Below are 70,598 nucleotides of genomic sequence, written 5' to 3' on the forward strand. Positions count from 1 at the left end.
CTTTCATAAATTGGTTAAAGCACCACAGTAACACATCCATATTTTGTCTGTAGCAATGTTGTTGTTAAGGGCGGATGCACAACATTTTGACTTCTAAAATAATTTTGTGCTGTGAGGTGTGTCAGGTCAGAACAAACCAGTGTGGACTTGTAGGATGATGTAAAATCCAGCCAGATGGCATTATAGATCAACCACAAGCTCAGGATAGACAAGGATGGAGGAGAATGTTGCTCCACCTGTTTTGAAAGAAATTTCTGCATCTACCTTGATGTTTTAAGAGAACTACAGAAAACATAAATCTGGATGGCCAGTTGGGTATCAGAATCATTTTCTTTTGTTGTGGAAATCAGCAGTGCTTAGAAATTCCCTGATCTGTTACTCTGGCGAGCCATTTTTTCTCCCCATTGTTTCATTGTTGTTGTCGTACAGAAATGTTCTAGTACATGGCTGATGCAGGTCAGTCTGTGACTTGTGCCCTCAAGTACCTTAGTTAAACTGTTGATATCTTCATACAATGCCAAGCTGTGTGGACAGCTCTCTCAAAGTGCTGGTCCAGTCTTGGTGCTTTAGAAAATTGTACTGCAAAGCAGCTTCTAAAGCATACCACCATACTCGGCCGCTACACTAAATGCATTGTCATTTATCAGAGTTCAGCAACACCCCTTTTTAACCAATCTCTGAGGACCAAAATATTTTTGGTTAGTAGTTTAGCTCGAATAGTAAAGTGAAGTACCTATAATCAGAATTTGGGGTTTTTAAACAATACAGGTTTTGTTCATAATCACAAATGCACCAGACATGGACATTGAAAACCCTAAAATATATATCACTAGTACATAATTTCCCACAACTCAATAGGCTTTATTCTGAAGTCATGTGAAATCAAGTGGAATTTCTGTTTAAATGCATCATCAAGAAGAATAAATTGTTTGTTCAAAAGCTGTTTAATTTGGCTAATAGTGTAGATAATTGTGATTATACCAACAAGAAAATTTTTACATATTATCATTTAGTTTTTTAATTAAATAGTGAGTAACTTTAGTTTGCTTCTCCTGTGTGCGTAACACTAGCTGCTTGGTATTGGCAAGAATTGATTCTGAATGAGGAAAAATAGCTGCAGCTGAACTTAGTGGAAATGAATCATCTTCTCTATCTTCTACCAGCTCTGCTTAATTCTTTATTAAGCATATTATGTCGCTCACATCTATCAGCTGTGCAAAAGTCTTTATTTCATCACAACTAAGTACTGAAATATCGCATTTGCTGTAATATGTTAAAACATTAAGAGAAATCATCTTGCTTGTGTTCTGCAGCAACTTATACTGACCCATAGCTAGCAGGGCTCAACACAATCTGTGTAACAGGCAGACAGAAACATGTCACCAGCCTGTGAAATATTCATTCTCATAATGTTCTTCCTTCCGAGGGATGAAATTGACTTATCCAAAACAGGCATTCTATATTTAGCTTTCACATGATGAATTATGCCTGGGTCTAGAGACTGCATGTAAGTGTAAACTTATCAGGAAGGAACACAAACATTCCCGAAGAATATAATTTCCTTTGGGTATGCATGGCAACAGGGTGCACTTATCTTAGTGTCTAAACTCTTGAAAAACTGCGGACAAATTTCAGCAGTCATCCAGACATTGCTAATAAAGTAATAGGTGCACATTAGTGTTAGTTTTATCTCCTGCGAGTTTAAATTTCTCCCTTGCTGTCTCTTTTGGCAAACAGCAGGGCCCTCATTCCTTGTTAGCCTAAGTGACATTCCCCACTGAACAGAATAGACCTATGTTTCGGAGGAAAATAAATTATAGAAGACCAGTTCCATAAGCACTGAAAATGTTTCTGTGCTAATGTCTGTTATCAGCTGTGGCAAAATATTTTGTCTTCCAAAGTTCAATACATTCCAAATTTACTGCCTCCTTTTTCGATTTACAGTTTGAGATGACATGTTACATGGTGGTAGTCTTTCAAAGCATACTTGACACCCATTAGGTAAACTTAAATCTTTCATCTGAAGCTTCAGGGTGATTTCCTGGGCTTTGTTGTAACAAGTGTCTGTGTATGGGAATGTTTCCACTTCTTATTTCATGAAGCCATTTTGTTAGTAAGAAGATGCTTTCTAACTCCTTTAGGGGCCTACATACCTTCAGTTTAACTGTGCAGCTTATTACGCGAGATGTTTGAGTGACACTTTAATATTAGGAGAGGAACTGTGTATTTCAGGTAAGCTGTCTGCCTGTGCATGAAACATCGGCCATCATTATCTCTGTGGGCCTGATGTGACTCGTGATGGTGTAATCCGTAAAGTAAGCAGCTTTAAATTTGGAACTTCCTGACAAATTAAAACTGTATGGGACTGGGACTTGAACCTGGGACCTTCACTTTTTGCAGGCAAGTGCTCTACTGAATCAGCTATCAAAGTACCATCTGCTCTCACAGCCCTTTTCTGCCAGTACCTTATCTTCTACCATCCAAACTCCACAAAAGTTTGAATGAATTTTCATTCTGCAGTGGATCCCCTAGGCTGTGACTAAGCCATGTCTGCATTATCCTTTCTTCCAAGGGTACTAGACATGCAGGCTCTGTAGTAGAATTTCCGTGAAGTTTGGAAATTACGAGACTTTCTGCTGCAAGCAGGGCTGTGAGTGTGGGTAAAGAGTCATGCTTGAATAGGGCAGTTAGTAGAGCACTTGCCTGCGAAAGGCAAAGATCCTAGATTTGAATCTCTATCTGACAGTTTTAATCTGTGCGTGCCCACACACACTCACTCTGCAGCTGTCCCTTTTTCTTTTCCCTGTATCACTTTGTCAAGAATACTGCATGAAGTGCCAGAATTGAGAAAACTGAATGTAGCCTACACATCTTCAGTTGAAATACCTGTACAGATTTTGACTTGTACACACATCTGCTCAGTTAAACTGAAGGTGTGTTACCCCTTTGAATGATGAAGCACAAATGTTTTCTTCATAATAGAATAGGACCATCAGTTTGTGTTCAGGAATGTCTGCTTATTTTTCAGTATATGTTGTATTTCTTTGCCATTCAGAGTTTAAATGTTACAATTGTTCTGAACATTGTGACTAATTGTTCGCTTCTGCTAAATCTTAAGCTTTCTTCTCTTATGACCCTAACTTCACAAAGCTTTGGTGTAGAACTCAACACTTTGATAGGGAATGCAGTGTGATTCCCCTCAGAGAACTCGAGACTTTGTTTGCGTGTGTGTGATGAATGCTGGGCCCCCTCCCAAGCTACTGGAGCACCCATTTGCTTTCGTGTGCTGCAGTCTCACATCTATCTTCCCTCTCTTTCTTCCTCATGGTGGCAGCCTTTGATGTCAACCTGGCTATTCCCTAGGTTCTGCTTTGGTTTCTTGGAATATTCATTCATTTTCTTTACATCAACTTTCGCCTGAAGTAATTTTTGGTTCCCTTCTGAGTTTGACCTTCATTTCCAGATTTTTTTCTATAGTGTGGACTGACTGGGAAGGAACACCTTAAATAGAGCTTATTGCATGCAGTGTTAAAAATCATCTGCACGCCGTGTGTATATAGGACTCTTGTATATGACGTTATGGGGTCATTCAATACCCTTTCAGTTGAGTCCCCTGACAACACTGGAATCACACTGTTAATACCAGAGTTGCTATCTCCCCATAGTGTCAATAAGAAGACGCCTGTTTTTCTAGGACATCAGGACTTCCTACAACAGCAGTCAATGCCAGATGGCCTTTGGTGCTGCTGCCAGATGGCACCCGTGGAGAGAGCACTTGATGGAAGTAAGCAGTGAAACATATCAAAATACACCAGAACAATGCCCATTCTGATCCGGCTGTCTCTTCTGGCAGGAATCAAATGTTCAGTGCAGACAGTTACAGTCCTATGCTTTCCGTACACTGGCTACCATGTAGAAAGTGGGACAAGCCAGATGATGGGGATTAAAACAATTTTGCCAATACTAGGTATGTACTCTAATTTATGGGGTTACTTTTACCATGCCATTATAGAAGATAAATTTGGGAAAATGCACAGTTGATCAGTATCGATTAAAGCTGCCTCTGCAGCACAGTCTATAGCTGTCCAGGTATGTGAATGTCTGGGTAACATGCCAGTGACCATTGTGCCACACACAACTTTCAACATGTCGTGGGGAATCAACTTCCACAGAAACTTTGCACTCCAGATGTGGCGCTACAGACTAATCTGGAGTGGTGAGTTTTACATTTTGTCCAGTGCACCCAAAAAGGTCCCAAGGATAATCAAATAGATGCAGGTGCCTTTCTTAGCAAGTGACTGTCCTGGAAACAGGTAGGATGTGAACCCTTATGCCCCCACCACTGGTGAGGTGCTTGTAATGCTTATGTTTTGGTCATGTCGTCCCACTGCACAGTGGACCCAAAGTGTGGCAGCTGCAGACAATCACTCCATGAAGGCAGTCCTTGTGAACAACTACCTTATGTCAACTGCATGGAGCACGATACTCCATTCAACAGTTGGCCCAGTCTGAGAGAGAAAAGAAAGTACAGAATATAAATATGTTGACAGCCTGTCATATACTGAGGCATGAAAAAATCCCCCAACTGTCACAATTTTTTTCCAAACCAGTTATCTATTCTCTCATCTGTTTCTCATGGCACCATCCCCAGGAACCCCTTTCTTCATCCCACCAGAGAAGTGGTTTCCTCCTTTGACATTTACCGTGACAGGGCACTCTCTCGGGACATCTCTCCCTGGAAACCCACAGTTCAGAGGCCCAATACCACCTAATGTCTGAAGTTGCAGCCTGTGGTTCGCAGGGCTGCCTACTCTTCATCTGTCCCTATGTTTATCACATAGAGGCTGTCACAAGAATACCACCCCCCAAAGGCAGGAGGAGGAGGAGAATAATTTGGACAAAGCTACTCAGGTAACAGTGGAGATTCCAGATCTCACCATGCAGTTGGATCCTGAACCAATGCTTACTGATTTGGTTCCACCCTCATTCCTCACAGGCAGTGGTACTCCTGGCTCCATCACGCATAACCTGGTCAGCCATAATGTGATCATTCAGTGGAACTGTAATGGATATTGTCACCTGCCATAATTACAAAACTGATGCCAGTGAGTGGATTCCCCACTATACCACACTGGAAGCAAGAACAGTACAGGTGGAGATGACCTCAGTGATCACCATTTGCAACATTTATCTACCTCCAGGTAGCCACTTTACTTCATTGAGTTGACCACATTAATACCTTCTTTTCTCATACTAGGGGACGTCACTGTGCTCAACTTGCCATGGGGAGTACCACTTTGTCTGGTAGGGTTGTTCTAATTGGCCAGCTCCAGAGGAGGAGAATTGGGACAAGGCTACTCTGATAACCCTGGTGGTGCCAGGTCCCACCACACAGTCTGGCTCTAAACCAATGCTCCTTGATGTGGTTCCATCCCAGTCAGTGACAGACAATGATCCAAATTCACGACTGATACTTGCACACCTAACCTGGACACCCTGATCATGATCTGTTATCTCAGTGGTGGTGTTCTTACCCATTTCAGTGCTATTCATTGCACCTTTCTGCCCATGGACTCTACCATCTCTTCTTCCAATCTTGTGGCTTTGTTACATTGGTCACTACATGATCTTGGTGACAGTGACCACTTTCTGGAGATCTTTTCAATTCACTGCCACATGGGCAGACTACTGTGTTGCTTGCTTCGAAGAGCTGACTGGCAATTTTATGCTTCTGCTGTTACGTTCATCCCCTATTGGATTGCATGAACAAGGTTGTGCAACACGTCTCTGATGCAGTCACCCACAATGCTGGAACTGCTATTCCCCTTTGTACAAGTGACCCCCCCCCCCTCCCCATTGACTGGTGCATTGGTAGGCCAGAGACATTGCAATAGCAGTTAATGATCACTGAAGAGCTCTGTAATGTTCCAAACAACATTCTTCACCGACAAACCTTTACACCTTTAAGATACTTCACGCTAAGGTTCACTTTTGGTTCACTTTCTGATCAACTGCAGTAAGGAGGAGTGCTATGTTTCTGGCTTGGTAATGTGCCTGTCTTCATCTCATGTGCCATTGTATCTTGTCTTTTGTGTCTCATTGTCTCTTGGGCCACCAACAATCTCAGTTCTTGTCCTTCAGGGTGATCTTCATACTGAAGTATCGGTTCTTGCTGAACATCTAGCGACCCACTTTGCACCAGCATTGGCAACTTGTACTTATCTGGCTATCTTTATATTGCAGAAATGACAGTTGGCATACCCCTATGTGTCACCTCTGCCAAGCTAACTCACAATGAACCTTTTGATGGTAACTTTCTCTTTCAATACAGTTCCAGACCCTGATTCAATTCATAATTGATCATCCACCACCTGACTGTTAGTCAAAGGCTACATTTACTCGGGATCTTGAACTACATTTGGCTCGACATTGTCTTCCCTTTGCCCTGGCGAGATACTATCATTGTCACAATCCTTAAGCCAAGCAAAAACCCAGTGGATAAAATATTTTGAGCTATTATGCCGTGGTTGAATGGATTTGACTTTAAAATTTGACTTTTGTCCCCATCTATGGAGGACATTTACAAAGGGGTCATAGCTTTGTGGAATGTCCGATTCACATCCAGGCTAGCTACCGACTTCAGCAGAATTCTGCTTCTGCACAGTGGCACATCGTCACATTTTGAGTGCACGAGCAGCAACTTTGCTGCAGTCAGTAGCGAGCCATGGTGTGAATCGGACATTCCACAAAGCTACAATCCTCCTTGAAAATGTCCTCCACAGATAGGGATGAGACGTCGTGTTTTAAAGTGAAATCCATTTGATGACAGCATAATATCCCGGAATATTTTTAATTGTGACAATTCTGGCTGTGAAAATTTACATTTTATGAAAACCCAATGTCCCTTTACAGCTACTAAACTATTAGCCTTACCAATGTGCTCTGCAAACTGCTTGAAATGATAGTAACATGCTGATTATACTGCGTTCTCGACTCTCAGGACCTTTCAGTTCCGGGAGTGTCGATGCACATCTGACCATCTGCTGAGGTTGGAAGCAGCTGTCTGACAGGTTTCTTCTAAGTTTACCTTTTTTTTTTACCTATATAAGGTGTACAACACTGCCTGATGCCATCATGTTTTACTTGCCCTCCATGATTGTGCTTTTTAAGGTTTCCTACCATTTTTATCAGTTTTCATCCCACCAGTTCTGGGTTAGTTGGTATTTCACTTAGCTCTCCATGGGTCCAAGAGAACAGCCTCCCATAAGGCTCTGAGTCTCTCACTCTACCTCATACCAATTATTGGGCTAGTGACCTCTGTTAGGCCACTGGTCACCCTTGCATTTTGTGTCAGTGCCTCAACAACACACAGCCTTTCCTTTTTGCATATAAGGATCATCGACTCCCTGATACCTGTCTTCAGGTGGTATTACCAGTAGGAATGCTCTCAACCCTCTGCCAGGACCTCTGTCTATCCTGCTCAGAATGAACCCCCGTGTTTGGTCACATACCACCCCTTGGTTGGTACCCAGGCCACGAATTTCGACTGATCTATTTCAAGGACCTAAATTGCCACCCTCATGGCCTTTCAGCTCTTCATAAGTATCAAGGTGCTACAGTCTTTCACACTGATGGCTGTAAAACATGGATAGGACATGCTTTCACACTTCCCACTGGTTAGGAACACCATTTGTTGCTGGGGATGTTGTGTTTTTATGGTGAAACTGATGGCCATTAACGGAGCTACCCATTTTATTAAAATGCCTCCCTTGACTGCTTTTTAATATGTAGTGACTAGATGAGCAGCCTCCAGGCCATTGATGTATTTACTCTTGTCATCCTGTCATATCTGGTATTCATGACCTCTCTAAACGTAGACTGTCTGCGTGGTTGTCGTTCTCTGGGTCCCTAGTCATTTGGGTGTCCTAGGGAATAAACTGGCTAACCATTTTGCTAGAGACATGATTACTCACCTCCCCTTAAGCCACTCCCCATCCAATTCACTATGAAAATCCTAGGAGCAGATTTTCGTGTGCAACTACAGCCTCTACTTACTAGGAGATGGATAATCTGGTGAGCTACTGCCCCCCTCTAATAAACTCTGCACTGTCAAAGAGACTACAGCTGGATGGGACTCTTCCTTCCATTCCTCGCGGAAAGAATCCACCATTGTATGTCATCTCCACATTGGCCATACCAGGCTGACCAACAGTTTTATTTTACATAGTGGAGCCTAATTTACAGCATCTTGTATTGTGGTGAAATGCCCCCTGCTGATAGCTCTCCACGTGAAGCATGGTCTTCAGAATTCTTTGTCACTCGTATTGGCAGATGACTCATGGACAATTGAACTGGTTCTCCATTTTCCCTGTGACAATGCTTTTCATTACCAGTATAATTTAGACTATGTTCGGGGTTGGTGCAGGGTGATTGGAGTCGGGGAGTTTCCTGCCTGCCATTGAGTGAGTCAGGGTACCCTTGAACCAGCCTCCCACTTCTGTCATCCTTTCTTTCCTCTGTTTTGATTGCGTTTAGGCAGTTTGCCTCTTCTGCTGCACCTTGCTTTTGTTTAAGGGGTAGCACTCTCTGTTAGTGGATATGTTCCTCCTCTGATGGATCAGGTGTGGGAGGGCATACCCACTTGCATGTACAGTGCTGGTGGTGATTTAATTTTTCTTATCTTTTTTAATTACTGATGGTCCAGTGGACATCGATCACATTTTTAGCCTTTTCACTTTTACTGTTTTGAATCTCTTGCTTAGAAGCTCTTACTGATCTGTCTTCACCCTTAATTAGGCTAGCTGGGGTCAAATGCAAGTAACAATTCTCTTTGGTTTGGCTAATCCCTAGGAGACCCCTTGTCTGGGCTAGCTGTGTTACTGATCCAGCATGTATACTTGTATTTCTCCCTAAATCATTTTTGAGCTCTGTCATCAGTATTATCTTCAGTGCCCTGCTTTTACCCTGCTGCATACTTTCCTCATCTGGGCACATTCCTGGGGGCATCACTACCTCCAGATGAATGAACTCTTGTCCAAGAGATCGATGACCTTGCTGTTTCGTCTGTTATCACCAACCAATGGTGCAATCAGTTGGGGGTTGGGACATAATGCCAACTTTCCTGTGATGTCATATCACATGACCTGTGTCTGGAAATAAAATTTAAGTCAGCTGTGAATTACTGAATTTTCTCTATTAGGAATTTAATGCAACTCATTGAAAATGTTAAAAATTTCATAACTGAATTTCAGTTTGCAAGTAGCTTTTTATTCATTAAAAGCTGATCTTTTTCTTTACTGGGATTCATAGCTACCTAATTTGCGTGGTTGTTCTTATGGCAGCTCACCAGGACCAATGGAAATATTCATTGGGAGGGTTAATCAATATGGGCTTTTACAGTACTTGCAGATTGTGAAATGTCTGTGTGGTGCTTAAGATTGACAAACTGTAGCACCCATTGTTGTTGTGGTCTTCAGTCCTGAGACTGGTTTGATGCAGCTCTCCATGCTACTCTAACCTGTGCAAGCTTCATCTCCCAGTACTTATTGCAACCTACATCCTTCTGAATCTGCTTACTGTATTCATCTCTTGGTCTTCCTCCACGATTTTTACCCTCCACGCTGCCCTCCAATGCTAAATTTGTGATCCCCTGATGCCTCAGAACATGTCGTATCAACTGGTCCCTTCTTCTTGTCAAGTTGTGCCACAAACTCCTCATCTCCCCAATTCTATTCAATACCTCCTCATTAGTTATGTGATCCACCCATCTAATCTTCAGCATTCTTCTGTAGCACCACATTTCGAAAGCTTCTATTCTCTTCTCGTCTGAGCTATTTATCGTCCATGTTTCACTTCCATACATGGCTACACTCCATACAAATACTTTCAGAAATGACTTCCTGACACTTAAATCTATACTCGATGTTAACAAATTTCTCTTCTTCAGAATCACTTTCCTTCCCATTGCCAGTCTACATTTTATATCCTCTGTACTTCAACCATCATCAGTTATTTTGCTCCCCAAATAGCAAAACTCCTTTACTACTTTGTCTCATTTCCTAATCTAATTCCCTCAACATCACCCGATTTAATTCGACTACATTACATTATCCTCGTTTTGCTTTTGTTGGCGTTAATCTTACATCCTTCTTTCAAGACATTGTCCATTCCGTTCAACTGCTCTTCCAAGTCATCAGTGAACCTCAAAGTTTTTATTTCTTCTACATGGATTTTAATACCTACTCTGAATTTTTCTTTTGTTTCCTTTACTGCTTGCTCAGTATACAGATTAAATAACGTCGGGGATAGGCTACAACCCTGTCTCACTCCCTTCCCAACCACTGCTTCCCTTTCGTCCCTCGACTCTTATAACTGCCATCTGGTTTCTGTACAAATTGTAAATAGCCTTTCGCTCCCTGTATTGTACCCCTGCCACCTTTAGAATTTGAAAGAGAGTATTCCAGTCAACATTGTCAAAAGCTTTCTCTAAGTCTACAAATGCTAGAAACGTAGGTTTGCCTTTCCTTAATCTTTCTTCTAAGATAAGTCGTAGGATCAGTATTGCCTCACTTGTTCAAACATTTCTACGGTATCCAAATTGATCTTCCCCGAGGTCGGCTTCTACCAGTTTTTCCATATATCTCTAAAGAATTTGTGTTAGTATTTTGCAGTTTCTTTGGGATTGGAATTATTATATTCTTCTTGAAGTCTGAGGGTATTTCGCCTGTCTCATACATCTTGCTCACCAGATGGTAGAGTTTTGTCAGGACTGGCTCTCCCAAGGCTGTCAGTAGTTGTAATGGAATGTTGTCTACTCCGGGGGCCTTGTTTCGACTCGGGTCTTTAAGTGCTCTGTCAAACTCTTCACGCAGTATCATATCTCCCATTTCATCTTCATCTACATCCTCTTCCATTTCCATAATATTGTCCTCAAGAATATCGCCCTTGTAAAGACTCTATATATACTCCTTTCTGCTTTCCCTTCTTTGCTTGGAACTGGGTTTCCATCTGATCGCTTGATATTCATACGAGTGGTTCTCTTTTCTCCAAAGGTCTCTTTAATTTTCCTGTAAGCATTATCCATCTTACCCCTAGTGAGATAAGCATCTGCATCCTTATTTTTGTCCTCTAGCCATGCCTGCTTAGCCATTTTGCACTTCCTGTCGATCTCATTTTTGAGACGTTTGTATTCCTTTTTGCCTGCTTCATTTACTGCATTTTTGTATTTTCTCCTTTCCTCAATTAAATTCAGTATCTCTTTTGTTACCCAAGGATTTCTATTAGCACTAGACTTTTTACCTACTTGATCCTCTGCTGCCTTCACTATTTCATCTCTCAAAGCTACCCATTCTTCTTCTTCTTCTGTATTTCTTTCCCCCATTCTTCTCAATCGTTCCCTAATGCTCTCCCTGAAACACTCTACAACCTCTGGTTCTGTCAGTTTATCGAGGCCCATCTTATTAAATTCCCACCTTTTTGCAGTTTCTTTAGTTTTAATCTACAGTTCATAACCAATAAATTGTGGTGCCCCTGGAAATGTCTTAAGATTTAAAACCTGGTTCCTAAATCTGTCTTACCATTATATAATCTATCTGATACCTTCCAGTATCTCCAGGCTTCGTCCATGTGTACAACCTTCTTTTATTATTCTTGAACCAAGTGTTAGCTATGATTAAGTTATGCTCTGCGCAAAATTCTACCAGGTGGTTTCCTCTTTCATTCCTTACCCCCATTCCATATTCACCTACTACATTTCCTTCTCTCCCTTTTCCTACTCTCGAATTCGTCACCCATGACTATTAAATTTTCCTCTCCCTTCACTATCTGAATACCTTTTTATCTTGTCATACATTTCATAAATCTCTTAGTCATCTGCGGAGCTAGTCGGCATATAAACTGTGGTAGGCGTTGGCTTTGTATCTGTCTTGGCCACAGTAATGCGTTCACGATGCTGTTTGTAGTAGCTTACCCGCATTCCTATTTTTTTTATTCATTATTAAACCTACTCCTGCATTACCCCTATTTGATTTTGTGTTTATAACCCTGTAGTCACCTACCCTGAAGTCTTGTTCCTCCATCCACTGAACTTCACCAATCCCCACTATATGTAAATTTAACCTATCCATTTCCCTTTTTAAATTTTCTAACCTACCCACCCGATTAAGGGATCTGACATTCCACACTCGGACCCGTAGAACGCCAGTTTTCTTTCTCCTGATAACAACGTCCTGCTGAGTAGTCCCCGCCCGGAGATCAGAATGGGGGACTATTTTACCTTCAGAATATTTTACCCAAGATTACGCCATCATCATTTAACCATACAGTAACGCTGCATGCCCTCAGGAAAATCACCCATTGTACTTAATAAATAGTCACTCTCTCTTTAGAAATAGCATTTTCATGATTCCAATTACAGATTTAGCATGTTCTGTGGGAGCAGTCCAATGCTGTTACTAGAGCAGCTGCACGAAGACTGACGCCTTCTTACCAAAATCATTTCTTATAGGAAAAACTGTTGCATCCTTCAACCTCCGGTTCTCGATGTACCCTCGTCCGGTTAGTGGCTGATGCCACAGTTTTCTAAGTCTGGCACGTGTGTTATCCCGGACAAGTTTTGAGGTCTCTTTAGCAGTGCTCGTGTTGGTGTGCGGGCAGAGATAAGTGGTTGCGTAATCATTGAGATAGGCTCTCACAGAGTGCATCCCAGAGTGCCACTTTTGAGCAAGTGAGTCTCTTAATTGCAGTGGAGTACTACTACTGATGGTGGAAAACTCTTGCCCTTCCACTCCATCTCACAGCATGTTATATGGCCCACAAATTATATAGGAGTGTGTGTGTGTTTGTGTGTGTGTGTGTTTGTGTGTGTGTGTGTGTGTGTGTGTGTGTGTGTGTGTGTGTGTGTGTGATGAAATGTTTAACCTTTCAGTTTTGAGTCCATAGTTATATATTATACATGCATTTGCAGTGAGTCGATGGAGGAGCCATGCCAACGATTTTGTGTGACGCTGGGAGCCGGGCCTCAGTGGTGGTCCTGATGCCCCCCATGCCGCATGTAGTGTGTCTCCAATCAGCACAGAGGGCAGCGGCGTGGGGAAACAGAATGAGCTCTCTGTGAGCCGACCATGTGAATTCAGAGATATATGTCCTGTAAGTATGACTGTATGATATTGTTGCTTTTGTAATGTGTGGCAGTGGTTATAATGCTAAAACATTAGCATCACCTATTATTTAGTCTCAGTATCATTTAGCATGGATAAAATGTTCTGGTTATGTTAGTGTGAACATAAATTACTGGTTTATAGTAAAAAGCTTTATATTCCCTGTATTAATAAATTATTTGCAGTAAATTGCATAATGTAAATCAAATACTTCAAACCTAGCCTATTTACTCTGAGACCTCAACTAGCTTGAGATAGGAAACTTATGAAGTTATGCCCCTAATTACGTACTGGATACTTGAGATGTAGTTTCTCAGGTAATGTAATTCCAGTGTTTCTACTTTAGAAGTGAAGTGTCTGTCCAAGTAGCTTTTTGTCTGCGTGCACCAGATAGGGGTTTTGGAAATAACATTTGTTGTAATTTGCATGCTTGACATTTATCTCCGCCATAAAAAAACAAATTTTGTCAATTTATGTTGACATTTAACAGAAAGATATTTAAAGAGACTGATATGTAAGTAGGGTCCAGAACCCACAAATGTCTTTTAGCACTTATTACACACAGATATTGTATTTTTCGTGTGTGGAGTCATTTGTTTGTTTACTCTCATTATCTTCAGTTGTCTGTTTAATTTAGAAATAAAAGTGAAGAAAATGTCAATACAATGAAAAAAATATTGCAAATATTATAGGTGACGTTTACGCAACATATTTTATGAAAAAAAAAATATAAATCAGTCTTTAGAATTACCTCACACTTGTAACATACAACAGTTTCCTTGTTTACCACACATATCTCTTAAAATTGTCACAGATTGTTGTTCTTTTGTTCATTTTTTGTACTTTGCTGCTTTTGACTAACTTTCAGTAGTACACAAATGGCATACACCTTCACCTCCATAAATGTCTTGTTTACTGAAGTACTGCTTGATTTCTGTCAGAGTCCCTTCCATGGCTGAAACCTCAGACTCACGGAGTCCTCAAATATTTGTAGCCCTTTCTTCAATATGTGTTTCATCTTTTGAAGAAAGTTGTCACCTTTTATACTTTGTCTGGGAAGTTTGTGTAGAAATAATGTGTAACCATTTACTGGTGCTATGTCCACATGAGTTTAAAAAATATAGTGGGTTACCTTGTAGCTCTTAGTTGAATATTTGTATTGAAATTATCCAGTAAATTGCTGTTACCTATTGAAACGAAATTTTCACTGTGCAGCAGTGTGTGTGCTGGTATGACACTTCCTGGCAGATTAAAACTGTGTGGCAGACCGAGACTCAAACTTGGGACCTTTGCCTTTCGTGGGCAAGTGCTCTACAGACTGGGCTACTGATGCACGATCTGTCCTCACAGATGTACTTCTGCCAGTATCTTCTCTCTTACTGTCCCAAGTTAAAGCTGTGACAATGGGTTGTGAGTCATGCTTGGGTAGGTTAGCCAATATAGCCCAGAGGGTTAAACCTAAAAATTAGACAAATCAGAAATAATTGCTACAAAAGGTTTTATTGGTTTAATGGCTTCATTTGTGGCCCAATATGACATCCTAGGTTTTCCCCCTTGGCGGAGTTGTGGAAAAATGGTGGGGGGGCAAAAATGTACCTGAAAAAGGGGTATTTTTTCGGTTTTGTGATTATATCTTTTAAATGTCTCATAATATCGTAAACATAATGGAATTAAAAATTGTAGGGCATGAAATTCTGCATTGAATGGGAACATCTGCATATTTTTTGGACCACACGTTTCCATAATAGTGCTCTTCAAAATTGGACCAATTTTACATGTTCATGGAAAAATTTTCGTTTTAACCCTGGCTTTTTGGTAATATCATTGAAACTAACCCATCTATCAATAAAGTAGTTCATACAATAGATATAGAGGAATAAATTCTGTGCTTGATGAGACCAGAAGTGGACCACCCGTTTCTGTACGGCTAAGTTTCATTGCTGTGCATGTAAGGTACTTCACATTTACAAATCTAAGTCTCTAGATCAGTTTTATGCAGAGAACTCAAAAAAACATTATCATGAGTGTTGTTGTGGTCTTCAGTTCTGAGACTGGTTTGATGCAGCTCTCCATGTTACTCTATCCTGTGCAAGCTTCTTCATCACCCAGTACCTACTGCAGCCTACATCCTTCTGAATCTGCTTAGTGTATTCATCTCTTGGACTCCCTCTACGATTTTTACTCTCCACGCTGCCCTCAAATACTAAATTGGTGATCCCTTGATGCCTCAAAACATGTCCTACCAATCGATACCGTCTTTTAGTCAAGTTGTCACAAACTTCTCTTCTCCCCAATCCTATTTAATACCTCCTCATTAGCTATGTGATCTACCCATCTAATCTTCAGCATTCTTCTTATGAGTAAAGATTGAAAAAAAAGTTTTAAAAAATTGTTCAGTCATGGGTAACTTCAGAGACAAGAAATTTAAGGTCAATTTTGACAGTCCCTTATTAAACGGCAAAGCCTTTTTGCACCTTGTTATTCTGCCTTTGTGTATATGTTCTGCCTGGCAAGCCATTGTAATAATGACAAAAGTGTATCTTCTGTAATTCCTAAGGTAATCGTCCAGAAAGTTACCTTCAAAAAATCGGAACCCTACATTTGAGCAAATTTGGAGGCAAATATAAAAAACAAAATAGGCACCTCTGATTTTAATTTAAAATGCACCATTTGGAAGAGCAGCTTTTGCTTTATTAGAATATTGTGCATAATGTGAGTGTGCAGTTACCAGGTGGCAGCATCCTGCGTCCGCCCAGTGGGTGACACAGTTTATTGCTCTCTAGTGGCGCTTGGTGCCACCTGCGGACAAAAGGACAGCTGTGGCCCAAGTAAAAGCTTTTCCTGGCCGGATCTCGCCAGTTCCCACTTTTCTTCCGGGGTGGACGCACACCAAACGATGCAGTTATTTACCCATAGAGAATGACATGCCACACAGCGGTAAGTGCCGGTGTTTCGCGTGACTGCAACGTGCGACGTGCCGCGACAACAACGTGCCTCTGTGCCTCGCACCCACGCTACGATGCGTTTTCCTCGGGCCACCTCTGACACATTTACGCATCACCTCGCTGCCCTTGTGCCATAGTCACTGCTACTGTAAGAAAGAGCACCATGTTTTTGCATATCAATACATACACTGCATATGACGAGTTGCATCATCTTTAAAGTTCTCTAACCGTTCAACCCATAGAGGCCCTATGACAGAAATAAAGCATCACTCATTAGCTTGCTTATTTCGAGGCTTGAGATGAAGGCTTCTAAGTAAAGCAAGCTAATGAAGACTCAGACCACCTAATTGTTGCTACAGCACTAAAAGTATCACAGGAACATTAGAAGGTTGTGGTTGTTGGTGAGGATATGGACCTTCTCATCATGCTCAATGCCCTAGCTACACCATCAGCAAATATATATTTCTTGTAACCTGGAAGAGGAAAGACCTCATCACAAGTATTTGGTTCCAGCAGTTTCAAACTGGCAAACATCAGAAGGCCACTCATATTTCTCCACGCCATAAGTGGATGTGAAACAACTTCAGCGCTCTTTGGTCAAGGCAAGGAGGAGTTGGTCAAAAATAAATGTCTTCCGGAAGATATCAAACCTTTTTTAGAGCATAACACTCGAGCTGAAGCTCTTGTCGAAGCTGGCCTCTGATTTTTAACAACCCTCTATGGAGGTACGGCAGGAGACACTTAAGCAAATTGCGATTCGACCTGTTTTCCGAAGCGATTGTGAAATCCAGATTCACCCTAGCATCCCTACCACTACTGTTGGAATCAGTTCGCCAGCATTGCTTGAGGACCTACTTAAAAGCACAAATGTGGATAGGACGCTAGATGGATCTGCTCCTCTGGGGATGGCAGGCTTCAGAGTTTGGTCGTGGCCCCCCGTTCCTACCTCCAAAGAACCAACTCCACAGTATCTTCTCTCACCAGTTTCCTGCAAATGCAACAAGGGGGCTGTGCAGGTAGTTGTGGGTGTCGGAAGGCTGGTATTAAGTGCTCATTAGTTTGTGTCAACTGCAAGGGGACAAAAATTACTGACTTGTGGTGCAATGACAGTCAAACTTAGACATATGTGAAATTTGTGTACCTACGTACTTTTGCCCTTTTCATCCTGTACATTTATGTAAAATTTTGTAATTACGAAATATAATAACCACGTATCTGACAAAAGACAAAATTTTACAGGGGAGTTAAAAAAACATAACTTTTATTAAAAATTTTGATTGCTTTGATTTTTTTATTTAGAGCATAATCATTTATTACTCTCAGGTTGTGTATTGTCTTTTTTGCATCATTTTGTTATAACAATTTTTTTTCACTTAAAAGTTTTTTTGAGCCAGGACTTTTTCTGACATCTCAGGTATGAGGTCTCAGTTCTTAACCCTCGAGATATGAAAAACATTTTTAATATTATTTTTCAAATTTTACAAAATTATTTTATTCTATTACTATATTTAATAAGTAAGAGACAATGGGTTGCTATAGTTCTGTATTTAAGAGTGTACATAAGAATTACTAAAGAACTACATTTGAAATTGTCTTCATTGATAAGAAATGGTCCAACTTTAATGAGGAGGAGCTGCACACAAATGGGTGGTCCAATAAATTCACTTTTGGTTTCATCAAGTGCAGAATTTATCTCTCCATATCATTTTTATGGAAAATGTTATTGTTGATAGGTGGGTTAGTTTCAACGATATTACCAAAAAACAGAAAATGTAAAATTTGTCAAATTTTGAAGAGCACTAGAATGGAAACAGGTGGTCCAAAAAATATGCGGATGGTCTCATTCAATGCAGAATTTCATACCCTACAATTTTTAATTCACTATGTTTTCGATATTGAGTCATTTACGAGATATAATAACAGAACCGAAAACATACCCCCCTCTTTCAGGTACACTTTTGCCCCCCCTCCCCCCCCCCCCCCTTTTCCACAACTCCGCTGAGGGGGAAAACCTAGGGTAGTCATACTGGGACACAAATGAAGCCATTAAAACAATAAAACCTTTTGTTGCAATTTTTTCCGATTTGAATGCTAATTCTACTAGACTAGTAGAGCACTTGTTGCTAAAGGCAAAGAGCCAGAGTTAAAGTCTTGGTCTGGAGTTTTGATTTGCCAGAAAGTTGCTGTCACCTAGTGTGGCTTAAGGTAACAGTATAAACAAACTTTCAGGAAGTGCTGGACCTTAATAATGTTGTTAGGAGTACTGTTGCTGTGCACACAGAAACTTGATGGTTAGGTATCATATATTACCACAACGCATTTATTTATTGAATAAGGCATCTATTGTGAAAAGTTGTATATACTACAAAAGGGTAGACTATGACCACTTCAGGTAGACTTTATTTTTTATAAAGTTTAACTTAAAAGTTTAAAACAATTGTAGAATCGGTTAGAATTCTTTACAGTTTTTTTGCAGTATTAAAATATGAAGTACATTACTAGATTGCAATATTTCCAAAAGGTTGGTATAAACAAGAAGTCCCACCTCCCACCCCATACAAAGTGGTGATGCTGGGGTTAATGCTGATTAAAACATTGATTTTAGCATGTGTAGCCTGACAATTACTGTGCATTAAATAACAGCCTCATACATTGCTACATGCTGAAAAAATGCCCTTATTTAAGAGGGCAATAACTTTGATTAGTTAGTTCTTAGTATTGATTCCTCTAGTAATGCAGTTGTTGCCATAATTAGTAACTGCCCTATGATTTTAGTAGTGGATTAGAGGAATTTGTTTATTTGTAATCTATATTGTGATGGGGTTTGCTGCTGTGATGAATTTTTTAAATGATTTCATGCTGTCATAATCTTTATTTGATGTACAGTTTGACAATTTCAACTTAAAGCCTTTGTAAAGTATCTGAAATGGAAGCATTATACATTGGATACTTAAGTATTGGTTATGTATTTAACATAGGAACAAGTCATATCCCAAAATATACTAGAAGGATTATAACTTATTTTATGGAAGATTCATTAATGATGCATTATGCGATGTACATCTTTGCTCCTATGACTAATGTAATTGTCCTAAAATAAATTAAGAATAGTTTCTTTAGTTTATGCAGTCATATTTACACCAGCGATGATGATTAAATATGATTGAGAAAAAAACAATATAGTTTGATCAAAAAGTTTCTATAAAATTATAATCTTCCTAGTTGAAGTACATTAAAAACATAGACATTAAATGTAAGAGCTTTGCAACAGCTGTTCAAAAGTAACATGCTTGCAAAAAAAATCTAATTTATTTTATAACTGTTACATGCAGTCATAGGAACAAAGACATAGATGGCCTAATATACCATTAAAGAATTGTCCATAAAGTTAGTTATAATCCTCCTAGTATGTCTTGGGAGATAACTTGTTCGTATATTAAATACGTAAGTGATACTAATGCATCCAATGTATAATGCTTCTGTTCTAGGTACTTGAAAGTGGCCTAAGGACAAAAGAGTACTGTGATATATATATATATATATATATATATATAATCAGAATTTCAGCTAAGACAGCATGAAATTATTTTTAAAAAAATGTTGGTTGTTAGGAAATTATATAGTTGTACAGGGATGAGGCATGATGCAGGAGTGTTGTACGTTATCAACAAACAAATACCCATTTTAGCAGGTTGTTTCTGTTTACATAAAACAGTTTGATCCACTTAGTCAGTACTGTTTTGTAAGGTAAATTCATGTCTCACTTTTTACAGGTTCTGTGCTATAACCAACCTGCAGACTCCACTAAAGTGAACTCATTTAGGAGTCCCTCCCCCCCCTCCCCACCGCCCCCCCCCCCCCACACACACACACAGTGAAGAAATGAAACAATGTTACACACAGTGCTAAAATGCTGCAGTCAAACAGGAGTACAGACTACTCAATAACCTGAGCAAATTATACAAAGTGTGTTGAAACAGTAATCTAAATTTTGCATTTTGTATTAGCCAGATTTGCACATATTTCATTGTTCATTTGATAAATATTCCCAGGAATAGTCAGCTGATAGTATTGATGATTGAATTATTTAAATACAAAATAAATACAGAATTTGTATTAATTTTGCTGTAAGAATGGAATAAATACAACTGTTTCAGGAGTGATCAATGTTTCTTCTGGTGAGTGTGCTATGAGTAAAACAAGGGTGTTTACAAGTATTATAAGCATTTAGAAAAAGCTGTAAAGATGATGATGATGATGATGATGATGATGTGAAATTGTGAAATAAGTGATTGCCAAACTGAAATCAGAGGTCTGATGTTGGGGTATCAGTTGGCTCATGCTATTAATTTTTTTTGTGTGTGTTTTAGATGTGAAACATATGACAAAGCAAAATTTGTTCCAAAAATGTTGAATTTCGAACAAACCAGCTGGAATTGCTAGTTCCTTAGGAGTCACTAGGTGAAGTCAACAATAATATAGAACTACTGAAATGTGTCAAAATAGGTGACGAGTCATTCCATGTCAAATCAATACATAAAAGTACACTTTCCAACCTGACCCTCATCAATTTCCATACAATTTGGTGTGTTCATTGCACATGACGAGAATGAAAGGTGCCATATTACAGAATTTTAATGAAAGTAAGACAATAACAATGTCTGCTTGAAGTTCTAAAAAGTGCAGAAAATTTGACAAAAACAGCTGTAACTTCTGATCTAATAAAGATAGAACAATGAACCAGGTATTTTGGAAAAGCCTTGTAAGAAGCTTTTCAACTATATGCAATTTCATCATATTCGAAGGAAGTACAAAATTACGGTTAACGACCTTGACCTTGAATATCTCAAAACATGTCACCTTCGAAATTGACAAAAAGAAATTGGCTTCTCCATGTTATACTATACAACATTGTAAAAATTCCAACTGGAATGGCACGAGATATAAATTAATCCATACACAGTGTGTTGCATTAATACAAAATAAATTGTATTCAGACTCAGTGTGACACAAAGCACTGAAAACATGTTTATTGTTAAAAGGGTGGTGGTGTAACAATGTAAGCAGGCCAAACTCAAGCTATCTAGTATTGGATGGCAGTGTGGCTGTTGCCTGTAAAGTTAGTTGCTGCAAAAGCTGTCCTTAGGTTAGTTCGGTTTAAGTAGTTCTAAGTTATAGGGGACTGATGACCATAGATATTAAGTCCCATAGTGCTCAGAGCCATTTGAACCATTTTTGCAAAAGCTGTTGTGTGTGAAAATTATACAGATCTTCTTTGAAAATGGAGTTTGAGAAGATCATGTATCGCTGTAATCCATTCAGGGAAGATGGTCACAGCAGATACAAGAAATATGTATGTAAAGTGCAAATGTGGACGGTTGGTACGCTTGGTGCATAATGACAGTTACAAAATATGTGACAAATGTAGGAAAAAAATTAACTTGAGGACAAGGGCCTGTGGTTGACGAAACTACATTGAAACGAGTGGAAACCACAAACCAGTGTAGCTCCTGAGGTGAGTCAGACAAATCTGTAGCCACAAAAATTGCTTTAGATGCTTTAAATGATAGTGTGGTATGTCCTGGCAAGTCCCCAGTGAAAAAGAAGACACTGGGGGAGAGTGAACATACGTGCAGAAAAAGATCAAGCAAGTGTCTGAGGTATTCTGAAGTAAATACATACCTAGTGTGGAAGAAAATGCATATTAAGAAACAAATGTTGAATCTGAAATGCTGCAATTGAAAGAGAAATTCAGTACCAGCACCACAAGCAGTGAGAAGTTCCAAATTCTTACACTACTTCCAAAAAGTTGGAGCATTCAAAGAACTGAAAATGAATTTGGAGCCCAAACTATGTAGTGAGAAAAGCAAAACAATTAGTCAAAGAATGCAGTATCTTAGCAACTCCCAAACCAAGACCTGAATGTGTCTTAAGTGAACAAATTGTGGATGGTGTCATAGAATTTTACAACAGATAATATAAGCTGCTGTGTACCTGGGAAGAAGGATTTTGTTTCTGTCAAGGAAAATTGTTCCAGGATTCATAAACAAAAAAGACTAGTGTTGGGGATACCTGCACAAAGATGAACACCCAGGACTGAAAACAGGATTGTCCAAATGTTGCCAGTTGCAACCCAAGAACTGTTTTGGCTGGTGCAACCAGTACCCATAGCAGGGTGTATATGACCTGGGACAACGGGGGGATCCGGGAAAAACCCGGAAATTTTTTAGAATTCCGGGAAGTTTTCATTGTTTTTGTTTTCAGTTAAATTTTTGTAATTTTGACTGGCAAGAACCGATACTCTTAAAGGATATTACTGTATACCGCTATTTCAGAATAATACTGAAACAATAAAATATGAACGAGAGAAAAATGAAAATAAAACTTAAATTGCAAAGGAAATGCGCCATATACAGCAACAAAACACAGTGCTCATACAAGCGTCTGCTAACAGCAAAATGTGTCAAAGGCTTTAGGAAGATTATGCAATGTTCTGTAACAACAAATTGCCTCCGATGAACGTGACGTCACAACTGTTTACACTAGATTCGTTTTTGCAGTTACGAGCAGGATCACGCGCATGCGCATTTGAGTAGTACCTTCTCCCGCTTCTGGCTACAGAAATGTGGCTGTTGGCTGTGTAAGCAATCGCAGCTAGATGCTACCTGGAAAAATTTTACTGGAGTGCCCTAGCTGCCAGATTCTTGCATGCGCAGCAGGCCCAGTTCTAGGAGGGGGGTGGGGGGCAAATTCATACTATTGAGGGGAAAAAACCTTGTTTCACAAAGCGACTAGCATCCAGCGCACGTTAGTCTAACGATTATTCATATGACTTTGAAACGCATCCCTGTCGGTTTTTGAACATTTTTGAACACATTCTAAGTTGATTTCTGAATGAATCGTAAGTTGATTTGTGAATGCATGCATAGTGTACATGATGTCTCTGTCAGGGGAATCCTCGTCACATGTAGAAACACTTACCTACCAAAAGGGGCTATACGAGCTGAGCGGAGTAAGGCCGAACGGATGAATGACGACCGCTGTGAGATTGTGTGGTTGATTGGGTTTGCGAATGATGAGCGTTGTTATAATTAATGGCTAAATCCATAGATTCAGACTACAGTAGTGGAAATAATCGAATAACAGGTAAGAAAGATTACGTATTACCTTCTCGGTGTATTTAAGAAAATGAAATTTTGACAGAATTTTTAGCCAGATTGCTATACTAGTAAGGGCCAGTTGTACAGTCCCCGGCTAGCAGCCGCTTTAAATTCTGTTCTGAAAGCAGCTCGGAAAATGCGTTGTACGAACATGTAGCAATGCCTAACCGAAGAATAATAGTGGGATAGCTAAACGGGCTATTCTGGCAGAGTTAGTGGAGTTAATGTTCAAATAAGCTTTGACATTGGCAGGAATAGTTACATAATTACTGACAACAAGACTGTTTGGTACAGCGAGGAAGGAGAAGAAAACGGGGACATCAGAAAAATTATGGAACAATAGGACGATTCCAAGTTTGTATAAAAATTTCGTACTACTACTTTCCGATCTCATACGTGAGAAACTGGAGCGTGTGAATGAAGTGTGAAACTATTTCCTGTCGTAAGGCTTTTTGCTTGTAGTAGGCCTAATAGGCATTTGATATTGGTACTTTGTGAATTATATTTTGTCATTACAAAAAGGACCGTTTGTGCCAAAACAGTCTTGTTTATTTGGTGTGTATGACAATTGTTGCAGTATTAGAAAGGCTTTAAAAAAGGGGGGGGGGGGGGGCAGGGAGTGATACAATAGACGTAATCAGGTCGGGAAACCATACCAGTCTTGGGTCCTATTTGCATTAACAGCTTTTTCAGTATTAGACAACGACATTTCGACTTTTCATGTAGCAAAATATTTGACGAACTTTGATGAGGTAATAGATTCTTTTGCAGAAAGGAAAGCACGCCATGTAAAGCTGTAGCAAGATTAGAGAGAGAGAAATTCTAGGAGCTAAGGATTGAAGAAATGTGTATTGTCATGCTTGCCTCATGTCTTTACTGGGTTTATGTATCCTATATTTAATTTTGTCACACAAAGCAGGAAGTTGTTAGCTGATGGGGAATAAAGAGTGCAAATTTTCTGAAGAGTTCTTTGTTTTAAAAAAAGAGGCACAGGATGTCAAACCTGCCTGCTGTAAACAGGAGAGGCACCACAGGACATTTTAATTTCTACTGTCCTGAATATGGTTTGATGGCATCCTTTACAAAATATACACATTTAAATTCCACAGAGCGAAGTACAGTGACGTGCGATAGAAGAATGCTGTGTGAGGAGGCGAGGCACTGCCCTTTGGCACTCTTATGACCAAATAACATGTCTTACATGTCCTCGAACACATGTTTTATGCATCACTCTTCAGAAAGATGTGCGCTACAAAATGAACATATTTTTGAAAATTCGATTTTTTAAATTTTTGACGCCTATCTCAAACGTTCGAGGGAGTGGCAGGGTATTGCACTGGTTCGGAAATATTGTAGATTCGGTTCTGATGAGCAGAGCAGTCTGGGTTACAGTTGGGTAGTGGGTAGTCTCCACATGACCTCTGTTACAGATAGTGATTTTGCTGTTTCCTCTTCGTTTACTGCTCTCACGTCAAATGAAAACATAACAGATTCCTGATTTCCACCTTTCTGACAGTCAAGCATTGTCGGTTTGCTAAAGAAATTTTCTTTTTAATTCCACACACTGTTCGCTGCATTTCAAGTGCACGTTTTCAACTTCCAGCACGTATGGCATTACGCCATAATAAAGAACCAAACATGAGATAGCACAGTACTGGTACTCCAAGAAAATTTACATCCCGAAAATCACATTGAAAAGTTTAATATCAGGTCGTGACCTACTTAACTGGAAATATGGACATACAAATGTGCACTTTAAATGTGCACATTTTAGTATGGGTCCGAAATTCTGATGCTCTTGGAGTATCCTCTGATGTCTTGTTTCTTCTATGACATAATGTACCATCTTTTAATGTTTTACATACGGGCTCCCTACGGCATTGTAGCTGCGCAAGTGTTGTGACACCTGTCATCTCTGGCAACTGCGCAAACGAACCTATTTCTAACAGGTCACGGGAAAATATTCAGACTGGTGGTTTGAAAAGCATTACCATCAAAGTACCATTGTGGCAGTTACAATGGAGCTATGTGCGATAATGTACAATGAATTTCTTAAACCACAGAGCGTTTGACTCTCATTTAAAAATCAACTCTTTGATGACGAGCCATTTAGATGAATTTAGAGCCCAGAAGATCAGACATTTAAGTCGTTATTAAAAATTTTATGATCACATTTGTGTGATATATCCTAAATTGTAATACGCGCAGAAAAGACCAACATTATATGTGAAAGCTTGGCTTCTCTTGGAGCGTATTAATCTTACAGACAAATATTATGCGTGAAAGCGTTGCGTTTTGTGTAGCAACACTATGTATATTAATTTAAACCATTAACTTTTTCTGTTTGTGCGTTCGCGCTACTTAACAGTGATGTTTCTAATGGCTGATTACATCACGTGTCCTAAGCTCTAAATACCCTCTGTCATTGACTGGCGAGATCACATGACGTGAGCTATGACTAGCTTACAAAAGCGCATCGCAATGTCGATTTCAATGTTTCGGAAAGTAACATGCAGTTTTTGGTGGAATTCGAATTTATACTTTCGTAATACGAAAATATGCAGAGTATATGTTGCTGCACATAAAAGATCTTTCCAAAACGTGTTTTTTTCCTCCTGTGTTTAGTTTTATAAAGCGCCGGAAATTCTACTCCCGTGTATTAAACCATAATCATTCAAAGGACTTATACAGTTCAGAGAGAGAATATACTGTCAGTTAACAGGGAAAAAGTAAGTTTTCACCTGGGAGAAAGCGTATTTTTAACCGGGAAATCCGGGCGAAATCAGGGAATTTTTTTTTCCTTGTCCATGTATACACCCTGCATAGTGTCTGTTTGCTGTATTCACCATAATATGAACCTTATTTTGAAAGGTTCCAGATTAGAGTTGATATGTGATGCAGACTGCCAACTTTGCACCTATAAACAATATCTTGCTCAGATCATTTGTAATCCTGCATGGGCAAAATGTAATATGTCCACTTGTGGAAACTACCCAGGTACACATTCTACCAAGACACACGTACAAGAGTTGTTTGATGAAAATGGAATTTATGAAATAACACAAGCTGTGGATATGTACAATAGAATAACTCTCCAGACACGTGTATCATCTGTGGAAGACTTCTTGGAAAACCTAAAAGCTTCTGTTGCATTCATTCATAGCTGCCGAACAGTCTGAATTTCTGCATCTGAAAGAAACACTTAGTGACAATGAGTGCATATGTGATTTTGCAGAAAATTATGCATTTATCGTGAAGGATGAGGTGCAGGGGTGTCATTGGAACAATTCACAGGCCACCATTCATAGATTTGTTGTTTATTATAGACATCCAGAAAACTATGCACTACATCACACTTCCTTTGCTATAATGGCAGAATACCTTAAATGTGACACAGTGTGTGTTCATCTTTTTCACCATCACTTGGTTGGCTTTACGAGATCTCATTTCCATAGAGCACCAAAATGTGTGTACTACTACTCAGAGGGTGCTGCAGTGCAGTATAGGTATTGCAAGTATTTTGTTAACATAACTTTTCATTAGGCTGATTTAAATGTCTCAGCAGAGTGGCATTTCTTTGCCACATCAGATAGCGAAGGACCATGTGATGGTATTGCTGATATCATCAGGAGACTTCTGCCCATGCCAGTCTGCCAAGCATCTATAACTCTGACACCCAGACTATTATTTGAATGGTGCTTCAAGAACATTGCAGTGTGTCACTTTCGTTATACAACTGTGAGTATGATGAAGTATCTGTCCTTAAAGAGCAATATGCCCAAGTTCACACAACTGCAGATATCCCCCCAAGTTAATTGTGTTATTCCCACAGGCTATTAGAATATTCAGACAAAAGTTTTCTCCAACTCACCAGACATGAGAAATGAATCTCTAACTAGGACCCAACAAGACTTGTACCTGGGTGATATCACAGGGTTTGTTGCATGCATGTACAAAGGTCACTGGTGGCTTGAATGTGTTTTGAATGTTAATGCAGGTACTAGTGAGGTTCCATTTAGCTTCCTACATTCTCATGGGCCTTCACCCTAGTATGTATACTGTAAGAAACCTGACATCTTACCTGTGGGCAAGGACGGTCTTAACAAAGGTTGATGTGAGAACAGCAACAGTATTTCCTTTAACCAAAAGATGCACAGACAGAGCTATATGTTGCTTCCCAGTATTGAGACATAGTAAGTCTAGATGATACACTTGTCATGTTTGTTTCTGTAAATCTGAACCTGTTTACCATGCCTTCCAAGCATGTGTTCAGCTGGGGTGGTTATTTCATATTTTGCATTTTTGAAGGTCAGCCTGTTGACTGTGCCAACCTACTGTGCTATGTTATAACACCTGCTTTTTTAACAATAAACATGGTTTTCAGTGCTCTGTGTCATAGTGTTGGAGTCTGAATAAAATTTATTTTGCATTAATACAACACATTGCTTAATTTCTCTCTGCTAATCCCATTGTCATCCCAAATTAGATATTTTATTATGATGTTTAGTGTACCTTGAAAAAGCAAATTTTTTTTTGGTCAGTTTTGAAGGTAACATATTTTGAGATATTAAAGGTCAAAGGTCATCACTGGCCTTAACTGTGTACATCCTTCAAATATGAAAAAAATTGCATATCATTGAAAAGTTTATTTAAAGATCTTTCCAAAATTACCTGGTTAACTGTTCTATCTTAATTAGAACAGAAGTTAGTCAATTTTTGTCAGCTGTGTTTGTCAAATTTTCCGCACTTTCTAGAACTTAGTGGTCATTGCTCTTTCCAGACTTGCATTACAATTCTGTAATTTGGTAGTTTCCATTCTCTTGTCATGTACAATGAACACACCAAATTTTATGAAAATTTAAGAGGATCCATTGGCACATGTGTTGATTTGACATGGAATGACTGATGAAACATAGGTTTATAGATACAATGTTGAAACTAAGCCACGACCATCTTCGTAGAAGCATTTAGGATCATAGGTGGGAAAAAATCTTGACAGTTGCGATCAAATGTGTAGGTTATGCTTACTGTGTGTTTTTAGATTTGAATGGAACAGTGCCACAAAATCAAATGATCAGTAAGAGTACTAATTAAAAGTTCAATACATTTGTGTGAAGCTATGCAAAAAAATGTGGAGGTTTGTGGCAAAACAATTTGTGGCATTTGTACTATGGCAGTGAATTCTACTCACACTTTGTTTGTCCATGAAGTTCTAGCCAAAAACAATACTGTAATGACACGTCAGCCTCCACACTCGCCAGACTTGGTCCTGTGACTTTCTATTCCCAAAACTAAAGAAAACTTTAAAGGGCTACTGTTTCACAAGCATAGATAAGATTAAACACACATTGATGAGAAAACTAAGTTATTCCAAAGATAGTTCTAGAAGCAGTTTGAAAACAACTTGTGCAAAAAAAATAAAGTTCTTTGACTTTCATGCATATTGGATAAATTGATTTAAATGAATAAATTACATAAACACTTTTTTCTAATTTTTGTCATTCTCCACACTTATCAAATAATTGATTAGGTTCTGAAATTTTCACTGGTCTGTACATTAAAACTTCAGCTAACATGCAGGATTTGTGTAATAATACTCAATCTAATGCCATACATAAACTTCTTACCAGCAACTTGAACTGCGTCATAGTTGTAATTTATTTGAACTATAGGTGGGGAATGGGTATATGAATATAAAAAATATCAGCTCTTCAAAACATTGTACTGTATGCTGCATGTCAGCAAATGGTACTTTCATAACACAAAAACAGAATCAGTAACGGATATGGTCCTGATTGCTCAGTGGGTTGGCGAGGCTATAAACCTTAATTCATGATGCTCATTCCTCACCCCCACAGCAATGGTTTTTATGTGAAAATGCTGAACTGGTCTGGGTTCTTAACTGCAAACATGGCAAATGAAAGAGCAGCAAGTCCAAATGATGGATATTTGGTCTGTTTATAACTTGTCTACCCCCCTGCGGGTCTGGGGATTAGAATAGGCCCGAGGTATTCCTGCCTGTCGTAAAAGGCGACTAAAAGGAGTCCATCCCCCTCACGGGGGTAGTTAGTGCCTGCGTCCGGAGACGGACGGTTCCACGACCTATAATCGTGGTCTTTTTGGTTTTTCACTTCTCGTTTCTTCCTTCCTTTTGTTGGTTCCTTTCTTTGCTCTTCTCCACCTCACTGTCTTCGTTACTCTTTCCCTTGACTTCTCCTTGCCTTCTCATTGCCTTTTTCTCCTTGCCTTCTCATTGCCTTTTTCTCCTTGCCTTCTCATTGCCTTTTTCTCCTTGCCTTCTCATTGCCTTTTTCTCCTTGCCTTCTCATTGCCTTTTTCTCCTTGCCTTCTCATTGCCTTTTTCTCCTTGCCTTCTCATTGCCTTTTTCTCCTTGCCTTCTCATTGCCTTTTTCTCCTTGCCTTCTCATTGCCTTTTTCTCCTTGCCTTCTCATTGCCTTTTTCTCCTTGCCTTCTCATTGCCTTTTTCTCCTTGCCTTCTCATTGCCTTTTTCTCCTTGCCTTCTCATTGCCTTTTTCTCCTTGCCTTCTCATTGCCTTTTTCTCCTTGCCTTCTCATTGCCTTTTTCTCCTTGCCTTCTCATTGCCTTTTTCTCCTTGCCTTCTCATTGCCTTTTTCTCCTTGCCTTCTCATTGCCTTTTTCTCCTTGCCTTCTCATTGCCTTTTTCTCCTTGCCTTCTCATTGCCTTTTTCTCCTTGCCTTCTCATTGCCTTTTTCTCCTTGCCTTCTCATTGCCTTTTTCTCCTTGCCTTCTCATTGCCTTTTTCTCCTTGCCTTCTCATTGCCTTTTTCTCCTTGCCTTCTCATTGCCTTTTTCTCCTTGCCTTCTCATTGCCTTTTTCTCCTTGCCTTCTCATTGCCTTTTTCTCCTTGCCTTCTCATTGCCTTTTTCTCCTTGCCTTCTCATTGCCTTTTTCTCCTTGCCTTCTCATTGCCTTTTTCTCCTTGCCTTCTCATTGCCTTTTTCTCCTTGCCTTCTCATTGCCTTTTTCTCCTTGCCTTCTCATTGCCTTTTTCTCCTTGCCTTCTCATTGCCTTTTTCTCCTTGCCTTCTCATTGCCTTTTTCTCCTTGCCTTCTCATTGCCTTTTTCTCCTTGCCTTCTCATTGCCTTTTTCTCCTTGCCTTCTCATTGCCTTTTTCTCCTTGCCTTCTCATTGCCTTTTTCTCCTTGCCTTCTCATTGCCTCTTTCTCCTTGCCTTCTCATTGCCTTCTTCTCCTTGCCTTCTCTGGTCTCCGCCTTGGCGTTTGAGACAGTCTGTCCTCTTTCTCCCTCTCTCTCTTCTTTTTCCTCTTCTTCCTTCCTCCCTGTGCGTGCCTGAAGGCCGACCCACGCGTTCGCACGCGTAGCCGGTGACGGGGTAACGCGTAAGTCCCCGCCCTGGGTAGACATGTAAGGCACGCGCGTACCCCCTGGTAAAGGCCAGGCCCGGGGAGGGGTGATTGCCTGAGCTGATACCTTCTGACCATGCCGATTGGTCCCTCCGTCTGTTTCTCGGGAGGTGTGACCTGAGGTGTAAACATTCACCTAAGGCGGGAGTGCCCTCTGAGAGGGTCCCCACAAGGAAGGAGCGCGCCATCGGAGACGCTGGCAATCATGGGGGATTCCTCCGCAATGGATTCTACTCCATCTGTCTCGACTTCGACCCAAAAACGGAAACGTGACCAGCCAACAGTGACAAAAGTACTACCGCCTGCCCCACAGTTCCTCGTAGTTTCTCGATCTGAGGACGGAAAGGATTTTTCCTCTGTCAACCCTTTCGTTATTCAGAAGGGCGTAGATGCCATAGCCGGATCTGTCAAATCTTGTACCAGGTTGCGTAACGGCACCTTATTACTAGAAACTGAGAGTGCCTTTCAGGCACAAAAACTGCTTCGGGCCACCCTCCTGTACACGTTCCCTGTCCGGGTGGAGGCCCACCGAACTTTGAATTCGTCTCGTGGTGTCGTCTATACTAGCTCCCTCGACGGATTGACTGATGAGGAGCTTCAATCTTTCCTCGCTGAGCAGGGCATGACGGCTGTCCATCGGGTCATGAAGAAGGTCAACAATGACCTTGTACCGACCCGGACACTTTTCTTGACCTTCGATAGTGTTAAGCTGCCATCGCGCATCAAGGCGGGCTACGAGGTTATTTCTGTTCGCCCCTATTTCCCGACACCTACGCGCTGCTACCAGTGTCAGCGTTTCAATCACACTCGACAGTCTTGTTCCAATGCGGCTAAATGTGTCACTTGTGGCAGGGATGCCCATGAGGGTGACTGTCCACCTGCGTCTCCTCATTGTGTGAACTGTCAGGGTGACCATGCCGCATCCTCCCGCGACTGTCCTGTCTATAAGGAAGAACGCTGTATCCAAGAAATTCGGGTCAAAGCGAAAGTGTCCACCTCGGCTGCTCGCAAGCTATTGGCTAGTAGGAAGCCCACGCTGCTCCCAGCGGGGAAATTCAGTACTGTCCTCGCCTCTCCTCGGACTACCCGGGAGGTAGCAACCCAGACATGCGATCTGACCTTCAGCACCACGGTCGTCCGTTCGGCCAGTGCTAAGATCGCGCGGTCGACGTCTCCTCTTCCTCCCATCACCCCACAGACACCAGCCCCTTCCTCAGCTTCTGCTAAGTCGAAGACCCCGAAGTCAGATGCACGGGCCTTCAAGAAGGAACCATCCCGTGCAGACTTCCTCCGTCCCTCGACCTCCCAGCCTTCGACCGGTACTTCCACCAAACGTCCTTCCAAAAAGGCGCATAGGAAGCACAGTTCTCCTTCTCCGCCACGGCGCATTTCTTCTCCTGCGCCACCCAGCGGTTGCCGCCCCAGGCCGTCATCCGTTTCGCCTGGCCGCACCGCTGGTAGCCGTACATCTGGCCGTTCACCGGCGGAGGAAGCTCCCCCTCCCGGCCATCCTCCCGAGATGGCCGATGACCCTATAGACCCCATGGACGATGACTGTCCGCCTACTGATAGCGGCGGCAGTGCTCGCTCGAAGCCAGGCCCTAAGCGGCCTTCGAGGTGACCCCTTCTCTCATCTTCTTTTTCTTACGATGGCACTTATTCACTGGAATATTCGCAGCATTCGCTCCAACCGAGAGGACTTGAAGTTGCTGCTCCACTTGCATCGTCCGCTCGTCGTAGCCCTCCAGGAAACGAAGCTACGCCCATGCGATCAAATTGCCTTGGCACACTACACCTCTGTGCGTTTTGACCTACCCCCTGTGGTAGGTATCCCAGCTCATGGAGGGGTTATGTTGCTGGTCCGGGATGATATTTACTAAGATTCCATCACGTTGCACACCAGCCTGCAGGCAGTTGCCATCCGCATTACTCTCCCCACTTTTACGTTTTCCTTTTGTACCGTTTACACTCCATCGTCATCTGCCGTTACCAGGGCAGACATGATGCAACTTATTGCTCAGCTACCAGCACCATTTTTGTTAACTGGAGACTTCAATGCCCACCATCCCCTTTGGGGCTCTCCAGCATCCTGCCCGAGGGGTTCCTTGTTAGCAGACCTTTTCAACCAGCTCAATCTTGTCTGCCTCAATACTGGCGCCCCTACTTTTCTTTCGGACACATCTCACACCTATTCCCATTTAGACCTCTCTATATGTACTCCCCAACTTGCACGCCGGTTTAAGTGGTATGCACTTGCTGATACATATTCGAGCGACCACTTCCCGTGTGTACTCCATCTCCTGCAGCATACTCCCTCTCCGTGCTCCTCTAGTTGGACCATCTCCAAGGCAGACTGGGGGCTCTTCTCTTCCAGGGCGACCTTTCAGGATCAAACCTTCACAAGCTGCGATCATCAGGTCGCACACCTCACGGAAGTCATTCTCGCTGCTGCTGAATATTCCATCCCTCACCCTACTTCTTCTCCACGTCACGTACCGGTCCCCTGGTGGACCGGAGCATGTAGAGACGCTTTACGTGCTCGTCGACGTGCTTTACGCACCTTTAAACGCCACCCTACAGTGGCGAATTGTATTAATTATAAACGATTACGTGCTCAGTGTCGTCGTATTATTAAAGAAAGCAAGAAAGCCAGCTGGGCTGCTTTCACAAGCACCTTCAACAGTTTTACTCCTTCTGTTGTCTGGGGTAGCCTGCGCCGGCTATCTGGCACTAAGGTCCACTCCCCAGTTTCTGGCTTGAAGGTTGCGAATGAAGTCCTTGTGGCCCCTGAGGCTGTCTCCAACGCCTTCGGCCGCTTTTTCGCAGAGGTTTAGAGCTCCACTCATTACCACCCTGCCTTCCTCCCCCGCAAACAGGCAGAGGCGGCTAGGCCACCTGACTTCCGCTCCTCGAATTGTGAAAGTTATAATGCCCCATTCACCATGCGGGAACTCGAAACCGCACTTGGCCGATCACGGTCCTCCGCTCCAGGGCCTGATTCTATTCTTATTCAGATGCTGAAGAACCTTTCTCCTGCGGGTAAAGGTTTTCTTCTTCGTACATACAATCGCATCTGGTTTGAGGGACATGTTCCCGCATGCTGGCGCGAGTCTATTGTTGTCCCGATTCCTAAGCCGGGGAAGGACAAGCACTTGCCTTCCAGTTATCGACCTATCTCGCTTACCAGCTGTGTCTGTAAAGTGATGGAGCGAATGGTTAACTCGCGATTGGTTTGGCTGCTCGAGTCTCGACGCCTACTTACCAATGTACAATGTGGATTTCGTAGGCGCCGCTCTGCTGTTGACCATCTGGTTACCTTGTCGACCTTCATTATGAATAACTTCTTGCGGAAGCGCCCGACCGCGGCTGTGTTCTTTGATTTGGAGAAGGCTTACGACACCTGTTGGAGGGCGGGCATTCTCCGCACCATGCATACATGGGGCCTTCGCGGTCGCCTCCCTCTTTTTATTCGTTCCTTTTTAATGGATCGACAGTTCAGGGTACGTGTGGGTTCTGTCCTGTCCGACACCTTTCGCCAGGAGAATGGGGTGCCACAGGGCTCAGTTTTGAGCATCGCTCTCTTCGCCATCGCGATCAATCCAATAATGGATTGCCTCCCAGCTAATGTATCAGGCTCCCTTTTTGTGGACAATTTTACCATCTATTGCAGCGCGCAGTGTACACGTGTCCTGGAGCGCTGTCTTCAGCGTTCTCTTGACCGTCTTTACTCCTGGAGTGTCGCCAATGGCTTCCGTTTTTCTGCCGAGAAGACGGTCTGTATTAACTTCTGGCGCTACAAAGAGTTTCTCCCACCGTCCTTACGACTCGGTCCCGTTGCTCTCCCAATCGTGGAGACAACCAAATTTTTAGGCCTTACCTTTGACAGGAAACTTAGCTGGACTCCACATGTGTCATATTTGGCCGCCCGTTGTACCCGTTCTTTAAATGTCCTCCGTGTTCTCAGTGGTATGTCGTGGGGACCGGATTGAACCGTCCTACTTCGTCTATATCGGTCGATCGTCCGCTCCAAGCTGGATTATGGGAGCTTCGTATACTCCTCTGCACGGCCATCCATCTTACGCCGCCTCAACTCCATACAACATCGGGGTTTACGACTTGCGATCGGAGCATTTTATACCAGTCCCGTAGAGAGTCTTCATGCTGACACTGGCGAATTGCCATTCACCTACCGGCGCGATATACTGCTTTGTCGGTATGCCTGTCGGCTACTGTCAATGCCCGACCATCCGTCTTATCGTTCCTTTTTTGACGACTCTCTTGACCGTCAATATGGGTTGTATGTCTCTGCCCTGCTACCCCCTGGAGTTCGCTTTTGTCGCCTCCTTCAACACCTTAATTTTTCACTCCCTGCAACCTTCCGAGTGGGCGAGAGCCGCACGCCACCTTGGCTCCAGGCTCAGGTCCGCGTTCACCTTGACCTCAGCTCGCTCCCAAAAGAGGTCACCCCCGGTTCGGTCTACCACTCCCGTTTTTTGGAACTTCGTTCGAAGTTCATCAACATGACTTTCATTTATACAGATGGCTCTAAGACCAATGACGGGGTCGGGTGTTCCTTTATTGTCGGGGCACAAAGTTTCAAATACCGGCTCCATGGCCATTGTTCGGTCTTCACAGCTGAGCTCTTTGCCCTCTACCAGGCTGTTCTTTACATCTGCCGCCACAGACATTCTGCTTATGTCATCTGCTCAGATTCCATGAGCGCCATCCAGAGCCTCAGTGATCCGTACCCGGTTCACCCTTTCGTACACCGGATCCAACGCTCTCTTCAGCAGCTTGTGGACGTCGGTTCTCCGGTTAGCTTTATGTGGGTTCCTGGCCATGTCGGTATCCCTGGGAACGAAGCTGCAGATGCCGCGGCCAAGGCTGCGGTCCTCCGGCCTCGGACAGCTTCTTGTTGTGTCCCTTCGTCCGATTTTAGCAGGGTCATTTGTCAGCGAATCTTATCGCTGTGGCATGCCGATTGGTCTGCACTTACCGACAACAAGCTTCGGGCCTTAAAACCTCTTCCCCTGGCTTGGACGTCCTCCTCACGCCCTTCTCGGCGGGAGGAGGTCGTTTTAGCCCGGTTAAGAATTGGACACTGCCGGTTCAGCCATCGCCATCTGCTGACGGCTGCGCCGGCGCCGTTCTGCCCATGTGGGCACTTGCTGACGGTTACACACATTTTAATGTCCTGTCCAGATCTTAACACACTGCGCTTCGATCTTAACCTGCCTAATACTTTCGATGCCATTTTAGCGGATGACCCACGAGCAGCTGCTCGTGTTCTTTGTTTTATCAATTTGACAAACCTCGCTAAGGACATTAGATGATGTTGTTTTTTAATCCTATGCCTGTCAGTCTGTCTTTTATCGTGTTTTCCCTTTTAGTTGTTGTTGTCAACTTGTGCCTCGCGGTGCATTCTTAGAGTAGTCAGGGCGCTAATGACCATTGAAGTTGTGCGCCCTAAAACCACAAAAAAAAAAAAAAAACTTGTCTGCTGAAAGGTCAGATGAAGACATTGTGAAATGTAACTTCACACATTAGGGCATTGTTCTGTTAACTTGTTTACTTAGTTGTCATCTCCAAATTGCTTTATGTTGGAGGATTCTTCGAAGATTTAATACAAAATTGTCATACTGATATGGATTTCACTATAACAACTCTGTGGTTACTCTTACCTGTGGGTATTTTTGGATGTTGGTGTAAGAACTGATTGGCTTACTGATATTGAAATATTGCTGTAAGGTTTCCATTGCAGGTGATTTCCATAAGTATGGGGGGGGGGGGGGGGGGGGAGAAAGAGGACTTTATAAGTGTGATACTCAGCAATTTCATATTGCAGTTCACTAGTGTCTTGAAAATAGTGAGGCAGTATTAGTCACCAAATTACTGGATAGAATTGTTTTCTGGACCCATGTGGTGTCAGTGAAGTAAATCAGTAAACTGCAACTTGGAAACTAAAGAAATATTACACTTGCCATGGAGGCAGTGCATCATCCTCTCAAATCTGACAGTGTGTCCCATCTGTGAAATAATTTTGTGATTTTTTATGCATCAATTTCATTTTTATGTACTCTGAACATTAAATTTCTTTATTTTATTATTTTACAGGAAAAAGAACTGCTAGAGGCAGCAGAGCACCATGAATCTCTTCGTTTAACTTTCGTGTTACTGCTAACAGAAAATACACAAGTAAGCTGGGAAACAGTGTTATGGAAACAGCGGCTGTATATACAAGTGCCAGGGTGTATTTTGCCTGAAGGATCAAAAGAAGGGTTTGTTTACTTTTTCATACCAATTTTTAAGCTATTTGTTTAATATTTAACTTTGGAAATTTCAGGTAAATTTGATACAGACTACTCAACATCCCTGATATATTTAGCATCAAATTACCTTTATAATGCAATTGTTGTATTCACTGCAGTGTTCCCTTTTCTGAATAAATGAAGGTTGTGTCTGAATGAAAAAAGTGTAAAAATAAAGGAATTCTGCTGATTGTTCTATAATCCCATTCCCTACCATAGCAAATTATGTCAACCAGTGCTTGTCTCATGACTCCTAAATTTTTAGAATTACATATTTAATTTTCTACATTGATAATAGGCATTAGAAATGATGAAAAAAGATTTAGGTAAAACATGTTCTTAACATGGATTGAACAGTGAGACATAAAGATTCCAAATACATAACTTGTCAGTAGAGATGATACCTGGATAAGTTAAAACATTCATAAGTTAAGCATTTCAAGGGGAGCATTAGGCAACAATGAAGGGAAATGTAATAGAATATGATTGAGTAGCAGTGAAGACATCAGAGAAACAATTACACAAAGACAGGGTCCAGCAAAAATTAATAAGTAACACATATATTTAATTTTGGATTTAGGCATCAAACAAAGCACGCAAAAGAGAATGGGTGTCCAAAGAATTAGACTAAGTGTCCAAAATGGCTAAGGAGAAATGTAAAAGCACACACAACTGAGGAGGAGGTAAGACCCACCTATAGAAAAGTTAGAGATCTTTTCAGAACATAGTAGCATCTGTACAAGAGTTCGGATGACAAGTAAAGGGAAGGCTGAAAGGTGGAAGGAATATATAGGACAGTATTATGTAGTTGTAGAGTTGGGAAATGTGCAAAAATAATTTGAGAATACTGAATAACAGAAGGGGAAATGAGGCACCAGGAGCAGAAAACATTCCCTTACAATTATTTAGATTCTTGGGAGAACCAACAATGACAAAACTATTCCACCAACTATGTGAGATACTCTTGAGACCCCCCCCCAACCCTCCTCTCTCTCTCTCTCTCTCTCTCTCTCTCTCTCTCTCTCTCTCTCTCTCTGTGTGTGTGTGTGTGTGTGTGTGTGTGTGTGTGTGTGTGTGTGTGTGTGTGTGTGTGTCTCTGGCCAAGTTACCTCTAAAGTGGGGATATTACAATGTTGACTGGAATGCCTTTTGAAATTCTGAAGTTACAATAAAATACAAGGAGAAAAATATTATCTAATATTTGTACAGAAAGCAGGCTGAAGTTATGTAAAACAAATTGCGGTGTAGCTCTCCACCAAAATCACATTGGAACTTGCTGCTCAATATCGATGCTTGAATAAAAGTCAGTTTTCATTGCGGTGTAGCTCTCCACAAAAATCACATTGGAACTTGCTGCTCAATATCAATGCTTGAATAAAACAGTCAGTTTTCGAGCAGTGTCAATTCAAATAAAATCCTCGGGCTTTTGATGACCATCTCCGCCACCTTCGTCAGTTCACTGACTGCCGAGGCTGCTACGTTTTCTCACTTATATAGGCATGATGATGACATCAGCAAAAGAGAGATCGCAAACACTTTCAAGGGCTGCTGATGAAAGGCACCTGGTGAATCAGAAAAGGCCAAATGGACTGTATTCGTGCCATACTGTGGAGCAACTTGCAGTAAGTTAGGACGTCTGCTGCAGAAACATGGGCACCCTGTTAAAGATGAAATTGCTCTTAGTGTATGGTGTACCCTGTGACTGTGGCAGCATGTATATCAGACAAACAATTCGCATGGTTGCAGAGCGTTGCACTGAGCACAAGTGCCATATAAAACAAAGGGAGCTTGACAAGTCGGCCATAGCGAAGCATTGCCTAAAAAATGGACATAAAATACAGTTTGAAAATACAAAAGTGTTGGCTCGTGTGTCTACATATTGGGACTCCGTTATAAAGAAAGCGACTGAGATCTGTTTAAACAGTAATTTCAACAGAGACCAAGGGTACACTCAGCAGGGTATGGGAGCGGGTGATGGATATTGAAAGAAAGCAAAGACAGATGCGCGACGTGGGAGTGGCAGTTTTGAATGTGGTGCCCGCCACCTGACGTCACTGGTGCTGCCACGGGCAATAGCTCAGCTAGCTGTGCAGGTCGACTTATGCGCGTGCACCACATTGGGTCTAGCTGATTAGCTGCTGGTGATGTCCTCATGCCTATATAAGCGAGAAACTGTAGCACCCCTGGCAGTCAGTGAACTGATGAAGATGGCAGAGATGGTCATCGAAAGCTCGAGGATTTTATTCGAATTGACCTGGCTTGAAAACAGAATATTTTATTCATGTATTTAGTTGCGAAAGACTGAGAGGATTAACATCGATGCTTGCTGATAAATTAACAGCCCAAGAGGGAGAGTGAAGTTCTCATTTCCCAAAAGTGACATTTATGCAGCTGTGAAACTACACAGTAAAGATGCAGGTTATATATAATGTTGTTTTTGTGGTCTTTAATCCAAAAACTGGTTTGATGCAGCTCTCAGAGCTACTCCAAAGTGCAAGCATCATCAGCTTTGAATAATTACTGCAACTTTCATCCATTTAAACCTGCTTGCTACACTTCTTTTGGTCTCCCTCTACAGTTTCTACTTCCCACACTGCCCTCCAATCCTAAATCTGGCGTAGAATGTGTGATATCAACTGATCTCTTTGTTTAGTCAATTCATGCCGCAGTTTTTCTTCCCATTTCTGTTCAGCACTTCTTCATTAGTTAAATCATTGATCAACCTCATCTTCAGCATTCTTTTGTAGTAAGACATTTCAAAAGCATCTGTTCTCCTCTTTTGTGAACCGCATATTGTCCATGTTTCAGTTCTCTAAAAGACTACACCCAATCAACCACATGTCCCTTCTGTACAAGACTATACCTCAAACGCCTGTTGAAAAGATTTTTCAACACTTAAATTTATATCTGACGATAAACTTCTCTTCTTCAAAATACTTTCCTTGCCATTGCCAGTCTACATTTGATATCCTCTCTACTTTGGCCGTAATCCATTATTTTACTGCCCAAATAACAACTCATCCACTACTTTGTCTCTCATTTCATAATATGATTCCCTCTGCATCACCTTATTTAATTCAACTGTGTTCTGTTACCATTGTTTTTACTGTTGTTATTCATCTTATAACCTCCTTTCAAAGTAATGTCAATTCTATTCAACTGCTCTTCAGAATTACAGAAAATCAGTGTCATCGGCAAACCTCAGTTTTTCTTTCTTTTCCATGAAATTTGTTTCCCAAATTACTTCTTTGTTTCATTTACCACTTGCACAATGAACAGATTGAATAACATAGGGGATAAGTTACAACCCTGTCTAACTCCTTTCGCAACCACTGCTTCCCTTTCGTGCCACTCAACTCTTATAACTGCTAAGTGGTTTCTGTACAAGTTGTATACAACCCTTCTCTCCTGATACCTTCAAAATTTCAAAGAGTATATTCTAGTCCACATTCATAAAAACATTTTCTAAATTCCACAGAAGCTATAAGTTTCCCTTTGCTTAAACTATCTTCTAAGAGAAGTTGTAGTATTGCAAAGTATGTTCCTAGATATCTCTGGAAACCAAATTAATCTTCCCAGAGGATGGCTTCTACTAGTTTTTCAATTATTCTCCTTCTGTAAAGAATTCATGTTAGTATTTTGCATCCACAACTTATTAAACTGATAGTTTGGTAATATTCACACCTGTCAGCATCTTCCTTCTATGGTATTGGAATTATTACATTCTTCTTGAAGTCTTGACTATTTTGAGAGTCCTATATATCTTACACAGTCGTTGGAATGGTTTTGTCGTGGCTGGCTCTCCTGAGGATATCAGTTCTGGGGGAACATCAGCTTCTGCAGGGACCTTGTTTATATTTGGCTTTTCAGTGTTCTATCAAATTCATCACAGTATCATATAACCCATCTTGTTGTCTAGTTCTTCTTCCCTTTCTATAATATTACTTTGCAGTTCATTTCCCTTGTGTAGCCCCTCCGTATATCCATTCCACCTTTCAGCTTTTCATTCACTTCGTACAGGATTTGCATTTGAGGTATTGATGTCCATAAAGCTGCTCCTGCTTTCTTCAAAAATTTAATTTCCCTGTAGGCCTTATGTATATTTTCTGTTTTTTATATCCTATAGATTTGTGTATGTCCTCTAGCCATTTTGCACTTTGTCAGTCTTTTTTAAAGACATTTGTATTTACTTTTGTCTGCTTCATTTTCTGAATTTTTAAATTTTCTGCTTTCATAAATTAAATGCAATATCTTGTGTTATCCACAGATTTCTACTAGGCCTTGTGTTTTTGCTTGTTTGATCTTCTGCTGCCTTCGCTACTTCAACTTTCAAAGCTACCCATTCATCTTCTGTATTCCTTTCCCCTGTTGGAGTCAATCATTGCTTGATTTTTCCTTCTGAAACTCTTATCAGATCTTTTAAACTTATCCAGGTCCCATCTCCTTAATTTCCTACCTTTTTCCAGTTTCTTCAATTTTAATCTGCAGTTCTTAACCAATAAATAAATTGTGTTTGGAGTCCTTTTTTGCCCTTGAAAATATATTAAAATTTAAAATCTGGTTCCAAAATTTGTCTTAACATTACATTATCAGTCTAAAACATTCTGGTGTCTACAGGTGTACAACTTTCTTCCATTATTCTTAAAGTGTTAGCAATGATTGAATTAGGCTCTGTGCAAAATTCTACCACGTGGCTACCTGTTTCATTCCTTCCCCCATATTTACCTATTTTTCCTTTCCCCTTCTTCCTGCTACCAAATTCGTCACTCATTACAATTAAATTTTCCTCTCTTGACTGTTCGAATAATTTCTTTTATGGCATCACACATTGTTTCAATCCCTAAATCATCTGCAGAGCTGGTTGGCATACAAAATTGTATTACTGTGGTGGGTGTTGGCTTAGTGTCTCTTGGCTACACCATTCACTATGCTGCTCTTAGTAGCTTACCAACATTCCTGTTTTCTTACTCTTATTAGGCATACTCTTGCATTACCTGTATTTGGTTTTTTATTTATAACCCTGTATGCCCCTAACCGGAAGTACTGTTTATCCTACCACCGAACTTTATCCTACCACCGAACTTCACTAATTGCTACTACATCTTACTCCATTCTATCCACTTCTCTTTTTAAATTTTCTAAGCTACATGCCTAATTAGGATCTAACAATTCCACATCTGACCTGTAGAATACCAGTCCTCCTGAGTAGTCCCAGCTGGGAGATGTGAATCAGGTAAGACTGTTTTTACCTCCAAAACATTTTCCCTACAGGATGATCATTTAACCTTACAGTTAACATTTGCTTTCCTCTTGGTTTGTCACTCACAGTACCAGCACAGCAAGGTCATGTTGGCTCATATTAGAAAGCCATATCAGTCAATCATCCAGACTGACACACTGCCACTAGTAAAAAGGCTGCTACCCTCTTCAAGAACCACAAAGTTGTCTGGCCTCTCCACAAGCACCCCTCCTTTGTGGTTCCACTTACAGATAGGTATCTGTATCATTGAGATAAGCAAGCCACCTCACCTTGGCCAGTTCCATGTTTCATGGGGCCATATAGAGTACATGTATACATATGGAATACAAGGTGTGTCTAGAAAGTTGGGTGAATGGACTCTGAAAATAAAGGAAAAGAGAGTTGCAAATAAAGTACTATTACTGGCCTTCAAAGTAATCGTCATCAGCTGCAACACAACTCTGACATAGATTGTAAAGCTGTTGAAAACAGCTATTGCTTCCATTTGAAGCAATGTGATCATGTATTCAGAATGAGATTTTCACTCTGCAGCGGAGTGTGCGCCGATATGAAACTTCCTGGCAGATTAAAACTGTGTGGCAGACTGAGATTCGAACTCGGGACCTTTTGCCTTTCGCGAGCAAGTGCTCTACCAACTGAGCTACCCAAGCACGACTCACGCCCCATCCTCACAGTCTTACTTCTGCCAGTACCTCGCCTCCTACCTTCCAAACTTTGCAGAAGCTCTCCTGCGAACCTTGCAGGACCTTGTAGAGCACTTGCCCGCGAAAGGCAAAGGTCCCGAGTTCGAATGTCGGTCCGGCACACAGTTTTAATCTGCCAGGAAGTTCCTGATCATGTGTTGTTGGATATCTGCAATCTCTGCGTGCTCAACTATCTTGCACTACACAAGGTGACTGTTCAAAGCCCTCCTTATTCTCCACATTTGATGCTGGCAGACATTTATTCACCAAGACCTCAAAGTAACTCATCTGCAGCATTGAGAGGTCGGCAGCCCTTACGCATTCAGATGTACATAGCACTGTAGGAAAATCCAAGCAGTGCGTGTATACACATCCACAAAACCTGCGGAATAGTATAAGAGGATATATACACACACACCCACACCAGTGAAAAGGGTAATAATATGGTTATCACATAAGCTCCTCAACAAGCGGACAATTTGAGTATAAAAAACAATTAAGATTTGGAAAAAATCAAAACCCTCAGGATGAAACTCAGCTCATGTAGGCTGCAGTGTATTCTTAGTTTAATGCATGATGGGAGACTTGTTTGTTTAAAGTGACAGGAAAATTTGTTATATATTGAACTAAAGCAATGATCTCTCCATAGAGAGGTTTCAACTTTAAGCTGTGATAGCTGACCATGCATTTAAATTGTTAGTTATTGCTTACACTGAAGTACACCAAACAAAAAGAATTAAGTCACCTCCAGGATACAGTACACAAATTTTTTGAACAGTGACTGTCTTGAAAAATGGCCTCAATACGGCGAGGAAGTGTCAAGAAATTTTTTTCATGTATGTCACATCCAGCTGAGGCCATTCATTAACTATAAGGTCCCATAATGTTAATGAAGTGTGGGAATGTTGATTGGCATTTCACTTGCTGTTAAAAATGGTCCAAAATGTTTCATATGGGATTGATATTTGGGTGCTTCAGTAGATGAGTCGAAGTGTGATACGGTTCCTGTGTGGAAGTCAAATCAGGAAAGTATGATGCACACCTGTGAAGACTGCTGTTGTCATCTTGGAAGAGAGGAGTGTTCGCACCATGTCCATCATGAAGATGTAGAAGAAGGGACACTTGGTCACAGAGAATGTTGAAATAAACATTCGGCTCATGCTCATTGTAAACTGAGGGAGTAGATCCAAAGTCGTATGACAACTTCTCACTGTACCTACTGATATGTTGTAGAGTGGTTTTCACAACATTGTCCTTCAACTACAGGTATTGTTGAAGACATGTTGAGCATTTGTTATAAAGAATAGCTTTGCTAAAAATCAATTGTTATTCTAATTACTGCTTTTGTATCATATGAAGTACCATGTGTTGGTCATTTTGTGCACTTTTTCATATCAATAAAGCCCTATGATATTTCACACATGTCAATTTTTACCTCTCAACCTATACTATTCTGTGAAGTACTGAATTTTTCAAATATTATGGTCTTTCGGGTCACCGTGCACTGTAAAGTTCCTTTGTTTGACCCACTAAAGACGTGTGGCTTTGTGCCCATATGAACAGTAGCCTTTTGTGAGATACTAAACCACAGGTATCCATTGCATGCAGGTCCCTTCACCATGTTTACTCAGAAACTAGTAGCAACAGACCTGAATTAATCAATATTGGTCATTTCTGTCTGGTTGAAACATTCATTAAAATGTAAATGTCGTGTGACTAGGGCCTCCTGTCGGGTAGACCGTTCACCGGGTGCAAGTCTTTAGATTTGATGCCACTTCGGCGACTTGCGCGTCGATGGGGATGAAATGATGATTAGGACAATACAACACCCAGTCCTAGAGTGTAGAAAATCTCCGACCCAGCCAGGAATTGAACCCAGGTCCTCAGGACTGACATTCTGTCGCACTGACCACACAGCTACTGGGGGTGGACACTTTGTCATTGACAAGGTGTGATGCTCGTCTGCAGTACTTTTGGTTAGGATTTTTGTAAGACTGCTATTGTTATGCTGTGTAAAGTGACGCGAATGGTATACCTTCCCTTGTAGACAAGCTGAACAGTCCTTGTTGATGCACCAACATATTCGGTAACTACATTAACATTGGTGTCATAGGCACGGCTATTGTACTGCACTGATTCTGTAAAACACACACACACACACACACACACACACACACACACACACAGACCACTCCACGTGGCCTGCATGCACTTGTGGTGTGCAAGTGAAAGCACCAATACGCTTTGCAAATATTGGTGGAAGTTACCGAAGATTACCGATGGTAACAACAGCCACGTGAGTGCATATACATCCAGCTGGCACAGCCTCATCAGCCATGTGGATATCGTGCACATGCACACAGGCTGTGAATTTACAGTGCACGCACACGCTATGCCTCTCGCTTAGTGCTAGACTTGGGTGAAATTTAAATAAGATGAATAAATAATACAGATATAAATTACCATTTGTTATTCATGAATAACAAATATTATTCAAAACATTATTCACTTACATGAATGAAAACCCTTATTTGGCATCTGTGAATAAAAAATGTGAAGGATAATAGATAAATTTAAAGTTCAGTTGCATTTATAGCTCTGCTCCAATACTTTGTCATATATCAAATGAATGTACTGTCAGTTTCTTTTAGTTTTCAGAACAACCTTTTGTGATAAGATGTTTAGAATAAAGCTTCAGTTGATTGATTTATTTATTTATTTATTTTTAGTTTTACTGTTGTGACACCAAGGGAAATATGTTCTTCACATGCAATGCACTCCTGAATTCCTCTTTAATCATGACTTCAGTGTATGGCCTTCAGATCATCATCATCATAAGCAGCAGCGGCACCAAAAATAGAGATCTTGTCAATTCCAGTGTAGTTTTTGGCAAATTGTTGTGATCCATTGTAGCTTCACTTCTCAAATCACATTCCTAAAAAAACTTTTTACGTCAATCTGTCATTTGAAGCTCGTGGCCCGATTTCTTTGCCATTTCTGTGACTGTTATATGTCTGAAGTTTGTTGTAAGCCTCCCTTGGTCATGAACAATAGTAGAAGTGAACTTGGTGTTTTTAAATTGTAGGTAAGACTTTTCTGCAATAATTACAGTTAGTATAGAAAGGTGAAAGTCTTAGAAATGTCCTTGACACCTTACCAATACAAAAGTTTTGTGTGTGTGCGCGTGTGCGCTGAAATGTTACGAACTGGTATATACTCTAACCCAATGTCTCTTCCAAAAATTTCAAATCTCAGAGCTCAACATAATTGCGTAGATGGATGTTGGATTGAAAAACTATTCCATGTTCTAATGGCAATCTCACCCAGAATTAATCCTAAAACATTTTGGATGATTCCAGACATCCAGCAAACATGCGCTAAATGTTTTAGGAGACTTTAGGTTAAACGTCTAGTGACATTAATACTGAGGAACCACATAGTTCTCACTTTGTTCACTCATTTTGTAGCAGCCTGCGTATTGGGGTGCCACAACACCCAGCTGGTTCCACACTGCCATTTGTAAGCAGGCTGTCTCGTGGAGAATTTGTGGCCGCCTTCAGTGTCTGTGAACTTGTTGAACCAGCCAGACCTTAGCATCATGAAACATATTTCATGATGACTTTCAGCAGCTTATAGGACTTAGGGAATTTCCATTTCTGGGGGATATACAATATGTCCTCAGATTTATAGCCATCTTTCTGGCACATTTAATTTAAGACACGGCATGAATTTATCACGGCAATTGCAAATTCATGTCAAACATCCATTGGCGATGAAATGTTCTCTATTCTTCAGTCTTTTGTCAGTGTGTATTCTACAATCCGCATAGTCGGAGACAGTCAGTTTTTAAAGGTTCTTTTATTGTTTAACTCCTTCCTGTATAAGGGCACATTAAATTTTCAGGTATACCAAATGTTTCATCTCAGTGATGCATGGCAACAGTACACCCTTGTTTAACTGGGCGTTTTTCTGTGGTATTTGTAAATTTTTATTAACAAGAGTTTCATGCAAAGTTGATTGCATAAAAATAGCCAAGTCACAGTATTTTCTGTAAGCTCCCACATCTATGAAGTGAATTTATAATCTGCAGTGCTTAAACAAAGTAAAATCACGGAAAAATACTTTTTATAGTTAGTCAATTTGTTGTGATGGTGTGCTCGGCTGATCAATCATGACTAACCACCAGCTGGCTGACTAAATAGGCTAATTAACATTGCTGCTGCCTAGAGTGTTAAAGCCCAAACTGCTGAGGTTTGCGTATAAGCATTTTTATGTTTAAATTGTTACGCTGTAAGTCAGGAAAGCTCTGCTCAACTTGAAGGAAGTTTTGTATTCTGGAACATAGCCGCTGAGTGACAAAGTCATATTTCTGGACAGGTCATTGATAAGTTTTGTATAAAACAGAAACTGCACTGAGCCAAGGGAATGAAAACTAATTTTGTACAAGAAGTAAACAAAGGAAATAGTGGCATTATTTTCTTTATTTTAGTTTATAGATAATTTATTGGTGAATAAATTTGTTTGAATGACCTACTTATTCGAATAATTATCCAGATAGTAATGTATTCGAACAATACCCAACTTTTTAAATCACTACCCCTTATGCTTCCTTTCTCTTTCTGTTCATATTATCAAATGTAACTAGTTCACTTGGCCAATTTATTCACAAAAGGCTACGATGTTGCTGGATTGAAGTTTTTTAGTAAATTATAAACAAAGTTGACAATCATAGTGTGTTGTTTCACTCTCAACATAAATCTTTTAAAATTATTCTGTTCAAAATATGTCTAAATGTCAGTGCAATTTCGGCAGCTTACTGAAAGCGAGCATTAATTCATCAGCTTTTATTTCATGGAAATATACAGCTCCACAACTGAAACAATGACCTTCAATAACATTCTGTATTATGTTATCACTTAAATTTTCATTATACTGTAGTAACACTTGGTGAATCTCCGGTATAGTGTGCGCATCTTCTCCATAAAAAACATGGAAAGTTGACAGCTCAAAAGAAATTCCAAATCAAAATGCATTTGAATGCTTGCCGGATGTGTTAGTGCCCCTACGTTCTGTCAAAGCTGTGGGGATAGTCTGTTTCCCTATCCCTATGGCAAGACCACACAGCTGTTGCCCATCACTCTTGAGTGAGTGCTGCATGATACCGAGTGAATGAACTGCCAGCTGTGTGTGTCCATATGCGCTTGCGTAGCGAGTGCCGTAAAAAGCACTAATCCTGCAGATTAGTCATGTGACTACAGTGCTATAGTGGTGGGTCACATGACTGCCTGGTAAGTGTGCTCTAGTACTCTGATGAGCTTCTCTTTACTGAGAAGTAACATATTTGTATGATAAAACAATTAACACTGATAAATACAGATTGTTGTGGAAACTAAAAAAATCAGAGCTGTATGCAGTGTGTTAATATAAGTGTAGTTAAAGTGCTGCTTAGTGGTGAGTTAATGTGTGGAGCAAAATGGTTACAAAATATCTGATATGATTGTCCCGTTATTGGTCATGTGACCACCCAACTAATGCCATATGTGAAGTTGCAAATCTACATGTCCCCACTCCAGAACAACCAGCATAATTTAATGTAATGACAGAAGACTTCATGTATCTCAACTTTTCAGGAACATGTAGTAAAGAATTTGTTGTTTTAGTCTTGTAATCTCATTTAAAGACGTAATAGGGAACCTTCACATTGGTATTTTTAACTATCAAAAATCAATCTCAATCTCTCTCTCTCTCTCTCTCTCTCTCTCTCTCTCTCTCTCTCTCTCTCTCTCTCTCTGTGTGTGTGTGTGTGTGTGTGTGTGTGTGTGTGTGTGTGTGTGAGAGGGAGTGAGTGTTAGTTATACTCTCCACCACCTGTTACATGCTTCAGTGTTCTTACTACTTATCAAAATTATTTGTCAAGTTGGAGTATAGGTAGGGAGTACACATAATTAACACAGCTTGCAGCAGCTGAGGAAGATGTTGAAATGCTGACCAAAAATATGGGAACTACTACTTGGCTGAACACACACAAGCACACCATTAATCAATTGTGCCAAGAAATCTGGAGATATGATACCATAGGAGGGGAGGGGGGGGGGAGGGAAGAGGAGGAGTTGCTCACTTTAAAAGTATGTATTGATGGATTCAGTATGATTTCTCTGTGAAGAGACAGTTGGGTGCAGCAACCCACCATACAACACACTTCGATGCACAGTTTCATTCCTGGAGCACCCTCTCCTTCACCATGACAATGCCAGACGACATATGGGTGGTGTGACATCTTCAACTATCAGTTGCTGGGGGTTCACTGTCATCCATCATCCTCCATACAGTTCCAAACTGGCTCCAACAGATTTTTGTCCTTTCCAAAACTTACAAAACTCCTTCGAGGACTTCACTTTGTAGTGATGAAGCAATGCAGGCAGACATAAGGTTGTTGGTCCATCAACATATTCAAATATTCTTCAGTGAAGGTTCCAACGAACTGATATATTGTTGGGAGAAATGTTCATTGCAATGGTGACTATGTAGGGAAATAAATATGTAGACACAAAGAATAAATATATAGAATGTTAATTACATCTGTGTTTTAAAAATGTGTAAGAATGTTCACACAGGTACAGAGGCATTAATCTTCAGCACATTCTCATACATCATTTGCAGATTAAGTCTACTTAGACTGTGTGACATGTATTGCATCTGTATGTACATAAGTGTGATGGAGTTAATAAAGTATATCAAATTGAGTGTTCCTTCATCTTAAGTGAGGAATAAATTAAAGCCTCCATTTTTTTATTTTTGTATAACACTGTAAAAGAGTCCTTTATATATAAAATAATGTTGAATTCTTCATGTCGATCCTATTCAAAGGGAGTGTTCCATTTTTTATTGCAAGACACTGAAATGGGACAATATTTCACTTTTTCTGGCTTATCATATATGCTCTCAAACCTCCCAGGCATAATCCTGAAATACTGCAAAGGTAGGAAAATGGTGCTTGTTGAGTACCAAGGCATATTTGCATTAACAGACATTAGATCATTTACACCAAGGTAACTGACAATGCTATATTATATTCTGTGGCATAAACAAGGTCCCCATTTATCCAGATTTTTCTGGGACAGTCCAGATTTTCAGTGAAATGCCCCAGTGTCCCTAAACTCTGTCTGGCAACAGAGAAATGTTCCATATTTTTGCCTTGTGTACAAAGATTCTTTCTACTCACCTGTTCCGATAAAATACTTTGTTTGCATGAAGTTTTGGAACATTGCCATAGCACTTAATTTGCTTAAAAAATCTAAACTTTTGGTTATAAAGTTTGATACAATATACAAATTCTTCCACAAAATGGATCATGCCATGTTTTGTAAACATGTGAAAGTGTTCAAACTTTGGAATGTTGAACTGTTTTATGGTTGTTTCCAATGCTTGTGACAGTGACTTAAATAAAGTTTATATTACCTTTGTTAATCATGGGAAATTGCAAGTGCACATTAAACAGTAACAGACTACAAAAATTCAGATTTTTCAGAAACATGGCAATATTGAGTGTGCAATTTGTGTGAAATTGAGGACTGCGTTAAAAGTTATACACCAATATGTCATATGAAATCGAACAAACATAAAACTGCACTTAACTCTTACAGATCAAAAATTGATGACTACTTATTGGTGAAGATAGTTAGACTTGGATAACGTTTGGTGCAAGAAGCCAAATTTGCATATCACACAGTAGTGCACAACCCGAGTCCGTGGGCTGCACAGCTGACACAGTTAAATTGCTGTTCAACAATAATCTCTTGTGCTTGTATCTGAAAATCAGATTAGTTGTCACAAAGGAAATTGTGCTGTTAGCTATGCAAAAGCTAGTGAACTGAAATCAGGCCATTTGACTTTGTATGTCTTAGGTGTTTGAAATATTAAGTCTTATGAAGAAACTTGATAGATGATTCTCTTTTACCAGTTAAGTCATTTGTATTTTTTCAAGCATTAAAGTAATACTTCCTGTCCCTTGACATGTTTATCATCCTGAATGAAGTTACGGATGTAATAAACATGTTGCTAACAAATTAGAAAGCTGAAAATCTAAGATTTTTGACATCTGCAGTAAAACAGCAGCTACGCAAGTTGAGAAGTGTGACAGTTGATCAATTAGATATCGCTATTGCTTTCTGTGATACCTGCATTGGATGTGTTGTTGTGTGGTGTGAACTATTTCTGGGATCTCTTTAGCCAGTGGATTGTGGATGGCCATAAAACCATCAGCTGGATTAGTATTCAGTAACTGTGTAGTTTTGTAAAATAGTCATCAACTTTTGTGTGTGAGGGAGAACTGTTTGATGAATATTGTTACGCAAGTAAATACTGGAGAGAAAGTTGCTGGACTGCAATGTGAAATTGTCAGTGAAAAATGGTAAGAAATTTTTCCTGATATTTATGCTGAGTGACTCGGTCTAAAACATAGAAGCTTGGTTGAATTTTCATTAGCTATTACAGGATATAATGCATCTATCAGGAGTGTTTTCTACAATTACAGCTTTGTGTGTGAATGAACACATTGCAGCTAGAAACAGCAAAAGCTCTGGCAGTTGTAAAAACCATATTTGCTAGCCTTCCTTGAGTCTGTGCACAATCATCTTCAGTACAAAATGTGTGAAATTTGTGTTTATATTTACATCAAAATTTCAAATACTGTTACTCTCATTCGTTGTATGGTATATTATGTGAAAAAGAATTTAGAGGCGTGTTGTTTAAGTAAGTACCGTTACAAATTAAAAAAAGACGTGCTAAGATCTCAATAATTTTATTTTTACATGAAAGCCTCTATTATCTTAATCTACTTTTCTACATAATTTCTGTCAATATTGGGGCACTTGTCATAACATTTTACCAGTTTTTGAATACTCTCCTCATAAGTCTGCCACCTGACTTGTTAACCACTGCATCACCACTGTTTTGACTTCACATCGTCTTGAAGACGCTGACCGCCCAGCTGTTTCTTAAAGTGCACAAGTGCAGGAACAGATGGTAGTCACTGGGTGCAAGATCGGGGCTGTACAGAGGATGATTTAGAGCTTCCCATTGAAAAGACGTTATGAGATCTTTGGTCTGATTCGCCATATGCGGACGGGCATTGTTTTGCAGCAAAATGATGGCATTGCTCAACTTCCATGGACTGTTGCTGTGATTCTGGTGTGACATAGGCCACCCATGTTTCATCACCTGTAACAGTTTGGCTTAAGAAATAGTCACCATCATTGTGGTACCGCTCAAGGAAAGTCAATGCACTGTCTAAACGTTTTGTTTCGTGCGCATCCGTCAGCATTTTCGGTCCCCAACATGCGCACAATTGTTGGTAATTAAAGTGCTCGGTTGCAGTATCATCCAAAACACTACGAGAAACATTAGGAAAGTCATCCTGCAAGGAGAAAATCGTAAAGCACCTGTTTTCTCTCGCCTTATTGTCCACTTCCTGCACCAAACTTTCATAACGACCAAACGACGTCCACTCTGTTGTTCATCATGCACATTTGTGCGGCCATCTTTAAATGCTCTCGCCCACTTTCTTATCATTCCATCACTCATAATGTTTTCTTCATAAACTGCACAGATCTCACAATGAATATTGATCGCTTTTAGGCCTTTAGCACTAAGAAATCTTATAACAGCCCGTACTTCAGTCTGAGGGACTAAAGATTATCGGAGGCCTCTTGAACACTCAGTACACAACATAAACAAGGAAGAATCAGACTGTAATGGCGTCAGTGCATAGATTAAGGTACAGGCTTTCATGTAAAATTAAAATTATTTAGATATCTTAGCATGTCCTTTTTTAAAATTTCAAAACGGTACTTACTTAAAAAAACACGCCTCGTATTATTAAGCCTGTATTGATGATAATTCTATAATGTCCTGAGTTTTACTCATTTGTCCTGCATTTTTGTATGTTTCGAAAATATCCTGAATTCTGTTAAAATATATGAACCCTTGGCCTAAAGTTCTTTTGTTAAATAGTAACCGTACTTTAGTGAAAAATACTGATAATGGAAAAACAGCAAACAGGAGTAAAGAAAACTAATTTGCTATGTTAACTTTTGACTACTTTTAAGGCCATAAGCAGTCTGATTGTTACATGGCTGATTATCCCCTTTGGCAGTTTCCCCAACTGAACCACTATAGTTAGTTGCACTTGCAAGGTATCAGGTGTATTACATTATTTTCTGGAAATTTGTTGTGTAGTGTTGTAGATAGTTTCCATTCTATTTCAGCTTGCACCTAGTTTCAGGTTAGGAAGCTTAGAGTACTGCACACATTTTGCTTCTTTACTCCATATGTTCTTTTGTATCACACCAATCTCCCCTATGATTTTATCTTGATATTGACCTCTATGTGAATATGGTGTCCCTTTGACAGTGGTCCAGATGCTTAGTGTGCTACTTTGACCAATGCGAGGAAGAAACTGAAGTTGGGTGCTACCCTACATCTCACTCACAGATGATGAAATGTCAGATGAACATCTCCTCTCATGAGAAAAGCAAATTCTACAATAAACTGTTATGGTCCACCAGTTTTGTTGACAACATTAGTGGTGGCTTTGGAGGATGAAACCCCTTCACCACAGTTTGAGCTTGAAGCAGCCACCTGCTGGGTCATCTCCATGTACTGACACTCTGTATCAGTGGCGATCCTCCCCACTCTGTCCCCACTGCTCTCACCTGTGGACGGTAAGACACCTTTTACTTGAGTGCCCCTATTTTACTCTGTTACGTGTTCTTCTACAGCTGTCGCCTGAAATATCTTACATTTTAGCAGATGACACGCACTCAGCCGATTGCGTTCTCGAGTTTATTAGTGCCAGTGAGATGACGTCAGTCATTTGAAGCTCTTTTTGGGGACAACCAACCCCCTTCTATAGTGGTTTTTTAAGCTTTCCTTCTGTTTTTAGTTTCTCCAATTTTTTGAGTTTCGTTCCCTTTTCTGCCTTTTCCTAAGTCGCAGACTGGGCGCTTATGATCGTAGCAGTTTTGCGCCCTAAAACCATAAAAAAAAAATTTTTTTTTAATTTAAAAAAAAAACACCTCTGTATCAGGCCAATGTTATTTTTATTTGTAGAGTGCTTTAGAAATTATCTGTTTATCACAATACTCACTGAACACACCTTAATATAAAGCTGCTGAGGCTAGACCTCTAGTATAAAATAAGCCATAGTTCTCCCTTTGTGTTATCACCACAGTGGCAGCTGACCATTTTGCCGTTGAAAGTACTGACAACAATGCAGTGTAGTTTCTTAACAGCATCGTAATCATCATCTTAAGTTAGTTTAATTTGGATTTAGTGTATTAAACAGAATCTGTGTATTGTTCTGGCACTTGAGTTGGTTTAACACTTTCTTATTCCTAATCATTATTTCCTGAATGATACAGTGGACATCAGAGACAGTACCTTTGCATACTGATGAACTGCAGTTTAAAAATTTATGTTTCTATCGGTAAATAACAACTCAAACAGGAATTTTGAATTAGATTAGAGGGTCTGTAATGCAGCAGTTTCTGTCCTCAAAGAAGCAAGACCAAATGCTATAGAATCAAGTAGTGATTTATAAGTGAAGCATCAGGTGCCAAGTTTAGTTGGTGTTAATAGGGCATTTATAAATTATGTGCTGTTCACACATGTAATTTCATTTGAAGGCCACTAAAATTTTTATATAAAAAGTCTTGTACTACTGTTTTTATGCATATTGTAGTTTGATAGCTCTATTTTTTTAATCGTTCAGTGATTCAGTATTAGGGGAACAACCCGGGCAATATTGCAGTTTGCAAATGCCCCACAAGTGCTGAAGTGAAGATCCCCTGAATGTCAATGTGGCATGGTGTGCTATCTGTGTACAGTGTGTTTGCTTTGTGTGCTCCTTGCTTAGTGTGTTATGTACTGGTAAAACAAACTTTCAGCTTTCTCAGTACAGCTTCCATACTCTTTGATTGAAAGTATCTGAACACTCATATGTAAAGCGAAACTGACCACTAGATGGCATCAGAGGTGGGCCCACCAGTATGATGAGACAGGTATAGTGTGTTAGTAGAGAAGCAGTAACTGCAAAATAGGACAGTCAGGAGAGCTCAGTGACTTCGAATGTGTACTAATCATTGGATTTGACACGAGTATCAAATTCATCAGAGACACTTAAATCCTTCTAAAGCTACCCTAGTCAACTTTGATTTGAAATGGGAATGCGAAGGAACGACCACAGCTAAACCAAGACCAGGCAGACCTCTTGTATTGACAGGCAGGAGCCATCGAGCATTGTGGAGGATGTTTGTAAATTGTTAAATAACATTGGTGGAAGGAATCACTTGGGAGTTCCCAAACTTTACCAGTTAGCACAGTGACTGTGTAAGAAGTTAAAAAGAACGGGGTACAGTGATCGAGCAGCTCCTCATAAGCCGTATACTTCTGTAGTCACTGCTAAGTGACGTTTAAGGTGATATAGTGTGTGATGTCGCTGGGTAAAGGATGACTGGAAATGAGTGATTTGAAGTGATGACCTGTGCTATACCCTGTATCAATCCAGTGGAACAGTGTGATTTTGGCAACTGCCTATAGAACGTTACCTGCTATCATTTGTAGTGAAGTTCGGATGAGTTGGTGTTACTGTGTGGGAGTGGTTTTTTGTGGTTGGTGTTTTCACCTTATTGCACGTAAAGCACTAAATATGGCGGGATTTTATGGTATTATTTACTGTGCACAGCACTGTAGAGGAACAGTTTGGAGATGATGATTGTATCAGCATGACAGTGCACCCTGTCATAAAGCAGCATGTTTGTGGTAACGGTTGGTGACTAACAACATTTCTGAAATGGCTGGCATGCCCAGAATCCCAACACCTATGGAATGACTTGCGTCAATTTCTGCTCCAGACCCCAGTGTTCAACTTCACTACCTTCTCTGGTTTCAGCTCTTGTAGAAGAAAGAGCTACCATTTATCCACAGACATTAAGACACTTCATTGAAAGTGTCCCCAAAAAAGTTAGTAGACAGAAAAGGTGAAGGGTGTAGACACCCTGTATTAATGTCCACTAATAGGTTTCTGGATACATCTGATCAGATAGTTTGTCGTTATGTTCTTAAGAGGTACAACAGGTTGGTATGGAAACGTGATGACTGTCACAGGGTGAATATGAGGTAAATATTGACTCAGTTGCTCCGCTAAAATATGAAAATTATTTTTCTATTTATATTAAAAGTACATAATCCAGTAAGTCATAAATTGGCTTGAACACCATAGACCATTAGTTGTTCCTTTCATAACTGGTATGTCTGTGCTGTCTTATCACTACCGCCCTTATCCACCCCCACAAAATAAAATAAAAAACCTGTATTTATGGTGAGTGTTCAGTATGTTGATGTGGTGCAGTGGTAATGGGTCAGGCTTCCAGTGAATCCAAATGCGAAGTAAATACATATTACCACAACAATCCATTAAATGTTTCCTGGCTTAAGCAACGACGTCTGTATTCGGAAAATATCTTTGTTTGTTCTCTCTCTCTCTCTCTCTCTCTCTCTCTCTCTCTCTCTCTCGACAGGTTGACCGGTAGTAAATTGTCAAGATTTGTTGTGCCCATTTCTATTTTTTCCTTCCTGTCTTTTACCTGGTTTTCTTTTAGATTGTTGTTGTTGTTTTCTGTGCTTTAATATTAGAAACACTAAATTTTACACCACCAGAATTCTTTTACATAAACAGCTAGCACTCAGATTTTAACAGGAATTGTATTACTTCTGTGGATATGCACCAGTGTGTCTGGTAAAGTTGGTAACAAGATTTCAGATCATTCTCAAAAATTGCTGGATACAATATTCCCTTCAATGGCCATAGTTTGATATTTAACGTTTCTTTTTCTTTTGGCTTCTAATTTATTTGTTGTCCTGCTCTGCAGGTTTGTATCACTCTTGGAGTATGCAGAGGAGGTCTTAAAGTGCACACAGGTCATCGTATGTTTCAAGAAGGAACGCAGTGACAGGGGTAAGCCAAAAATTTATGTTAAATTTGTACATATTGCCGAGCTCTGAAGACAGCAGATTTTATCTCATTTTGTAATTGTTAATATCTGGAAACAAAAAACTTTCACAATGTTTCATTGGGAGTATTTTTATTTGCATGGTCAAAATCTGACTCGAAATATGATTTTTGTTTCTCTTAAATTTATTATTGAATGTTCTGTGGGTGGTTTTGTTTCAGCTCTCTTAATTCGGACCTTCATGTTCCTGGGCTTCTCAACATTGGCACCTGGACATCCACTGATTCCTAATGCATCTGATACAACCAATCTCTACATGTTATATTCTATTGACTAGAAATATTTTATTCTGGTGACTGCTGCCTGTAGCTTGCCCAGCCATACCTGTAATTTTTAATTCCAGTTGTTATGCCCTGAGATTGGATAAGTGAAACAGTAATACAGCTTGAAATTGTTACACCCATTAATTTCCCTGTAGTGGTAAACAGAAATTGTGTTTGTATATTGTTAGAAAGAAGATGCTGACAATGAACGGAAGTAACTGCGTATCTTTATAATGAAAGATTTTTATTGGACATGGCTCAGAAAGCGTGTTAACATATATAGATTAAACTTAACATTTTTATTTTTAAAGCTGGTTGACAAAAATCTTTAAGTGGTCTACACCAAAATGTTTACATTCTTGACTATGCATTTCATTTGCAATAATACTAGGTTTCTCATTTGCACACTTAAATAAGTTAAAAGTTAAATGTCTGGATAGCACTAATGTTAGCAGTTGTAGTCGCTGTGTAGCCCTAATTCCTTATATTTATGTAATGGCTCTTATTCTTTTATGAGGCTGGTTTTAATTAAGGAAAAATTTTTGGTAAACATCTCAGGATACAAACAGCAACTTTGGTGGCTGGTAAATAAAATGTTCATTGCTATTTGTTATAAACTTTCAACAAAAATGAGTTTTATGTATAGCATGTGAATTGTAATATTATTTATATTTGTTATACTGAGGCTCTTCCTTATTATATTTTGAAATATCAGTTTTGTCTGATCATTTCTTAACGTTGTTTTACTTTTGTGTTGTTTTTTCTCCATTTATTTAGTAATTCAGGGAATGTTTTGCATAGACGAGGGCATGAAGGTGTAACAGAATTAATGAGGTTTAATAACAAGGTGTTCAGTTAACAGGGTGTAATAATTGTGGAGTTGAATCTTGACACATTTGTCTGGCAAGCATAGGTGCTCATCTGTGATTCCATTCCAGAAATTTGTTAGTTTCATTTAGTATCTCAAGAAAGAGCTTTTAAAAGTTGGATTAGTTAGGAAGTGTTGCAGTTAATTTGTTTCAAAAATGTGCACCGTCGGTTTAATGGCAACAGTGCTCTCGTGAACAACTGCACAGAATCTCATATATACAATATTCCAATATTGTTCTCTCTGCTGTTATAGTGACAGGCAGGAGAGGTATTTAAGATGTTAATACATTATCAGCCCTTTCACCCACTCTGCTTCGTTTGATGACACTTAAAAGCAAAATTAAATAACTGTGTAGTTCAGTATTTACAACACACTCTGTTTTATGTCGAAATACATATAAAGTTACAGAATGTTGATATGCTGCCCCCGTGCTGATTGGAACTTAGTGTAGTAATTAATATATCATCGAAGTTAACAAAAGTATCTTGTCCTCCATTCCTCTTTTATTTTGGAAGTTATATTTTCTTACTCTACCCTTGTAATGGCCTGGACCTTTATCTCAATATCCACATCTTGCATCTTGTTTAATTTACTACTTCAGATATACTTTCTAAAAGGTTTTAATTGTAACTTTTTATTACTATTATAATTACTACTGTTACTGCTATTATATGATAATGTAATATCTCATTTATTACTTGGGCGCAGATGTGTATTGTTTCCGTTGGTATAGTTTTAGTGCAATAAACTTGTGCCACCTAGCAGAATATTTCTCCTAAAGTTCAATCATTGTACACCAGCATTATTTTGTAGATGTTACTGTGGCTTACTGTCAATATGATTTACATTTTCTTATGATTGCACTGTATGAGTGACATTAAATTTTGCAAAAAAAAAAATTATTTTTTAAATTCTTGTGTGATGTTGGAGTCGGTAATTCTTTGGTTATATAATGATAAGAATTAGTACTAATTACACTCTTTCAACTAAAAAGGTTTCTGACAATGTAACTGGTGTTTTTTTAAAGTCCTGTTGCTTTGTGTGTAGAACAACTGATTTATCGTATTGCTTCAACTGTGTTATTCTCAGACCATAATTAACTGTATGGAGGAAGGTACTTAGTGCCAATATAATTTTTCCCGTCTATCCCAGTCATGAATAAATTGTGGGAAAAACAGTTACATTGTTTCAATTTGTGGTGATATTATTTCTATATACCTGTAACCACCATCGTAACAGATGAAGAATAAGAGTTTTGCTGTTGTGTGATATTAGTTTCATTTTATTTCCTCTTCAGTGAAATATTTCATTAGTATCTTAGCTCCACAAAGCAGTTTTAAGACCATAAGAAATGGGGTGCAGTTACTAGTTGTACTGGTCTTTTATAGTTATTTTTGCTGTAAAGACATTTCTCCCTGAATTCTATAAACAGTGAGCACAATATTGTCATTCAGCTTCAGTGCAGTAAATTGTTGTAACAAACAATTATTAAGTGAACTCCAAACAGAAGTTTGCAACTACTTAATGAACCCAGCTTACATTTTATGATGACTATTGTTTCATTCATTGGTATTGTAACTAAGGCAGTCTGGATTTTATTGTTTCCTTGTAATGTAGTATTGTCATACAGAATTGTTAGAGGTATCAAGAATATTAAAACTGGTTTGCTCTGTCAGTTTTATACTTCAGGTAATGGCAATTGTGTAACTTTCCAGTTGAGACTTAAAAACAAAATAACGCATAAAGTATCTTGAGAGTTTGAATATTTCATTTGTAGTCACTTGAAAATATATGTGAAAAGATTAGAAATATGCCTTCCTGCTAGTGACTGCATTCCCAGGGCCAGTATTAGGTATTTTGGTACCCAAGGCAAGTAACTTAGTTTCCCTGCTCTCCCCAACACCGTCTTTCCCTCAACCACCCCCCCCCCCCCCCCGCCCCTAATACACCTAAAATGCAATGTTACATTATTTTTTAGTGGTTAAAATCATAATGTATGAGAAGTTGGTTTAGCAACAATCTGAGGAATTAGGTTAAAAAAGAAGTGTACTGCTGTGTGATGCGGGATCCTTACCAGATAGGACTGAAAGAGTACATCGAAAAAGTTCAAAGAAAGGCACCACATTTTGTATTATTACGAAATATGGGGGAGAGTGTCACAGAAATGATACAGGATTTGGGCTGGACACCGTTAAAAGAAAGGTGTTTTTCGTTGCGACGGGATCTTCTCACGAAATCCCAATCACTAACTTACTCCTCAGAGTGCGAAAATATTTTGTTGACACTGACCTACGTAGGGAGGGGGGATGATCACCACGATAAAATACGGGAAATCAGAGCTTGTAAGGAAAGATATAGGTGTTCATTCTTTCTGTGCGCTATAAGAGATTGGAATAATAGAGGATTGTGATGGTGGTTCGATGAACCCTCTGCCAGGTACTTTAATGTGATTTCCAGAGTATTTATGTAGATGTAGAATATTTAATGACCCCAATGTGGTGTGATGTCATAACACTCCTTTTAGACCTGCCCACTGTTCTAAGTCTATGCTTGAATAAGCAACATCATCAAAATGAGCTTTGCACTAAAGCAGTTGGTAGCTGTTGAAGCAAGTTTGTCAGCAATTGGCAACACATGCGGCACTTGTATCCAAGTTGTACTGTGCTTGATTTTGATTCTGGTAAAATATCTCAAGTTTTTAATGAGGTATTCATGGAATGTATGTCTCACAAACACTCACAACTTTTTACATGTTTCATTGGTTTTACACTCGCCCAACCAAAAAATCTGGACAGTCTTCTACATCTGAAGAAGTTAGTAGTAGTTGCAGAATCCGTGCAATGGTAAACAGTGTAATTGCCTTCAAAACACACAATTTCTAATACTGATGATTCCAAGAGGATTAACCTAATGTTATGAGTTACCTAACTGCTTATACTAGTCTTCATAATTTTCTTCCAACTAATCTCTTTCCATCCTTAAGAAAGAACAATCATAAGCAACAGCCAAATGAAAATGAGAGAGAAGAAAAAAGTAAATAAACTGTTTAGTATTTCAAAAGTAACAGCTGTAACTGTTAACATGTATCGACAAGACGGTCAGTGCCTTTCTGGAAAAGTGTTTGCAGTAGCCAAGGAACCATGATTTTACCCAGGCGTGCACCTCTTTGTCCAGCACAGATCGACAGCCATGAATGTCTTTCTTCAGGCCTTCAAAAATATGGGGAGAGATCAGGACTGCATGGAGGATATATAAGGGCTTCACAGTAAAACTGCAGCATAATCAAAATAACCTTGGCAATATGTGGCTGGCTGAGTCACACAATGTGACTTGTTGGGTTTGCCTTCAGAAAGGCCATTATGCCAGCCAGTGCTCAGATTGTGCCTGGCTTAGTTGTGGGGAAACTGTGGGTTCTAAGACTTCGGAATAGGCCAAAGTAACCTTAAGTTTTGTTTTTATTAAGTAAAATGATTAACTGCAAATAATTAAAGTTTAGGTGACAAGTTAGAGAAGCTTTTAGATTATACTTGGATTACGTGGAATATGTGTGTTTTTGGAACCGAGCATGTTCAGTAATAAGGTTGATGTAACCAGTGGTAACCCAGCATGGACGAAGTATGGCATGGTGTGTTGCAGCTGAGTAGGGTGGTTCAGATTTCATGTCTTTACATTATGGTGATTGACCCACAGCAGCAATGTTCAGAGGTGCCATACACATGCGAGATGATCATCAGGTGAGACACCAGTTTATTCCAGGTTTGCTAGGAGACAGTGCACATAATAGCAGTAAATCTGCCAATGGTGTCTGTAGAAATTTGTGACAGAATAGTTTTACAAAATTTCTTAAAGGTATGTTATGGGCAGAGTAGATGGAAAGCAACTGTGACGCAAGAAGTAAGTCTGTGGTATTGGAGATCTCAATAAAGGGGGGCCACTGGCATAGTTGTTTTCTGTTGGAATGAGAGGTATCTGTGGAGATACTGAGGTTTACTATGAAGTATTGGAGAGTTATTGTGAAGCTAAGAAGTTAGAATTATGAGTATGATGGAAGTATTGTGTACATTTATTGACGTATTGTGAGTTTGAAGTTTGTGAATTATGTTCATTAAGAGTTCTGCCCAGTCAGTACATATAGAATGCGTCAATGGAAAAGCTACCACATATATCTTTATTTTGTAGAAAGTTTTCATTACTGATTTAGATTCACAATGGTAAGACGACAAAATAGTACACATATAGATAAATGTAAAAGAATGCCTGGTTTCATTTTGGTCTCAGCGTCAGAATGCGTATAATGTTGTTTTGTAAATGCAGGATGTATCTTAATGTGATACATGAGAATTTTTCTAAATGTTTTTCTCTGTGATTGGTAGATGTCAGTGAGAGGAAATGAGAATTTTAGCATGTTAATATTAAGTGGGGAGGATAGTGAGTTTACACAGATAAGACATTTCTCCTGAACCCCATTCCTTTCCCATGATGTGAAGTGACGTAGCTGCTAATGGAACTCAGAAAGTGAGTCGAAGTGAAGAGTGTGTAAATGAGGACATATGGACTCAAGTGTGAGCCAAGTGCTAACATTACCAGCAAGGAAAAAAAGTATAAAATAGTGATAAACTGTCACTGGGAATTGAACCATGAAAAGTGTGTAATTAAATTTGTGCCTTTTTTCAGCCAGAATTCGAAGGTGAATTTTCTTCAAAAAAGGCAAGAAATGTAATGGGATAAAACTGTAGGAGACCTTGGAGCAGAAGCTGGAGTCCAGAACTGTAATGAGGCCACAGCCAGACAGCAAGTGCTGGTCAGTGAATGAGTGATCAGCCCACGTGTGCCGAAACCAGCCACATTCACCCTGTCGGACAATGCCCCTGCCAATTAGTGCAATTCAACAGATACCACCATGCCTTCATGCCAATGACCTGGGAGTGGAACAGCTTTCAGGAAGCTTTGGCAATTTTGCTGACTGCCACATTAAAAACACGTGGACCCTCGTGTTAAGCTTCCGCTCCAGTTGTTTTCCCGTGATGACAAACACATAGGCTCTTCTGCAAAGTCAGTGCTGAGCCACAATGTTAAAATCCCCCAGCTCCAACACACAGGCACAGCTAGGCCCTACTGTGACATTTAGCCCTTGCCAGTTGTCACTTTACGTAATGATGTCACTACACTTGCTACCTCTAGACTATGAAGCAGCATCATCCATCTGATTGCCTCAGCTCAGGGCTGCCTGCTACTGTAGCTCAATGATCCAGGCTAAGTTGTGGGTTCCGGGCAGAAGTGAGGGGCAACATGTTGTGGTTAGTGAACGTGCGGTTGGAGGAGGGATTCTTTGTAGGACAGAGAGAGAATGAAGTCACAACCAACCATTTCTGTGCACGACACTGTCCTTTGACACGTGGCTTAAAATTTGGTGAATGGACACATGCCAGGAGCATGCACTTTTCATTATACATAGTTTATCAGTGTATATTTCCTATTCTGATGAGAGCAGCCATCAATTTAAGTTTCTGCACTCTATTTTGGCAATAATAAGACAAACATGGAATACATTTTAAACTATATGTGCTGTGGAAGCTAAAGGTCAGATTTGCACACTTCAGGGCTTTTTGATATGTATGTATTTATATTAGTCTTGATCATTCCCATTTAGGGAAGGGTGAACTTGAGTCAGTCAGAGCCTCATTTCAATTTCTTCCCAAAACTCTTCATTAATTCACTGTGTTTTTATCTTCCTGTCATCTGTCTATTTCTTGCCTGTTGTTTCTTTCATTGAGGCTTGTTATAGTTTCTTATTTATGATTTTACTTCTGAATAATTTTATTTCCTCAATTTCTTTGTCTGAAATTTTCAGTTGTTGTAGGTCTTGTGATCAATCTTACATAGATGTCTGTAGAACTGAAGTACCTTTTCCTAAATTTATCTATGATGATGTCTGTGTGTTCGTAGAGTTCCCTTGTAGATAATCTGTCCTAGGTTCCATCTTAGAGAATTGTGCCATAGATTTTTCAGAGAATTTTTCATTCTTGTTTCTTTATGTCATGAATTTTTATCATCCCTCTCATTACCGTGGTTTCTGCTGCATACAAGTCTTCTGGTAAAACAACCATGTTGTAGTTTTCATTACAAGATACTGCTTTTTTATTGTAGTGAGTCCATGTCAGTTTGTATGCCTTTTGCAGTTTGAATATTCATTCTGTATTGGAGATTGTGTTCAATCCTGCGAGTTGGATGGTTTCTCCTTAGTACCTGTGAGATTTTTCCATACTGTGTTTTCAGTGAGAGTATTCCAGTTGATGTGGCATGAGTTGTTTCATAGTAAATTTGTATTCCAGTTTTATAGGAGATTTCGTGTAGTTTATCAATTGCTAGTTTGGCTTCATTTATAAGTTACTTTAAGAAGTGAGATTCCCCTGTAATTGTGAAGTAGGTGTATCAAGGCAGTCCTTCATTCTTTTGGGATTTTCTCAGTTGATACATTTTTGTGATCCAATCTGCACAAATCTACAATAATTCCATCTTTGCCAGGTGCTCCATTGTTTTCCAGTGATCTGATTATTTTCGCTATTTCTTCATGTGAGAGTGGAAGTGAATCAGGATTTGGTGTTGATTTTTTCAAATCTTAGTTGATCAGATGGCTCTTTACAGTTGAGGAGTGTCTTTGGCTAGAACTTCACAATTATTTTTTGTGTTAGCTTCCAATGATCCATACGGTTGTTGAAAACATAGGTCAGGAGGTTGGTAACCAGTTAAATTCTCTCTGAAGGTCTTGTAAAGATTTCGGGTGTTGTTCTTGGTGAAACCTCCTTCTATTTCATTCAGTCTCTTATTATTGAAGGTGCGTGTTTCTTGTTGAATAATTTTAGAGACATTTTTCCATATCTCTATGATTTTTTGCCCCTCTCCTGTTGTTTTATGACTATTAAAATATCCATGTTTTAATCCTATCTTCAACAGCTCAATCACGTATGATGTTCCACCACGTATGTTTTCTCCTTCTTGAGGGGTGACCTAGTTTTATTGTGTGCTTCATTTTCTCCATGAACTCAGACCAGCTCGTGGTATCCATCCCATAGATTTCTTAAGCGATTTTCTTCTTGTTGAATTCTATGATCAGTCCAGAAATTTTAGATTAACTCTTGTTCGTTTCCCGTTGGGCTGAAATTTTACTTTCATTTGGGGTCAAGTGTGGTCTGATTCAAATAATCCTTTCCTGGTTTTAACACTGAGGCATTCTTTGGGATACCTCCTAGGGATAATGATATGGTCCATCTGGAATTCTGTTACATTTGAACTTTTTATTGTAATACCACTTTTGTATTCGCTGTTCACTGACAACTATGTACTGTTTTTGTAGCCTCAGTAGCCCAGGCTTGAAATTGAACCTGAAATGCCTAATAAAAACAGCAACTATTGGCAGAACCATTAATAAATACTATAAGGAATTGTCAGAGTGTTTTATTGAGGGATTTTCATGTTTTAGTTTCTGTGTGGGTTTCTGAAATTCTGTTGACATAATTTTGAGGTTAAAATTACAGAAGAAGCTTATGAGGTGTTCACCATTTTTATTGGTCCTGTTGTGATCAGTATATGGTCCTGTGATTCTCCTATGGTTCTTTTCTTTTCCTAACTGCCCATTGAAGTTCACCTAGTAGAATCTTGAAGTGACTTTTAGGAATTTTGTTCGTGATTTCTTCCAGACGTTCCTGCAAGTCTTGTAGCACGCATGGGTGTTTTGTGTTTTTGTTATTTGTTGGTCTCTGCATGTTAATCAAGTTGTACACCTTGTTTCATGATGTTATTGACTGTGTTGAGAGTATTTTTGAAGGTGATGGCTTGCAGTGCCAGAATTTTGATGCTGAATCTGTAAAGCATATTCGTTAAGTGTTTCAGTGTCCCAGATTTCAACAGAATGTTCCACTGATAAATTTTTGTTTTGTTGTTTTGAGAAACTCCAGTCCTTCTTTACATGACATGTCTGGTCCCTGGAATCCTATGATCAGGACGGAAATCCAATCTATTGACTGGGGCGTAGAACAGTGGAAGTCTTTCCTGTTGTTGTGTCATGGTTGCTTCAAGCTGAAGATTGTTTTTTGGTATCTGCAATGGAGATCACAAGATTTTAAGACTTAATTGTTGAGATGAAGGCATAAGTCTTAACACCTGCAGCAACTAAGTGAACAGATACTCACAAACAGCCACTGGATACCACATCAAAACTGATAGTATTTCATCTGCCCTGGGTATGAGGGTGAGGAGTCATTCCAATCCCGGGAGCGGAAAGACTTACCTTAGGGGGAAAAAGGGACAGGTATACACTCGCACACACACACATATCCATCCGTACATATACAGACACAAGCAGACATATGTGTAGTATAAAACACTTGGGGCCGCAAATGTTGGAAAATAGCTCAAAAGTGGATGACAAATGTTGAAAATGTGACACCACAGATGACGTACCTTACCACACATGCAACAATTGAGCCTGTCAATCTGTCACATCTTATCATTCCAATATAAATCAAGTATTCACGTTGGTGTGACTCTGCACCTACGTGCACGACTTTAGCGTGTAGGGCTCAGGGTTCGAGTCATGCGTCTAGCAGGCAGTATTTTTTCATTGTATGAGACAACTGTGTGTTTATGTAGGGGTATTAATTTATTTACCCATCTCATGGTCTCCAATGGTTTATTGCAAAGTATAGTTCAACTGTAATGACCTATATTTTCTTTACTACGTAATGTCTGTAAACAAAAAGAGAAGGAAACATAAAATAAGAACAGCTTTTGCATGGTTATAGTGACAACAATAATTTTGTAACTTCTACATTTACAACAGATCACATTTATAAAAGGTGTGTAAATTTGCATCGTTTGTTTGAATACAAGTATTGTGTCATTCAATCATCTCTTCACACATGTGCTCAAAAATACCGTCCATATTGTATATGTGACATCAGATGCTCAACATTTGTCCACTTTAGCGGTATTTCCCAACATTTGCAGCCCCATTGTCTTATATTAAATTACTTGTTCAGCATCATTTATGTTGCCATGGCGTTTTTTAAATGTTAATAAGAACCACCCTGTATATCAGAAACGCCATGACTTAGTTTTTTAAAATCTAATAAATATTTATTTTGTTTGAATTGTATTTCTACTGTTTGTTTTCCATTTTGCTGGTATGATTTAATGATACTCTGGGCTGTTCCTCTAAACCATGGTCATCAAATTTTCTTACTTAAATGTCATGTCAGCTAGGTCAAAATCTTTCAAAAAGTCACAAAATATACTAAGAGGATTTTGGCCTTCGTCTAATTCCTGTGGGATTATGTTGTCATATTTTAATCCTGCTTATATTGTTGATTTCCTATCTAGAATCCAAACTGTCTATCATTAATTAAGTCATTTCTTCCAAAATATGAAACAAATCTAATTGTATATTATTTTTTCAAGAACTTTTGAGAAAATGTGCAGTAGTCTAAGTGATCTGTAGTCACCAGAGCGCATTAGATCTCCAATTTTGTATAGTGGCAGGACTGTGACTGTTTTCATACTGTCTGTGAAAACTATCTTCTGCCAGATAACTTGGTGGAAAGCAGTTTGTCCATTCCATTTAGTGTTAACTTAGAAAGGATCCCATTAATGTCAGTGGTTGTTTTATTATCAAATTTCTATATCACTTTTGCTATCTCTTGATCTATTGTAGGATACAAACAATATGATTTAATGGTGGAGTACTGCTTATTTTTAAGCACCTGTAGTGCTTGCAGAGGATCACTTTTGTTATTTTGCGTTAGTCTCTGGCATATGATGGAAAATACACTGATAAGCCAAAACATTATGACCACTGCCCACCGTGATGTTGGAAGCCATCTGGTGGTGTATCCATGTGACACAGTAACAAAAGTATGTAAGCGGTGCAGACACAGACAGGGGATCATCCTAGTGAAAATATGGGCTGCAAATGGGGAAATCCATTGAGATAAGCGACTTTTACATACAGCCTGTGAACGAGTATCTCAAAATAGCAAAGCTGGTCAGATGCTCATGACAGTAACTCGTGAACACCTACGGAAAGAGGTAGAAGGACAGTGAAACTACCACTAGGTGCTAAATGGTCGAACGTCCGTGACTCTTCACAGAATGTGCGGTTTGAAGGCTTGTCTGCTATGTAAAGTAGAATCGATGGCGATCTGTGGCATCTTGTGCTCCTGATTTTATTTGATGACTGAGAAATGTTTTCCACAGTTTTTTTGCATCTTTTAGTGTCATATTGTAAGTATTTTTGTAACCTTTACAATATTCATATAAATGGTCAGGCCTGCGTAGATCTTCACTAATACAGCAAAGATGTTATTGTTTTTCATGGGATACAAATAAACCGTTCATCAACAATTACATATGCCCATGACTTTTCTTCACTGTTCATGTTTTACTTGGTAGGCACTCTTCTATAGCCTTCAAGTAAATATCCAATAAAATGTTATATTTATCATTTATATCATCAGAAAAGTACGGTTCTGGCCACTTTTCATTTTCCATTTTTTTCATTAGAAACTCTATGTTAAAGATGCTAATGTCTCTGTAAGAGAAATAGTCTCGAGTATCTACTGTCACAGCATCTTTTATAATTAAAGTCTGTGAATTGTGGTCTGTCTCATTTCATTTACCAGGCATCCTTGGATTCAATATTTATAATTATAAAATCAGTGGCAGATTGAGTATTCGCGCTCATTCTAGTAAAACTGTTAACAGTATTATCAGACCCATATGTTGCCAGTAGAGTGTCAAACTCTGTTTTAAATTGTATGTCTGATAAAGACAATATTTAAATCCCCACATAAAATTAGTTTATTATTCCATAAGTTTGATTGTACCCTATCCACGATTTCTATAAATCTATTGAAATTATCACTTGGTGCCCTAAATACAGACACTACATGGTCCAGTCACATTAATGTGACAACTGCATATGTTTGATGTTAACATGCAATAACCCCTCACAGACGGCAACTGGCAGCACTAGCAGTGGAAGATATATAAGGCATGACAGGAGGGGATATGAGAAACAGCGCAGTCATTGTCGTAATGTGGAAACGGAGCAATTTATCTAACATCCAAAAGGGCATGATCATTGGCTTTCAGGTCAAGGGTGGAAGCATTTCTGAAATCGTAAAGTTTGTAAACTGTTTGTATGCCACAGTGGTTAAAATATACCATATGTGGCAAAATTGTACTATCCAAAACCGGTGCCGAGGCAACTGTGTTGCACCATGGGCCATACATGATGGTTAATGATGGCTGTGAAGATGTGTACGGGCAAATAGAGGTACAGCTGGCTGCCCAGATGAACCAAGGGGCTACCATCAGAGTCTCCTCAAAGACCGTTCAGCGAACATTGCTGCATCTGGGCCTCTGTAGCAGGGGCTTGATTAATGCACCCATGCTGACTACTGTTCATTGGCAATGAAGGCTGGAGTTTACATGCCATTACTACAACTGGACATCCACTGAGTGGTGACAGATAGCCATATCAGATTAATCATGGTTTATGCCCCACCACGTGTACAGTGTGCAATATCTGAAAACAAATATCCTGCATGCATTATGGTATGGGGAAGGTTTTTGTGGCTTTCTCTGTTTGATTTTGTCATTCTTGAAAGTACAGTGGGTCAAACAAGTAAGCATCTATCCTTAGGGACAATGTCCACCCCTAAATGCAACTTGTTCTTCCTCAGAACAGTGGCATCTTCCAGCAGGATAATACAATGAGCCCCACAGCTCACTTTGTGCGTGGTTAGAAGAGTACTAAGATGTGTTTACCATAACCCCTGGCCATCAAACTCCCCTGATTTAAACCCAATCAAGAATCTGTGGGACCACATCAATTGAGCTGTTCATACCATCGATCCTCAGCTGAGAAAGTGCAAATGTCCACAGCACTGGAGTCAGCATGGCTCCTCATCCCTGTCAGTAACTTCCAGAACCTCATTTACTCTCCTCCTGCATGTCTCATGGCAGTCCACTGGCCAAAAGGTGGTTATTCAGGCTTGTGAGAAGTGGTCACATTAATGTGAGTGCACAGTTTGCAGCTTAATTTCTGTATAACAGGGGAACTGCTGCCACTGGGTTCTTTATGCTTTCAGTTACAAATTGCAACAACATCCATTACTAAACTGCTTTCTGAAAAGGTGTGATATTAATTTACAGTTCTCTGTTTCATATCCTTAATTTCACTTTCTCTCAGCCAATGCTTTGTTATATGTAAAAGCCATGCGGTCTGAGGCGTCTTGTCACGGTCCGCACGGCTCCCTCTGTCGGAGGTTCAAGTCCTCCCTCGGGCATGGGTGTGTGTGTGTGTGTGTTGTCCATAGAGTAAGTTAGTTTAAGCTAGATTAAGTAATGTGTAAGCTTAGGGACCGATGACCTAAGCAGTTTGGTCCCATAAGAACTTACCACAAATTT

The 70,598-nt window shown here is 39.9% G+C and overlaps 1 protein-coding gene across 1 annotated transcript; it reads left to right on the forward strand.

The window, feature by feature from the left end:
- Positions 1-13,002: 13,002 nt before the first annotated feature.
- On the forward strand, positions 13,003-59,307 carry LOC126184058 (ornithine decarboxylase antizyme 1; the record flags this gene model as incomplete). Its single annotated transcript, XM_049926419.1, has 4 exons — positions 13,003-13,146; positions 36,791-36,954; positions 56,856-56,941; positions 57,158-59,307. Coding segments are annotated over 4 exons (510 nt in total), but the record flags the coding sequence as incomplete, so codon positions are not given.
- Between the last annotated feature and the right edge of the window lie 11,291 nt (positions 59,308-70,598).

The sequence above is a fragment of the Schistocerca cancellata genome, chromosome 4 (assembly GCF_023864275.1).
Source record: "Schistocerca cancellata isolate TAMUIC-IGC-003103 chromosome 4, iqSchCanc2.1, whole genome shotgun sequence".
In the NCBI taxonomy this organism is placed as follows: Eukaryota; Metazoa; Arthropoda; class Insecta; order Orthoptera; family Acrididae; genus Schistocerca; species Schistocerca cancellata.